Source organism: Papaver somniferum, chromosome 3 (assembly GCF_003573695.1).
Source record: "Papaver somniferum cultivar HN1 chromosome 3, ASM357369v1, whole genome shotgun sequence".
Classification (NCBI taxonomy): domain Eukaryota; kingdom Viridiplantae; phylum Streptophyta; class Magnoliopsida; order Ranunculales; family Papaveraceae; genus Papaver; species Papaver somniferum.
Window position 1 is genome coordinate 11,930,987 of NC_039360.1, and position 72,089 is coordinate 12,003,075.

Below are 72,089 nucleotides of genomic sequence, written 5' to 3' on the forward strand. Positions count from 1 at the left end.
TTGCTGTTCATATTATGTTCTGTTCTGTGTATGCTCTCTGTTAATGTGTATGTTCTCTGTTAATGTGTATGTTCTGTTATGTCTTGTAATGTTCTCATGTTGTTCATGTCATTCTTAGATGTGTGAAATGTTCTAGGATAGAATTGAATCAAGGTAAACCACATTTTACTCTCACAGTGCATATCATGTATGCTTTGTAGTTAGGATAAAACTATGTGATATTACCACAACTCATACCTTATTGACATTGTCAAATTCTCTGACTAATTGTGCTTTAGTCAGACATTTAGTGCTTAGGATTGACACTTTAGTTGTGATTCAACTATCCATTGGTGAAACACCTTAGGCAAAAGGCAGGCTTGAACCTTTACCTTTACCTGCTGTAAGGAAGAATTGGCATGATCAATTGAGTTCATCCTCTTGTCTTCACTGTTTTGTTTTGCTCTTTTTCATGTTTAGACTCATTCCATTGTTTACTGTTTTCTTTCTTTCATTTGCTATTTTCTTCACATCACTGCCCTTGGCTTAGGCCTTGGTGTGCAACTGTCTCCTTGGCACTTTTCTTCAGTATCTTAATCCATTTTCCTGTTTTGGTTCACTGGTTTAAGCCCATTGCACACTGTTAGGGTTGAAACCAAAGGCTAAAAGCCCAAGCTCATTACTAAGCCAAGCCCAGATCACAGCTACTGCTAGGGAAAGGCAAAAGCCCACTTCAAAAGCCAAGCTCGGTTCACTGCTACATTTGAAGTTCAGTCCCTCAAAGGCCCAAAGGCCCAGTTCACATCAAAATACTACCAAGCCCATTGTTATCAAAACCCATTAGTACTCAAAGCCCATTGACCATTCAAAGCCCAACAGCAATTTAGAAACCCAAAATAGCTAGAAACTCCAAACACACCCAGTCTCTGTGGATCGACCCGTACTTGCACGGACTACAACCAACGACCGTGCACTTGCGGTATTACTGTAGGCCCGCGTTTCATTTCACTTCAATTTTATACACATTTCCGGGCCCACCAATGCACCAAGAAAATACGAGTCACTTTGCCTTCCAATACCTGCTTCCTTGTACGGATCCAACAATTCCTTCAAGCAATAAACCACACACTTCTCGTAATCTTTCTTCCATAGCCCAATAAAACTCTCCAAGTAGGATTCGAACTCGGCCAAGTACATTGAGTGTACCATTAAATCCCAATGATGTTGAAAAACCTTCCAGAGTAACCCATTCGCTTCATACTCCGATTTCCTTTTCTTTTTGTCCTTCTCTCTTTGTTCCGGAGTTATTTTTTAAAGACGCTCATCTTCGGCCTTTTCACAAGCGGTACCTTTTTGTGGCTTTGGCTTTTGGATATTACCCCTACAATTACTTCTAATATTGCATTCATTAGTGCTTGGTCCTTATCCGTTACTTGATCCTCGGAGTTTGATCGCCACGGTATATGAGTATATCTCCTTCAAGGTCTCTAGCATCCAAGTAAAACTCACATCATTCTCCCGATCCATAAACCCCCATGCTACCGTGAAAGTTTGCTTGTCGGAAGTATGGCAAGCAATGTTTAACAACGACATATTGTACTTGTTGGTCTTGTATGTCCAATCTATTAAAAAAACATGATAGAAGCATTGCGCCAACGTGATCATCTCCGGATGCGCCAAAAAAAAAAATCGCTTTGCCTTCCAATACTTTCTTCCTCATTTTGTATCTGTGTTGATCGGCTAACCATTGAGATTGTTCCATAACCGCTCTACCATCCCATGACCTCCTCCTAAAGGCTATTCTTGCCGTGTAAATTTGTCTCAAAGTGGACAAGTTATCCTTATCATCCTCCTTAATCTTCCTAAGGATGTCACTTGGTTTACACGCTTTCATCGACCTCACCGTTTCCAATTGATGTGGTTTCAACCCACAAACGGCCGCGTGTCCAACAAGAGATTCCGGATCATCATGATTGTGACAACCATTCATCACTTTAGAGAACTTGTATAACTACCATCGGGTCTCTTGGGTCTATTAACTATAATCTTAAACGGGCAACCATACTTCTTTGATTTAGTAATGTATTCCCTTGTCGTCTTCTTCACGTACAGTCTTTCGTTTTCCCAGTGACTTTCTTGCTTTCCACCTCTCTCACAAACAATTTCCAAACAATCTTCACTTGAATGACCGCATTTGATCTCTATGCCCTTGTCTATCAACCATGTCTTTGCATCGTTTCTTTCTTTCCATTCCAAATCGGTGAAATAGTGGGCAGAGGTATCAGGACCCAGCAGAGATACGTCTTTTGGATGATCTTCTTCAAACGCCACAACAATCTACAACAAATATCAACAAGTTAATGATTTAGAATCGATTTATATGTTACAGGCGAGACAGCCGATTGAAAGTAATCGGTTTATATGTGCAACAATAAAGTCCGATTATGGACTTAACGAAAAAATTTCAAAGTTCACAATCGTATTATTTACGTGTATATGTAATCCGATTTTTGTTCTCATTTCTACTGTAACTTTTTTTCTCCACAATCGGATTACATATACACGTAAATAATCCGATTGTGAACTTCGTGTATTCTACGTGATTATTCAAGTGAAGAAATCGGATTATGCACATCACCAACAAAAACCGATTTCCGTCACGTACCCATCACGCCCAATTTTTTACTACAATCGGTTTATTTGGTGACTAACAACAACCGCTTGTTGTACTCAATTTGGGAATTTTTCACAAAATCGGTTTATGTGGTGCTATCGAATAAACCGATTCTGGGTTAAAGTTTTGAAAAATTATCTCTTTTTGGGCGATTGGGATATGCAAATACATGTTTTTAGATCATTACAACTCATACCTGTTCATTAGAAGCATTATCACCTTCTTCTTCCCGACGATATTGTTCTTGTTCTTGAATAATATCCTCAAGCATTCTTTGGTTGACATTCTCTTCTTCATTCAACAAAATATCCAATTAGGTAGGATCGAAATCATGATAATCTGATGCACCCGCTTCTTCATCACTACTAGAGTCTTCATCATCATTATAAAGTTTCGTTTTTGCTAAGAAAGTCACAAACCCTAGTTTTTTCTTTTTCCCCTCTACTTCTTCTTTCCCTCTAAACCTTAAAAGAGGAAATGAATTTCTACTCTAATCCTAACACTATAATCAAACTCAAACACTAATTAATTTAACTAATACTAACTTAATTAATCATCACTAATTTAATAAGGGCATATTAGGCATTAACATAAATAGTGGATAAGGAGTTTCTATGAATTATTTCTTAATGACTCTATTTTGTCATGTAGCTATAGGCCCCAATTAAGTGGCATAGACCCCAATTTAGCAAGGTTATATTAAAGGAAAATCAATTACATACGGTACAAAAACTTAATCGTTCAGTGAACTTTAGATAGACAACATCGACTCCTAGGGGAACATAAATATGTTGTACGAATCTTTTCAGATATATTAATTATATGTCCTTAATTTCAACACCCTACAAATATATCCTTATGCAACAATAAATATATCCCTATTTTTTAATAACCTTATCTATTTAAAATTAGGTTACCTACCCTCACCATATAATATTTTTCTTTATTTCAAAATGAAACAAATTTCTTCCACTACCACTTCACCACCACCACTAGCACCACCACCACCAACATTCAACTACCATTCAACCACCAGCGTTCAACGACCACCACCTACCAACCACCACCACCACTAATATTTCATCACCATTACACCACCACCAGTCCTCCATCATCATTAGTCCGTTGCCGCCATCACCACGAGTCCGCTGCCGCCGCCACCGTCACCGCCATCACTGGTTCAGATATTTTTGTATCAACAACATTAGTTGATCCAAATAAAAATAGAACCAGCAGTAAAAGTTGACCCAAATAAAAATAGAACCAACATTAGAAGTTGATCCAATTTAGGGGATCAACAATAGTAGTTGATAAGAAAAAAGGATCAACAGTAGAAGTTTATCCAATTTAGGGGATCAACAATGGTAGTTGATCCCCTAAATTGGATCAACAATGAAAGTTGATCCATGTAAATGGAGTGAACTTGGCGTGAGTCGAACACGCATCATCTGACATGGAGTCAGTCATGCTACCATTGCACCACAAGTTCAACAATGGAAGAAATTTACATGATTTAAACTAAAAGCATGATTTAAACTACAAGCATGATTATACTTATCCAAGGATATATTGTCAATAATAAGAGTTGAAAGGATCAACAACAGTAGTTGATCCCATAAAATATTGGTTCAACAACAGGAGTTGATCCCACAAATGGATCAACAACTGTACTTAATTCCATAAAAAATTGGGACAACAATAGCAGTTGATCCCATAAATTGGATCAACAACAGTAGTTGATCCCGTAAAAAATGAAGCAAGTAGGTTTACTGAAAGGACAATTGCTATACCTGGAACACCATCAACAAATGCAACCAAAATCACACCCAATCTCCACCAAAATCACTCTCAAACTCCACTACCAACATCACCACAAACGTCCAGAATCACCAATATTTATTAAAAAACACAACCACCGCCACCGAATTTGGAAAAACCATGATAGATACTACTATTAATACTGAAATCCAATAATAAATACCTATGTTACGGATATTTAATTTGTAGTTCATCATAACATCACATCCAAGTTATGCAAGATTCAAATCAAATGGAGATTTTTAGGATTTTTTATACTAACCTGATCCAGTCGCTTTATGTCCGTGGAATTCCTATGTTTTGATTTCTGTATTAACCCAAAGTTCCCAAATTCGAAACTTAAAAATCAGATCGTTAATCTCGAAATGTTTAACTGATACTGAAATCATAATAAAAGGGAAAAAAGATAAACTGTTGATGATGATTGATAATGAAATATGATTTCAAACGAAAATCTTCATCCCCCTCTCAATCGCGAAAGACATAAATCTGATAGTTGATATCTTCTTCCACCACCGCCACCACATACACATCGTTATCAACTTGAGATTTATGGAACACAGTCGAAAAATCATTTACTTTCATTGACTAATATAGATTTCTTTACGACGGCGAAGAAATTTGGAGCGACGGTGATGGTGATGGTGGCTGTTATCGGGAGAGATGAAGAAGAAAGAAAGTTTAGATTTGGAATAATGAAAATAAAAAAACGATTTTCTTCAAAGCCTTATTTAAAGAGAATGGGTAAATATGGAAAGAAGCAAAACCTTAATGGACCCATGATAGGTTTATAGATAGAGAGGGATATATTTATTGTGTGATAAGGATATTTGTGAAGCCCATCAAAACAAGGGATATTTATTCAGTTCCCACTTTCTTTTTTCTTAGTCATTCTAAAAAATCGTATTGAATGACTTCATGGACAGTCCTAGTTAGTAAGTTCACTTATAATTCGTGAATTTGTTCGTGTCGGCCGAATCCGTACGTATCAGCCGTATAACTGGAACCCCGACTTAGATTCGGAAATTTCCAGCTTAAACCGAATTATACAAGCGAATCGTACGATCGGTATAATACTTTGCCACATCATCACTAAATTATCGTTCTTTATCATGTTTTTGACTTTTAAAATTTTACATACACCAATCTGATTCCAATACCACTGACGCATATATTATTTGCTGATTGTATTACATATCATATATATAATTCATGTCAACTATTAAATTATAGTATCTAAGGAGAGATTATATTAAAATTATAGTATCTAAGGAGAGATAATATTATAAATGAATTTTTAAGAGATTAATATATGTCGAATTTTGTACGAAGAATTCATATCTTTAAAACGAATTATACATGTACATATGCAGTTCCGTATTACTGCCGAATCACAGAGCATTGACCGGATTTTTGACCGAATTTGACTTGTGCGAATCCGTATAACACTCATACGTATCACATCCCGATCGTTTTCCATACCCCGAATTACTAACTAGTCTGCTTTGCAACATTTTTAAGAACCGACTTAAAAGAAAAAAGTAAAAAAAAAAAGAAGAAGATTGAACAGTATGGTAAGTGTGGATAGTCTGGTGACTACCTTAGGTCCAAAAGAGTAAATTTGATACATGGCGAGCGTTTTATCGGACCAAAAGTACGTGATGAGAAGGGGCTTCGATTTTAAAATCGAAAAACTCTAGACATGGAATAACTATTATCGTCCAGATATGGGACAATAGATCTGGACCTTTAATCATTTTCTTCTTCACCTCGCTAATAATCCCGATGCTAAAATCATTTCCCTCTTAACCATTAAGATTGTACCACCTCATGTCTCAGATTTGGACAAGGCCTACTGTCCCAGGTGTAGGCGCTCCCTTTTAAAATCTTCCTCATTTTTCGTCCGACCAAGATCTGACTCAGCGCTCTTCTTGAGGCGAGTCAGAAGTCAAAACGGAAATGACGTTCTGTTTGATATTCTCAGACCCAAATACTGAAATTACCAGACATTACATATTTCTTTTCCATTCCCCAAAATCTTGTTTCTTTGTGTGTTGGATAATTTCTGAGGTCTATCCATCTATACAGAGTCAGAGAGAGAGAGAGAGAGATGTCTTGTTTGTTATCTTGCTGTGCATCGTTGAGTTGTGGATTGTGTACATCAGTAGCATCAGGGATATCAGGAAGATCAGCAAGATTAGGTTACTGTGGTTTATTTGGTCTTTCTCTCATCACTTCATGGATTCTTAGAGAAGTTGGTGCTCCTCTCCTTGAGTATCTCCCATGTAAGTCTCTCTATCTATAAACTCTTTTTTTCTTATTATTATTCGAATTAGGGTTCGTTGATTTTAATTTTGAGTTGTTTGTTATTTGATTCGATGAATTGATCTCTAAATTTGAACTGTATGATTTTAGTGACAGTTTTTTTTTTAGTTCGTTATTAGTGAAGTATGGATCTGATATTTGATATATGATTAGGTTAGTGTTTTTGGAAGAAATCAATTAGTCTTGCTTATTACCCAATACTATGCTGTGGCACTGTTTTTCAGGTCCATTGCTATGCCCTAATTTAATTATTTTCGCCATGTTGTTTATGTTTTGCTGTTTTTGTTTTCTTAAATGTGTTTTGAGTTATAGCTTCAAATAGGTTGATTTTGTAGGATGTTTCTGTCAGAAACTTAGATATATGATGTGTATAATCCTTTGGGGAAGCTAATCTTGGAAGCTAGTAAATTGCCATATGATTTATGTACGCAATGTGAAGTAGAAACTTCACTCCTTGTGTCATCGAATTTACTCATTGGCAGTTCAGTTTGTTTTTAGTAGGTTTTGTGTGTTCAAAATTTGGATGTTCCTGATTTGTGGACAGACATCTGTATTAGTTATTCCTTCTTTGAGGTTCACTTTAGTTGGTTTAGCTAAAGGTACTAAGATCTGCCCCAGCAAAGTTAGTTACATCTTCTAGCATAAGTGAACGGCTTATGAAGCTGGTGATAGCAATTTCCTTTGCAGAGATAGAGATGTCAACTCTCAGCTAACTGATTCTCATTATCACCAACACAGAGAAAGGCACAAAAAGCTCAATAATCTTAATTTCGGGGGTTTTATCTGCTTAGAGTTCAGATCTAATTTCTGGGGTTTTGTCTTCTCCGAAGATCGATGGCAAGTCTTTCACCAATGCTCAGAATACACACCCATCATCTGTCAGATGGAGCTGTAAAACTGACAGATCTGAAAGTTCCAGTGTGTTTTTATCATCAGAGAAAAGGATCGTATTGCTTAAAGAGAATGAACAGTTTAGGAAGCGGAAATTTGTTTTCTGAAGCACGTGGAATAAATGTAGCGAGGAGTTTTAACCGTTATCCGGGTTTGAATGTTGCTGCTGCAGCAGCACAAGGCTCTGATTATCAAACTGGAACGGAACTGTATACAAGAACTATTGAAGAACTTGAGAATGTGTCAAGTTATTTGTTTAGGACAGAAGTGGGTGGAGAAGTCAAGGTGATTGTTGGCGAAAGAAACATGAAGCATGTAGTGTATGTTGAAGTTTCATCATTACCGAGCAACAAAGATGAGTTGGTATTGAATTGGGGAATGTATAGATCTGATTCATCATTTTTCTTACCCTTGGATCCTTTACTTTTAGCTTCCGGAACTAAACCAAATACCACTCAGACTCCTTTGGTACAAAAATCTGTTGGCAGGTTTTCATCCGAGTTGGAATTCGAACTGAACCAAGACCCATTCTATCTGTCATTTTTACTGTTATCCATGAGCAATGCTGCTTCAAGTAACTCAGAGATAAGAAGTCATAGAAAAACAGACTTTTGTGTCCCAGTGGGTATCAGTTCAGGGTACCCTGCTCCTTTAGGTATCTCATTTTCCGATGATAACTCAGTTAATTTTGCCCTCATTTCAAGAAATGAAGAAAGCACAGTATTGTGCTTGTATGATGAAATGCCAGATAAGCCCTCCTTAGAGATTGAGTTAGACCCATATGTTAATCGAACGGGTGATGTTTGGCATATTTCAATGAAAAATGTTGATCCTTACAAGAGCTATGGTTATCGATACAAGGTAGATATGATTAAGGGTCAAAGAAACGTATCTCAAGCAAGCCATGTTTTTCTGGACCCATACGCAAAAGTCCTTAAAAGTTTCTTCAGCAGCCCACCCGAATCTGTTTCACTTATCAAGTCTCTTGGCTGCTTATGCAGAGAACCTACTTTCGATTGGAGTGGTGATACTCGCATATGCTTACCTATGGAAAGTTTAGTAGTTTACCGGTTAAATGTGGCTCGATTTACCGAGGATAAGTCTAGTCAACTACCTCCTGATGTTGCAGGCACGTTTACTGGTTTGGTACAGAAGTTAGACCATTTTAAAGGCCTTGGTGTAAATGCGATTTTGTTAGAGCCAGTATTCCATTTCGATGAGCAAAAAGGACCTTATCTTCCGTATCACTTCTTTTCACCTACTAACCTGTACGGACCTACTTGTGATGCTGTATCTGCTACTAATTCTATGAAAGAGATGGTTAAAAGATTGCACGCCAACAACATGGAAGTTCTTTTGGAAGTCATTTTTACCATTAATGCAGAGGGTGGAGTTTCTCTCTCTCAAACAATTGGGTACGATGATGTTATAGTGACAGGAGGAACTGCGTTGAACTGCAATGATCCCATTGCGCAGCGTTTCATTTTGGATAGTCTACGACATTGGGTAACCGAGTTTCATATTGATGGGTTCTGTTTTCTGAATGCTTCAGCAATGTGCAGAGGTTCAAATGGCGAGTACTTAAGTCGGCCACCTTTGATTGAGGCCATTGCATTTGATCCTGTACTGTCGAAGACTAAGATTGTTGCTGATTATTGGGACCCACATGAGCTTGTCTTTAAGGAAATCCGTTTTCCCAACTGGAAAAGATGGGCTGAAATGAATAACAAGTTTAGTCACGATGTTAGGAACTTTATCAGAGGGGAGGGTCTTCTCAGTAATCTTGCAACTCGGTTGTGTGGGAGTGGGGACATTTTCTTGGATGGTAGGGGACCCCCCTTCTCTTTTAACTATATTACAAGGAACTTCGGGTTACCTCTTGTGGACTTGGTTAGCTTCAGTTCCGGTGAACTCTCTTCTGAATTAAGTTGGAATTGTGGTGTGGAGGGTCCCACAAACAAGGCTGTTGTTCTTGATAGACGACTTAAACAAATCCGCAATTTCCTTTTCATCCTGTACATCTCACTAGGTGTTCCAGTTCTGAATATGGGAGATGAATGTGGGCGTTCTTCCAATGGATCCCCATCATACAGTGAGAGAAACTCATTTGATTGGGAGGATCTGAAAACTGGATATGGTCTTCAAATGACACAATATATCGCGTTTTTAAGTTCTCTTAGGTTGAGGAGAAGTGACATTTTTCAGAAGAGAAGCTTCATGTTGGAAAAAAATCTTGACTGGATAGGAAGTAAGCAGACTCAACCAAGATGGGAGGATCCATCAAGCAAATTCTTGGCATTGACGGTAAAAGCTAATGAAGATATTACTAATTCAAGTGTTGAATCTTCTCACAAAGCCGGCGATTTATTTATTGCCTTCAATGCCAGTGACCATTCAGAGAGTGTTAATTTACCTCCAAATTCAGAAGGAACGGCATGGGTTCGTTTAATCGACACAGCTCTCCCATTTCCTGGATTTTTCTTAGCTGACGGTGCTTGTGTTATTGAGAAGATGGACGGAGTGGTAGTTTATGAAATGAAGTCTCTCAGTTGTGCCCTCTTCGAAGCTAGGAATTCAAATCTGGAGGAAGTTATAATCAAAAGCACTGTTTGAAGCATTAGGAAATAGCATTTTCTTCTGAAGGCATATGTGATTGCCTGTTAACATATCCTTTTTCATTGTACCAGCCTCATGTAGTTTCATGGATTCCTGTCTATAATGATAAATAGTACAAAAATAAAATAAGGAAACAAGCCAAGAGGCCCAATAATTTATTCAAGCTCCCGCATCACTGAAGTTCACATGTTTATGCCTTTTTGGTTATTTTCACCATCATCTTTGTTTTGTCATGACATCTGTTTTTCTATCTTTTCGTTATATGCTGTCTTTTCTACTTTTCATTTTTTTTCTTTTTAATTTGTTACTCTGTTCCTTGTTTGTTCACTCTTTTGCCTTTAGGTAGAGTATTGTTGTGCACTTGCACTTAATTACTGGTGATGATCTTGATTTGAATCCCATTTTTTTTCTTATTTGGTGCATACAGGGATAAATACTGCCGGGAACCCACACTCGAAGGAGTGGTTGCAAATCAATGCAGTTTTTCGTGTCAGTTTGGGGAATTTCTTGTTTTTTGCATCACTGGCTCTCATAATGATTGGTGTGAAGGATCAGAATGACAAACGGCATGTGATTCACCATGGTGGATGGACTGTGAAATTTGTGGTGTGGGCTTTGCTCATAGTCCTCATGTTCTTTGTTCCTGATGTAATCATCTCATTCTATGGTAAGTTACATGGTACTAAATTATTTGGGATTTGTGACAGCTGTATTTATTTGAGATTTGATTAGTTTACTTCCTCTTTTTAGGTCAATGAAACTTGAGTTGATATTCTATCCACTGTTTTCATGTGCACATTACGTTTTAGTTTCTCACTTGTGTTATGAAGAGATTAAGTATTTCCCTCTCATTTTCGGCACTCGCACACCTAATTTGCAGAAACATTATCAAAATTCGGATCTGGGTTGTTTCTACTGGTTCAAGTTATTATACTACTGGATGCCACACACACATGGAATGATGCATGGGTGGAGAAAGATGAACGCAAATGGTGTGTGAAGCATTCTTTCATTCCTTTTCTTCTCTTCTTTATTTCTATGGTTTTTCCATTAAGTATATTTCGCAAGTGTCTGACATTGAGATTTCTTTTCTTAAATATGAACGAGCATTGCAGGTACCTTGCATTACTTGCAGTATCAGTTGGATGCTATATTGCAGCATTTACAATAGCAGGACTTATGTTCATTTGGTTCAATCCCTCAGGCCATGACTGCGGCCTTAACGTCTTCTTTATTGTCATGACTATGATTCTTGCGTTTGGGTTTGCTATTATTGCACTGCACCCTCAGGTAAAGAATATCCGACAAAAGCTAGTGGCATAATATAAGTTTGTCGTGCGATTCCCTTTGTTTTCTTTCAGCGATATGACCAGTGGATTTTGGGGTTAAAACAGGTGAATGGCAGTCTTCTGCCAGCTTCTGTGATTTCTGTGTATTGTGCATATGTGCTCTATACGGCTCTTTCAAGTGAGCCCCGAGATTATGTATGCAATGGTCTCCACAATAGTTCAAAAGGTGTATCCATGGGTAACCTAATTCTTGGTATGCTCACAACGGTTCTCTCTGTCCTGTACTCTGCCTGTCGAGCTGGATCATCCACAACCTTCCTGTCCCCACCTTCCTCACCAAGATCAGGTACTTTGAACTACTAAACCGTTATTTTTTTTCTCACTCACCACCTATTAAGACTTCAGTGGTTTCAAACTTTTGCCCAACTTATCTACAATTGAATGTTTGAGTTGCGGAAGATTTTTACCCTCACATTTCCATCAAACCTCCCACATTCATATACCAGAAGGAGCAATACATGGGCTAATACCTCGTTTTTGTTGGAGACTCCAACCGTCAATAGGACGGTAGAGTCCATTTTACTGGTGATTAACACTGGTCATGAAAATGGAAGTCTTTGGCATCCTCTCAAAATAGCACTAATTCACCAAGTTCTTTCTAAGGTTGTAATTACATTTAATCGTCTGTTGTAGGTGGAGGAAAGCCTCTTTTGGATGATAAGTTAGAGGAAGGGAAAAAAGGGAAAGAAACCGCAGCAGTACCAGTTAGTTATTCCTATATGTTTTTCCATTTGATTTTCGCACTAGCTACTATGTATTCGGGCATGCTTCTTACAGGATGGACCGGCTCATCGTCATCTGATTCAGCTCTTATTGATGTTGGTTGGACATCAACTTGGGTTCGAATATGCACTCAATGGGCGACTGCTGCTCTTTATGTATGGTCCCTTGTGGCTCCTCTAGTCCTTACGGACCGAGAATTCTATTAGCCCCCTGTATGCAGTACTTTCTCCCTCTATATATATATATGAACATCCAGTTTCTTATGTATGTAAATATTAGAACTTGAAGTACTGAGTTTTTAGAATGGTGATATATTTGATGTATTTTGATATGGTTGTAAGTTTGTATGAACAGTGTAGACCTCTCTATAAATAAACATGGATTATGGTTGGAATAATACACCAAATGGGCTGATGCATGACTAATACAGAATCTTCTGTTAAAAAAAATCTATGCACACTGGTTCTGGGGTTGTTTTACATTATAATTCCATGTGCAGTTATTAGCTTGGATCTCTTGATCAACTCAGGAAAAAGAAAAATCTTAGATAGTCGGATCTATTCTAAACGTACCGAGAGTCTTCACCCATTAACAATAAAAAAAAAATACAGTACATATTTTCTGGAACTCCAAAGAGATGGTACTTTGGAGTGAGTATTTAAACTTTAACATAATCTGGTTTTACTACTACCTGTGGTGGTGCAGTGATGGTGGCGGTTTGTAGAAGAATTATTATCAATCAACGTGCATAGTGTAGGCATTAGTGACCCAGCTACGACTTGTATTAATAAAAGAGTCTAAGCTGATAATATCAAATGCAAAATGGCAGACATTTTCTTTTCCTCAGTTTCAGGGATGTTGAGAAATAGAGGGAGAGAGAAGAGGAGAAAGATGTCTCATCTAATCTTTTTTCTTGTTGTGCATCTTTAAGTTGCATTGAGTTGTGTAATACAGCAGCACCAGGGGTTAAAGCCAGATTAGATTATTGTGGTTTATTTGGTCTTTCCCTCATGGATTGTCAAACAAGCTGGTCCTCTGTTGGAGTGTATGTAATGTACCCATCTGTCTCTCCCTCTAACTGTGCAGTGTTTGTAATGTTGAAATTATGTGTTATGGCTTTCATTGAAGAATCCTGTCAAGTGATTGTTGTGTTTGACTTTTGTTGTTGTTGGAGATTCTAGAGTTTTAATCTTGGTAGGAATGCATTTTTAGATTTTCGATAGAGAAATGTTGCACTTAAGCATTGTAATGATCTTGATAGGAATCCATCTTTCTTTTCCTTGGCATGTACAGTGATATATACTTCCGGAAACACACAGGCGCAAGAATGGCTGCAAATCAATGCAGTTTCCCGTGTCAGCTTGGGGAATTTTCTGTTTTTTGCGTCACTTGTCCTCATCATGATTGGTGTTAAGGACCAGAACGACAAAAGGCATGTGATTCACCATCGCGGATGGTCTGTGAAGGTTGTGGTGTGGGCTTTGCTCTTGGTCCTCATGTTTTTCGTTCCTGATGACATTGTCTCTTATTACGGTCAGTGTGATTCATTTGTTTTTCTTTCTAGGTTCGTCGTAAGCCATGAGTTAACCTTCTGACCTGCCTTCATGAGTGTGTGAAATCCTATAACTAGTTCATCATTGCACTATGCAGGCATGTAAATGTTTTCTTCTGAAACTCGTATGCTAAATTTGCAGAAACACTGTCAATATTCGGGTCGGGGTTGTTTCTACTGGTTCCAGTTATTATACTACTGGATGCCACAAATACATGGAATGATGTCTGGTTTCAGAGAGGTGAACGCAAATGGTACGTGAAACATTTCCGTTCCCCTGTGACAAGTATATTTCTCTTTAGTCTTTGGCACTTCGCTTTACATAATTGATGAGTTACTGCAGATTACTTCCTATATTTGGGTGCTACATAACTGCAATTACAATATCAGGTCTCAACAACAGTTCAAAAGGAGTAAACACACGCGACGTAATTCTTGGTATGCTTACAACAGTTCTGTCTGTCTTGTACTCTGCTATCCGGGATGGATCCTCAGGTACCTTGATGGCTTCATCTACAGACCCTTTCATAGTAATATGATAAGAATCAGCTACCTATCAGGAAGACTTAAACCGCCTCTAGGATGGTTACATTGTGTTCGCTGGTGATAAACAGTCACCAAATACGGAATTCTTACATGCCCTCTAAAAATTGCACCATTTTCCTTGTGTTGTTTCTAGGGTTGTAATCATGTCTTTTGATCTTTGAGCGGAGAAATGACAGTGAAGCTGATGCTGTGCCAGTTAGTTATTCCTACACATTTTTCCACCTGATTTTGGCGTTCGCTAGCATGCAGTCAAACATTCTTATAACAGGTTGGGTTGGACAGGACCAGCATCGTCTAAATCAGAGCTGATTAATGTTGGTTGGGCATAACTTGGGTCCCTTGTAGCTCCTCTGTACTATCCAGATCGTGTATTCTATTCATGGTTCACAGTATCAGCTGACACCCAATAATATTGATGTGGATCGTATATTTATAAAAACAATGCAGGCGTGTAATTCTTTTAAAACAGTGAGGCAAAACATAGAACAGATGCAGCAAAGTGTAAATGGGAACATTTCTTTTATCCTTGAGAAAAGTGAACAACATGGACCAATACATGATGATTGATAAGTAAATTTCGTTTTGTTCTTAAAAAATCTCTGAATTCCTATGCTACCGATTAGAATACCTGACAAGGCACTGTTTGAGGCCAGCAGTTCATTCCAGATTTGTATTACTGCTGGCAAGTGGTGGCATCTCGAATCCACATAGCTCCCTGACCTCAGTCAGTAATCAAATTACGGTTCCTCGGGGTCGTCGATCTACTACCATTTCAAAGATGCTGCTCGATCTAGTAGGGATGCTATTTGTTTATAGTCGTCTGTTTCTCATTCTACCTCAATCTTCTTGCAATGGATTCCGCATCGAATTCTTCTGCAGTATCTACTTCATCCTGTTCAGAGTGCACTTTTTGTAACCTCTCTGACAGTCTATCCTCACTGAACGGTCATCAAAATTTCCCGATGGCAGTCTGGATGGACCTTGATGTGACAGAAAGAGTAAGAATGTACAGTCACAAGTCACAACATAAATTTAGACAAGTAGGAAGTGGGACAAATCAGAATGTGGAACTAATAAGCAGTGAAATTGACTTCTACACATTTATAAAATCAATGAATGCCAAGGCTAGAACGCAACGTAGACTGCTACCAGTAGGTAGAGAGATATTTTGGTTCAACCTTGTGTACAAATGGAGATTTTAAATCCTCCAACAAATAATAATAGCATAAGAAGGCACAGAGATTTAAGTTCATGTTGCCTACCATGCTTATGTCAAACTCTGATGGAACAAGTAAACTGAACGGATCCTCTCTTGGGAAGGTATCAACAATTTGCTTTCTGCATTGATTCAGCCAACCTTCACCATCAAATTGATCGTGAAGATTCAAAACATCATTTAGGAATCTCATGGCTGGAGTAGGCCCGCCCTCCAGAATAGGAAGCTTCAAGAGAATAGGAAGTACACTACAATTTCTAAGAAAACAATTTAGCAATCAGTCTCCCACCCTCAGATAGCATTTCAATATCCATCTGTAAAGATTTCCATCAAACCTTTTAACCACTAGATCACAACAGGAATTTTACTAAGAAGCAGCCACAAGCTAGGCGAGCAGCCACACTAAAATTTCAGGTACTAGACCCACATATTACACGACAGACTCTTCCCAGAGCCACACTGACCACAAACTTTAAGGTAACAAAGTTCACAGAGTGAGAAAGTCATTATTTTTATCAAATTGTGGATTCCTTTAAGGTAACAAAGTTCACAGAGTGAGAAAGTCATGATATGAAATGACTGCAGACATGGAGAAAACAACATTGCATCGATAAACATGAGTCTGAGTTTTAACACTTTTAAAGAATTTTGAAAGATTGCATGAATTAAGAATGAATTGCAATACAATCTTCATAGGAAGATATATTACTCTAGATTGGGATTCAAGGTTCAGGGCTCCAACGCAAGATTTTCATCCCAATATATTAAGGTTCAAGGATTTAAAAGTATGAGAAGCAAAATGCAAGACAGTAACTTTATAATCTCAAACTTGACACTTCAATCCACTAAAACACTGCATTAATATATGTCAATACCAAGAACTAAATAACATATTCACCTGTTTCTCTTCTCAAGCTGCCTCTTCAAGTCTCCATTGATTCTTTAGATGTCGTCTTCCCAAACATGAGTACCGGAGTTGAGAGAAACTAAGCTTTCAATATAATTCCCGGTGTCTAAGAATGGAACATTGTCAATTTCTTCTTCTCTAGCACTTCCATATTTCGGGTCATACGATACTAGCATACCGCAACTCAAGAACAGAATCTCGCCATTCTTGAAAGACCCCATGAGCCTCAAAAAATAACTGATTCACTATAATACTCTCATGGGAAATGACATAATACCTAGCCCAAGATTCTCCAACCCCATAATCCAGCATCTTCCAGACCTCAACATGAAGCTTAAAGCCATTAGCATATGAGCTGACAAGGATACAAAGGCACCCTTCCAACTCTCCCAGAATCATATGCGGATGCTTATAAGAGTCCATCGGCAGTTGCACTTCTTTGAAACTCTCGTCACCCATATCCAAAGAGAGTAAGATAATGTTACCTTGGGCTTTTGCTAACCAATGAAGGTATTCATCAACAAGCACCCCAGAGTTTTGCATATAAGGAAACTTGTAAGGTACAATTTGCCCGTTTCTCCATGAATTTGATGTTAACGTATAGACTTGGACCAGAGAACTATCCTTGGTTCCATAAGCTTCTATACCCGTTGCCAACTTATAATCATCAGTCTTGCAATCATACCCAAGAGCACATAAACAAACTTCACATCTATCAAATCCATTTGGTGATTTTGGTATTTCCTTATATTCTGTTGTAGCTGGGTTCCAAAGACAAAGAAAATCTCTACCACCTTCATAATCATACAACCAGATGCAAACCAGACCATTACAAGTACCCAGCAGTCGAACATCATAATCTAAATGTTTGAATGGGTAATCAATTTCAATAGTATCATCATTAATTTCACAAAATGGTGAAGCTAATGAATCATAACCTATGGAGTAAAGTAAAACGATTGCTGCTAGACCTAGAAGAACCTTCAAGCATGAGAATAGGGTTGTTTTTATGGATATTAATATGGGCATTAACAAATTTAGAGGAAGAGAGCATACCAATCCTTGCAGACAGACTTGCATACAAGTAATGATTCCACTGGTAACCTTAAAAGGATTGCATGGTACATCTCTTCTGGAATGCTTGACATTGCTGCTCTTTCTTCTCTCAATTCAGCTTCTAATTTATTTTTACAAAAGAAAAAAGTTAGGGTTTATGTTTGTTTTTTCAGTCAAGGAAAACCAAGAAAATGATATTGCTCCGAAGCTGGTTTTGCACAGACGCGGACACTATAAAATTATCAAAATATTAGGACGCGGAAACATATATATATATATATATATATATATATATATATATATATTTTATTTATATATATAATCATGCATTTTTACAACAAAGTCAAATATTTTTGACCCTAAAAATTAGAAAATTATGTTACATGTGTATAAATTTCAAAAGAAAAGAAGATATCATTTGTTTATCTACGCCGAATGTCAAACAATCAGTCACTATTAAACACATGACACAATCAAAATACATTTTTAGAGCAACACATGCCCAACTAAGGGTATACATGATGTCATTTCCAATTACAAAACCCTAATAAAGACCTAAATTATTGATCAAAATGTTTGTCTTTCTTCATTTGGTTAATAATAGTAAAAATAAAGGAAGAAGTTTAAATGAAAATGAAAAAAAAATACGTCGGACACGCGCCATCGGTGCGTCCAAACCAGACGCGCGCAGGAAGCGCAAATTGGTGCGTCAAACACGTATCGTGCCAGCGTCTCACACGCGTCCCGTGTCCGACACGAATCAGACACGGACACGGCTCAAGAAATGGAGCGTCCGTGCAACCCAGCTCCGAAGATTGAAGATTTCCAGCCTTGGACCAAGCACTACGGGTTAACCTTGGCTAACGGAAAAAACAACCGTTATGAGCCTTGGTTGTGTTTGGTTGGATTTCATCTTAAACAAGAGGGAGGCATTCTAGTTTTCACTCTAATATTTGCTAGTCTTGCAAAATTTTATATATCGACTGAAAATGAGAACATAGGGAAACGTATAACTCCACCATGAATTTTTTTCAAAATTAATTATCAAAAATCTACGAATTTTCAACCGTCAAAATTAAGATTAACAGATGGTAGAGTTTGGTATTTTAAAATGTGCTCATTTTTTATGGCTGTGTAAAACTTTATAAGAGAAGCATATCCCCAAAATATTAACTTCAAATACGTTACATTTTGGTTTTATCGAAAAAAATTGTGTTCAAAAGTGTGAGAGGGTGTGAGGGGATCCTCCCTCCGTCCCACTATTAAGTGACCTAGTTGAAGTTTACACAATTTTTAAGGCAAGCAAGGGAAAAGAGATTTTTAAGCATTTTTTACAATTATACCCTTATGGATGATAATTAATGAAATTTTGAAATAATTTATCTCTCAAACTACACCACGGATGTTCGCAAACTTTATACCATTGAAAAACATTTTAAAACACCTACATAATGAATATAAACATGCCTATCAAAGTAAATAGATCACTTAATAGTGAGACAAAGGGAATAATACCTAATGTAGAACTGATTAAGAAGAATGCAATAAGGATATTGCAAGAATGAGAATAAGATGAAACGATTAAAGAACAAATTAAGTGAAGTAAAAGATTGCAGATAAAACGAGAAGTTGAGAACGAGATACTAGTTTAGTTTCAATAATCAATAATATGTATTGTGAATAAAAAATAGGCTTATCGTTTAGGGTTAGACATTTTTTATTTTTTTTCTACCAGTAAAAGAAAGATAGATTCTTTTTTACCTGTGAGGTATTTTTTTTGTTCAAGCTATTTTTTTCTTTTACTCATGAAGTATTTTTTTTAACTCAAGATATATTTTATTATTTTCATGAAGAACTCTCTATTTATTTATTTTTAGTATAGGCCATACTTAAGGGAATAAATTAATACACAGGTAGAAAGACATGAAAAGATTCTACCCATAAAGTATTTTTTTTACTCAAGATATTTTTCATGAAATTTTTATTTTTTACTCAAAGATATATTTTATTTTTACCCGTGAAGAACTCCCTCAACATATCTTTTTTTTTTCTTATACCCGTAAAAAAATTATTTTACTTAAAGTATTATTCTGGTGGGTTGGCAAGATTTTTTTTACTTGAAGTATTTTTTTTCTAAAAATCTTTAAAAAAGTTTTCTTTTTATCTCCTCGTATAGGTAATAACATTGTGTTTAAACCAGGCTATTTCTCCAATGAAGATTATACACGAAAATGGTGAATCGCCATCTTCACACCCTGATGTTCAGTGGGTGAATGAGCTTCTAATGAAGATATAAATATTTACAATGATGAAATGTTGATTTACCACATGAAATTAGGTTCCCACAACAAACAATTACACGAACCTCGATCTACTAATGAAAAACAGGAGATCCCATGTGCCGTACTGGAAAATTACGCCTGACAGGCTTGGGCGCGAAGACCATAACACCCCCGGTGCGTCATAATGATGCTATTTACCAGGTCTTATAGCTAGGCAAATGCACGTCCATTTGCCCTTGCAAGCATACTCGTGTAGCATGATGCAACTAACTTAGCTTCCACACCGTTCCAACTTACCCTTGTTCCGCGAAGGGTTTATTAAGAAAACAAAAACTTTCATAAAATGACAAAAACGGACTTTTGAGGCCCTAAACGATGGAATTTGGCTAAATTCTGGTGACCATGTGGATCTATAGATCGACATGTCTTGATCTTTGGGTCGTTTCCCATCAAAATGGACTTCTCTTGAGCTAAATTACGACACTCGGGTTTTTAGCCTATGTCGAACACCTTGATAGGAAGTATGAGCATCCAGTGAATGGAATGCAACTTGCCTCATCAAGTTTGTCCACAATCATCCCTTGCGTCGGGATACCGAGCCAGATGATATGAGAGGCCAGGATGTCGCAATCATCTCACAATTAAATGATATGAGCGACAAAGTGCTGGACTGGCAATGCTACAACTCATTGTGGCTGCCTGCGTACCCTTCCCTACTCTAAAGGGATTAAGCACAGACCGTAGTTCATCCTCGAAGGGACCGGCAACTTAATCCAAACTCGTTTGCAAGGCCGTGGCCTAGCAATAATTATAATGCCCTCGTCCGTAGAGGCCGTTTCGTCAAAATGCACAATGATTATGCATTATCGGGTCCGCGGTGTGGCATTATGATGCCTAAGCATCAAATTCCCTCTTGGAAAGGCTACACAACTATAAATGAGCTTTATGCATCATTTATACTCTTCCGGTTAAGCTATGGAGCTTACTTGGTACATAGCCCGCATATGCACCTTCAACCAACTACCCCTCCCAATATATGTTAACTTGCATTTCCTACAAGTATGGAAAGGGGACCAAATTGACATGCCTACTTCACTGTGCATTCGCAATGATTGCGTTCCTTCACAATGATTGTGTTCATTCGCAATGATTGCGTTTCTTCACAATGATTGCTTTCCTCCATAATGATTGTGTTAGTTTGTAATGATTGCCGTTACTTCGAAATGATTGTGTTTATTCGCAATGATTGCGTGTGATGATTGCGTAACACTCGTTCGGACATCCCTCTCTGGCCTGATGCCCAATAATTGTCCGATATTGGCTCTAGGCCAATAGCCTCCATAATACGCAGTGATTACGCTGCGATCTCGAGGCCACCTAACCAACTGGCATAGTGCATTATGATGATGTAACACTGGACTTTTGCTAATATTCCTACGCAATGTTCCTTCCTTGGCACCAAATATGGCCCAGGGCCAAATGCATCTCACTATGCAAAGGAAGCTTTGGATGAAGCTTCATCACAAGCAAATAGCGCATCTTCTAGCATGCACCATGCTAAAAACACGGGGTGTTATATCCTAATATATACCTAAATTAAAATAAAAGCAAAAAAAAATTGTTTCCAAATATTTAACAAAGAGTGCAAATTTGTGCACCCTCTAATATCATGGGTGCGCATTCCAGCCATGATTATTGGTTAAGGACATCAACGGAAACCACCAATTTTGTTTATCTGATTTCTAGTTTTAATATTTTATGATTTTAAAATAGAAAAACTTTAAATCTTCCCAGATTTTCTAGAACTCCATGAACGCCTTTTGTTTCTCTGTCTTCTACCGACAACTCTCTCAGTTTTATTAACCCTTTACAGCTATGGATATTTCTTTTTCATCCTGAATCTTTGTATTATCTAACTTCTTCATCCTTAATCTTTGTATTATCTCTTGTAATTGTGTTATCTCTGGTGAATCATCATCAATCCAAATTACATATTATTTCCCAGATGTTATTAAAAGTTGCTTTAGCACTTTGATATGAATCACTATTCCATACCTTTCAAATCTTACGTGAATCACTTATTTAAGATGTTCTGATATCATTGATCTTAAACTCATTGCATATGGTAATAGAATTACTACCAACGACATCATCATCTTCTCGAAGGAATTTTTCATATTATTGACGATTTGGTTGTATAAATTCATTTAACAAGAATAAAAAATCTAATATGAATAGATATAATTAAATGTGATGGATAAAACTTCCTAAATAATGATTCTGAGATCTCATCTGAATTGATATAAATAAATGTGATGGATAGATTCTGAGATTTCACCTATACTGATCAAAGAGTTAGATTTTGTTAGATTTTTTTTTTTTTTTGGTTTCTGAATGATTTCGGCATATGTTAAACACAGTTGAAGTGCAACATAAAGCTGGTTTAGTTTATCTTTTGATCAAAAGACCATGTGATTCATCTTACTTTTAGTTTCTTCCAAATGTTAGTTTTCCAACAATCCAAGATTGTGAAAACAAATACTGATTTTACATCCACTGGATTGATCATGTTGATTCAAAAATCTAGATTCATTGAGATTAATTAGGACAAATAACAAGATTCCATATGATAAAAGTACCTAAAATCACCAAATGTATAAAATCGGGAAGCAAACTTCACAAAATTTTTTTATCAATTTATCAGTTTGGTTTAAGGTTGATGAAAAGAAGAGAGAAAAGGAAAGAAAATGAAAGAAAAAAGTTTTTAATGGACTACCCAGATTTTAATTATATTCGTCTTATTTTAAACTAACTTAAGAATAAAAATTAAATAATAAAATAATAAAACTAGAGACCGGGTCAATAAAGTTAGGCCAATTATAGATGCCGGGACATGCATCCGAGGGGTGCACAAATTTGGAATAACCCATAAAATATGTTAATTTGGCCAAACATAAAATAGATTTGGTTACACTGCCACCTAAGCAATGATATGAACCGCTTGACATAGAATATCTAAAGGTTATTATGGTTTGGGAAAAACATTTTTCAAAGAATTTGTTGCAGGATCTTAATCGTATTCGGGATCCTGCAACAAAGTACTTTGACAAAACTATTTGACAAAATTTCTAAGCCGTTAAATGTAATTGATCGAGTGGTTGACAAATTTAAATGAGGTTGTCATTTAATTATCAGTATTCCCTATTTGATATTATCTGAGATATGAGAAAAAAACTCGGTATTGGGAAATAATCTTATTTGTTAAATAACTTTCTCTCTCAAAATGAGTTGGGAAATAATTGTGTTTAATCTTATTCTTCTCACCCATTTTTTCTTCTCCCACTTTCACGTTAATGAGTTTTTGTCTTTTGTCCAGGTCAAGAACATTATTACCACCAACACTTCTTCATCAAAATTAACCCATACACTCAATTTTGGAAAAGCTTCGTTATACAAGTATTTTCACGAAGTTGGAAGATATGGATTCGAGTTCCATTTGTGATTTCTCCTACTACAGTAATGATCGCTAAAAATGTTTCTCGGGATGGTATTAACAATTTCTTCTCCTAAATTCCTAAGTATAAAAAATCTTAAAAACAATATTCTTTTTGTCTCCTCATATAGGTAATAACATTGAGTTTAAACCGGGTTATTTCTTTAATGAAGATTATACACGAAAATGGTGAATCACCATCTTCACACCCTGACGTTCAGTGGAGAATGAGCTTTTAACGAAAATATAAATATTTACAATGATGAATTTATATAAGTGTTGATTTACCACATGAAATTAGATTCCCACGGCAAACAATTACACGAACCTCGATCTACTAATGAAAAATAGGAGATGCCAATATCTACCTAAATTAAAATAAAAGCAAAAATATTTAACAAAGAGTCCAATTTTGTGCACCCCTCTAAAACCGGGGTGCACATTCCGCCCATCATTCCGCCCATGATTATTGAATATTTTTTTGATGGAAAGGAAACTTGTATTAATTAAATAATATAGTACAACATATTTATCCTGGCTAAATTGGGGCCTATGCCACTTAATTGGGGCCTAAAACTACATGACAAAATAGGGTCATTATGAAGTAATTTATAGAAACCCCTTATCCACTATTTATGTTAATGCCTACTATGCCCTTATTAAATTAGTGATGATTAATTAAGTTAGTATTAGTTAAATTAATTAGTGTTTGAGTTTGATTATAGTGTTAGGACTAGAGTAGAAATTCATTTCCTCTTTTAAGGTTTGGAGGGAAAGAAGAAGTAGAGGGAAAAAAGAAAAAACTAGGGTTTGTGATTTTCTTAGCAAAAATGAAACTTTATAGTGATGATGAAGACTCTAGTAGTGATGAAGAAGTGGGTGCATCAAATTATCATGATTTCAATCCTTGAATTGAATAATTTGTTAAAAGAAGAAGAGAATGTCAACCAAAGAATGCTTGAGGATATTATTCAAGCACAAGAACAATTTCGTCGGGAAGAAGATGATAATGTTCTTAATAAACATGTATGAGTTGTAACGATCTAGAAACATGTATGTGCATGTCCCAATCGCCCAAAAAGGAAATCTTTTTCAAAACTTTAACCCGGAATCGGTTTATTCGATAACACTACATAAACCGATTCTGGGTAAAATCCCCAAATTGGGTACAAAAATCTGTCTTTGTTCATCACCATATGAACCGATTGTAGTAAATTTTTGGTGCGATGGGTACGTGATCAGAATCGGTTTTTGTTGGTGATGTTCATAACCCGATTTCTTCACTTGAATAATCACGTAAGTCGACAATCAGTTTATTTTCGTGTATATGTAATCCGATTTTAAAGTTCTAGGAGAAATGTGAACAACAATCGGATTATATGACACAAGACGTGAACCGATTGTGGACTTTGAAATTTTTTAGACAAATCTTAAATCGGTCTTTATAGTTGTACATATAAACCGATTGTGAGGAATCGGTTTAATCGACTGTAACATATAAACCGATTTTGAATCATCAACTTGTTGATATTTGTTGTAGGTTGTTGTGGCGTTTGAAGAAGATCAATTGTATCTCTGCTGGGTCCTGATACCTCTTCCCACTATTCCACCGATTTGGAATGGCAAGATAGAAACGATGCAAAGCGATGGTTTATATACAAGGGAATAGAGATCAAATACGCCTTAGTTTTAGGCCTTCATTCAAGTGAAGATCGTTTGGAAATTGTTTGTGAGAGAGGTGGAAAGAAAGAAAGTCACTGGGCAAACGAAAGACTGTACGTTAAGAAGACGACAAGGGAATACATTACTAAATCAAAGAAGTATGGTTGCCTGTTTAAGATTATAGTTAATAGACCCAAGAGACCCGATGGTAGTAAGGTATACAAGTTCTCTAAAGTGATGAATGGTTGTCACAATCATGATGATCCGGAATCTCTTGTTGGACACGCGGCCGTTTGTGGGTTGAAACCACATCAATTGGAAACGGTGAGGTCGATGAAAGCGTGTAAACCAAGTGACATCCTTAGGAATATTAAGGAGGATGATAAGGATAACTTGTCCACTTTGAGGCAAATTTACACGACAAGAGCATCCTTTAGGAGGAGGTCATGGGATGGTAGAGCGTTTATGGAACAATCTCAATGGTTAGACGATCAACACAGATACACAATGAGGAAGAAAGTATTGGAAGGCAAAGTGACTCGTATTTTCTTGGCTCATCCGGAGATGATCAAGTTGGCGCAATGCTTCTATCAATTTTTTTAATAGATTGTACATACAAGACCAACAAGTACAATATGTCGTTGTTAAACAATAATTGCCATACTTCCGACAAGCAAACTTTCACGGTAGTATGGGGGTTTATGGATCGGGAGAATGATGTGAGTTTTACTTGGATGCTAGAGACCTTGAAGGAGATATACTCATATACCGTGGCGATCAAACTCCGAGGATCAAGTAACGGATAAGGACCAAGAACTAATGAATGCAATATTAGAAGTAATTGTAGGGGTAATATCCAAAAGCCAAAGCCACAAAAATGTACCGCTTGTGAAAAGGCCGAAGATGAGCGTCTTTAAAAACTAACTCCGGAACAAAGAGAGAAGGACAAGAAGAAAAGGCAATTGGAGTATGAAGCGAATGGGTTACTATGGAAGGTTTTTCAACATCATTGGGATTTAATGGTACACTCAATGTCCTTGGCCGAGTTCGAATCCTACTTGGAGAGTTTTATTGGGCTATGGAAGAAATATTAAGAGAAGTGTGTGGTTTATTGCTTGAAGGAATTGTTGGATCCGTACAAGGAAAAATTTGTGTATGCTTACACGTACCGACACATGCATTACAAGAATGAGGCGACAAGTATCGCGAAAGGATCTCATGGACGTTTGAAAAGCTTGCTCCGAGGAAGCCAAAACACCATGGTTACATTACAAGAAGCCATCCATGAATACACCAAGGCCGATATCATCAAGATAACCGCTCAAATGGAAGAGAGTAGAATGAAAATCATCACAAGCTACAAGGAACACCAACGGTTGATTAGAAATTTAAATTATAGGGTGTATCACTGGGAATCAGTTCTATGATGAAGGATTACAAATATTATGTGGATAAGGAGATGGGGAGAAGAAGAATTGAATGTTCATGTATGACGATGACGGCCTTCGGATTTCCATGTCGTCACATGATCGCGAACTACCAACAAGGAATTCCTTTTGAAATAATTAATCCGTTTTGGAAGCAACTTACTTTCAAACCACCCCCAACCGAAGAACCACTCGAATCCTTTGTGGACACGGGTATTGGAAGGGAAATCATCGAGAAATTCGCAAAAAAGGATGGCTTGGGAAGAAAATTTTTGATGTACGACTTAAAACTAGACGCGAACCCCGATATGGTACCGGTCGGAGAACCAACGGTGCTACCGCCGACGGGAAGACCACCTACCAACATGGATTGGAAAGAAGAAAGGAAAGAGTTTAAGGTTGCAATGAGTACCGGAAAAAACCCGTTATTGAGTCATAAAAGAATCGTTTGTCAACATGAGCGTGAAGACGCTAAATATGAAGAGGCGAAGGTTCCAAAGAAAAGGAGCCGACCGAAGAAGGGGGAAAGCGGGACAAGTAGCCCACAAGCCAATACAAATGTTTCAAATGTTCCTTCACAAATTGAGAATGAAGAGGCACCGGCTAAGATGAAAAGGGGTCGACCAAAGAAGGGAGAAAGTGGGACAAGTAACGCTCCTTCGAAACATGTGGATCCAATCGATCCTTATCAAGAGAATCAAGCGCCAAACAATCTATTCGTTCCTTCTCAAGAGAGTCAAGCGAGTACAACACGAGTATCAAGGTTACGTGCATGGAAGGGAGAAGAAATACAAAAGGGTTCTATGGTGACTCTAATGGACGCTCTTGGTGATGGAAGCACTCCTGGGGATGAACGAGGTAGACCTATCGAACTTGTTACACCATATTCGAGGAGTATTACTCGAAACTTCCTGAAATCATTAAGCCCTATGTGTTATCCACCGACGACGTGGATGCAGATGGGAATTGTGGTTATCACGTTGCATCAGAACAAATATGCCATATAAGTTTAGCGGACGATGAGAACCTAACCCAATGTCAATATTTTAGAAATATGATGGCCTTGCGCCTACAAGAAGACAAGGAATTTTACATATCGATGATGAAGGAAGGAAAAACAACAGAAGACAAAGAATTGATTTTTGAAAAAAATGGTTGTTAGATTACAAGGGCCAAAGGGGAATTGACCAATTACCCGATAATATTGGATGCAAATGCCTCTATGTGGTCATCTCTTGGCGGAAACGTGGAGTTGCATTGTTCATATATTTTGTAAGGGATCATGTTATACACACGCACCAAAATACACCATCTGGGATGAATCGCTTAAGGATCAGAGAATTTTTTTATTCAACCATAACAACATACATTATATCGGTCTTAGAGTACGTGATAATTGTCCATTACCACCGCTAGATGGGTTTCATGAGGTATCGGAGGTCACCAAGGAGTGGATAAAAAAATACGATCCTAACATGAGGCGATGGGAGGAATTGATCGGGCCGAATCAATTCGATGGTATTCATTTGTTGGAATGAGTATTTTCCTTATGTTAAAAACTTGATCTATCAGATGCTTATATTTTGTCGTTTTCTTATATTGTATTTTGCAAACTTGAACCAACCTTAATGAATGAAAGTGGTTTTCTTTTTTTGGATAAATTGGGCTCATTTATAGAAATTTTTAACAAAATCGGACTTCTTATTCATTTATAGAGTCCGATTTTGGAGTTAGTTTGTTGCAGCTTTTTCAGGATCAGTTTATATGGAGGATAATGTAATCCGATTATTGGAAGAAAAGCGTACAAAGATTTTTAACTAAACAATCGGATTACATATGGTATAAAATGATCCGAACAGGAATCCTGAATCTATTTATATGTGTATTAATGTAATCCGATTATAGTTGATGTTCATCACATCAACCTAGAATCGGTTTATGTAGGTTCACGTTAAAATCCGATTAAGATTACAATCGGATTACTGTGCTGAACATATAAACCGATTCTGTATGGATTTTCAGAAAGCTTGATGAGTGAATTTTTAAGATTTAGAGGTAAATCATTGTAGAGTGTCTCTTAGAAGGAATGGTTTAAAGGGATTTAACTCAATCACTTGATTGTCTGTTTTTGGGTTTTCTTTTTTTTACAAACAACAAAAGAAGATTTTAATTGTTGTTTGTGATTGATTAAGATTTAGTTTTGGTTTTGATGGAAATTGAAAAATAAATTGAGTTTTGATTAATGATTTTTGTATTTGTTAATTAAGTTATGATTTTGTATGTGTATTTGTGTTAGAATAATTTAGGTTTCTTTAAGGGTTAGTTTAGTATTTTTATAATATTTTAGACACCCCTTATCCTTCTCTATTGGGTGGGTGAAGAAATTCATAGACCCGAATCAAGTGGCATATGCCCCAATTTAGCCAGGATATTTATGAGCTCATTTTTGTCAAAAACATTGGAAATAACACTAGATTTTAAAATTCTTTGCTGAATATGGGATGACATGTGCCGAAGATGCTTTATTCGATCTTCTTTAGCGATGTAATCTGCTGCATAGTTATATTTCCTGTTTATATACTTTACCTGAGCCTGTGGAAGATTTTCCAGAATTGAGATTGTTTCCCGAATGATATTATCTGCGCTCCAATGAGAATCTTTGCATGTCTTGTTGACCGTCTCCGCCAGTATTTTGCAGTCTGTTTCTATCGAGACATTAAATAATATATTCTTACTTAGCCACGAGGATGCTTTTAATAATGCTTTTGATTTTGCATGAAAATCTGAGGAATCCCACTCTGATCCCGCTGCAATATGCATGAAAGATTCGTTGACCATTGAGTATAGTAAAAAGGCATTTCCTATTGTTGAATCTTCTTTTTTAAAAGCCCCATCAATAAAAATTATCCAATCCCAAAGTTATGTCGGACCGTTTTTCTTTGGGGATATTTCTTCCTTTGTTCTTCATTGTTTGTTGGATCTTTACTTGAGAATGCCGGTGCAAGAATTTCTTGATTTGCTCTATGAGGTGATTCTGATTTGGATTGATTATTTAAAAGACCATCAAACATCTGTACTTCCAAATAAACCAAGATATGTTGCGATTTTATCATACCATTGCAAGAAATCTTGATCCGTGATCCACTCTTTTATCCAATTAACTATGGAGTCCGAACAAATTCTCGTGTTCACTGCTTCTAGAGAAAGACCAAACCAAATAGATCTCGCGAAGTGGAAAAAGCGAAATAAGTGTTGTTCTGATTCTTGCTCCATGGAATCGCACATTGGGCACTCTGTGTTTATGTCTGTATTTTGTGCTCCGAGTCTTGAATTCGTTGGGAGGACATTTTGAGCTAATTTCCAGACGAATAGTTTGATTCTCGGAATTACCCGGATATTCCATTTTTTTTTTCCATGGAAAGAAATTTAAGCTATTGTCTTCTTAGTTTTGATTTATGATGAAGTTATATACATTTTTTGCCGAGAAGATTCCTGAGGGATGATGTTGCCATCTGATTTTGTCTTGTTCTTGTCTTTTTGGAGAAATGACGACTATAATCTTTGCTTTTATATTTGGGTCAAAGTAGGTATTGAGCTTATATTGATCCCAAGTATCTTCAGGAGTTATCAATTCATTTACCTTATACGGGACATGATCTTGAATATTAATGGGTTTTTGAATAATATTTGTATTAGGCACCCATTTGTCTTCCCAAATTTTCGTAGAAGCTCCATCTTTTACTTGCCAGACAAAATTACCTTTAATGAGATCCAACCCTTTTTTAATGCTAGTCAAAATCCAGGATAATTTAGAAGACCATGAAAATTCCAAAGGATGCGGTTTTGAGAAATATTTTGCTTTGAGAAGTTGAGCCCAAAGTTGATCTTGATCTAAAATGAGACGACTGGCTAGTTTAGTAAGGAGAGTTATATTAAACTGGTGTGGCTTCTTGATACATAGATCTCCTTGGGAATAGGCTTGCATATGCTGACCCAAGCCTTTATATAGGCTGCTCTGCTTTTGGGCTTATTTTTATTCCACCAAAAGTCTTTTTGGATTCTGTCTATTTGATCTAGCGTTTCTTTAGAAAGAGAAAGCACTTGCATCTGGTATGTTGGAAAGTCTTGAAGGATGGACTTTATTAGAATTGTTCTGCCAGTTTGAGAGAGTAACTTAGATTTCAAACCTTGAAGGGTGGCATAGTATTTGTTAAAGAAATGAACGCCTTGTTTCTCTCTCTTCTACCAACAACTCTCTCAGTTTAATTAACCTTCTATTAGAATGGATATTTATTCTTCATCCTGAATCTTTGTATTATCTTTCGTTATTGTGTTATCTCTGGTGAATCATCATCAACCCAAATTAAATATTATTTCCTAGATATTAGTAAAAGTTTCTTTAGCACTTTTATATGAATCACTATTCCATACTTTTCAAATCTTACGTGAATCACTTATTTAAGATGTTTTCATTGATATTATTGATCTTAAACTCATTCCATATGATAATAGAATTACTATCAACAACATTATCTTCTCGAAGGAACTGTTCATATTATTGACGATTTATTTGTATAAATTGAGAAGAATAAAAAATCTGATCTGAATAGATGTAATTAAATGTGATGGATAGAATTTCCTAAACAATGATTCTGAGAACTTATCTGAATTGATACAATTAAATGTGATGGATAGATTCTGAGATTTCATATATAATGATCAAAGAGTTAGATTTTGGTTGATTATTATTTATTTATTTTTTTGGTTGATTTCAACATATGTTAAACGAAGTAAAAATTCAATATAAAGCTGGCCTAATTTATCTTTTGATCAAAAGACCATGTAATTAGTCTTACTTTTAGTTTCTTCCAAATGTTAGTATTCCAACAATCCAAGACTGTAAAAACAAATATTGGTTTTACATCCATTGGATTGATCATGTTGATTCAAAAATCTAGATTCATTGAGATTAGTTAGGGAAAATAACAAGATTCTAAATGATAAAAGTACCTAAAATTACCGAATGTATAAAATCAGGAAGCAAACTTTACAAAAAAAAATTGATCAATTTATCTGTTTGGTTTGAGATTGATGAAGAGAAGAGAGAAAAAGAAAAAGAAAAAGAAAAAGGAAGTAGAGGTTTTTAATGGATTATCCAAGATTTTAATTCCTCTTATTTTAAACTAATTTAAAAATAAAAATTAAAGAATAAAATAATAAAACCAGAAACCGGGTCAATAAAGTTAGGCAAATCTGAAAAAGCGGGGGTCTAACAACCACACCCAATATTTCGCTTAACAATATGTACGGACTAACTCCAATATACTTTTAAGAGAATCATCTAGACAGTCAGACTCAATATTAACAAAAAGTATGTCAAGGAGTTATATCTCAATTTCTCGATTTAATACTTACTCAAGCAAATAGAAATCTGCGAGTCTAATTGAATACAAGAGAAAATAACTTGATCAGTACCAAAGACCAATGGTCAAGTATCAATCATTTCAATCAACAACCAAAGGTTGGATTTACCAATTGGTCGATTCAACGCACAACCTGTAATATTTTAATTATATAACAAAATATAATGCGGAAAAGAAATAACACATACACTAGAAGTTTTGTTAACGAGGAAACTGCAAATGCAGAAAAACCCCGGGACCTAGTCCAGATTGAACACACGTTGTATTAAGCTGCTACAGACACAAGCTTACTACAAACTAACTTCAGTCTGGACTGTAGTTGAACCCCAATCAATCTCACACTGATCCAAGGTACAGTTGCGCTCCTTACGTCTCTGATCCCAGCAGGATCTACGCACTTGATTCTCTTAGCTGATCTCACCCAAAACTAAGAGTTGCTGCGACCCAAAGTCGAAGACTTTAATAAACAAATCTGTATCACACATAAAAGTCTATAGGAATAGATAAATCTGTCTCCCACATAAATACCTACGAGTTTTGTTCCGTCTTTTGATAAATCAAGGAGAACATGAACCAATCGATAACCCGGACTTATATTCCCGAAGAAAATCCTAGAATTATCAATCACCTCACAATAATCTTAATCGTATGATGGCGAAACTACATATTGTAGAATCATAAACGATGAGACGAAGATGTTTGTAATTACTTTCCTATCTTGCCTATCGGAAAAATTAATCTCAAGCCAATCTTTCGATTGTACTCAATCACGATAGAAACAACAAGATCAGATCACACAACTACAGAGAAAATAGTTGGGTCTGGCTTCACAATCCCAATGAAGTCATCAAGTCGTTAACCTACAGGGTCTCGGTAGAAACCTAAGGTTGAAGAAGAATCGACTCTAGCTTATACAACTAGTATCACACAAGAGGTGTGGGGATTAGGTTTCCCAATTTTTAGAGTTCTCCTTTATATAGTCTTCAAATCAGGGTTTGCAATCAATACTACCTTGGTAACAAAGCATTCAATATTCATCGTTAGATGAAAACCTGATTAGATTGAAGCTAATATATTTCAACCGTTAGATCGAATCTTAGCTTGTTATACACACATGAAATTTAACTTCATTTAGGTTTGAGTAACCGTACCTAAACGTGTACAAGTCGTTGGTTCAACGGTAGTTAAGCATAGGTTAGCCATATGAGCACTTTCATATCAACCTTATTCTTCTTTACCACAACTAGTTCAAATGACTCAAATGAACTAGTTAGAGAGTTGTTCAATTGCTTAGATCTCATAGAATTATACAAGACACAATCGAAACAAAAACAATTTTGATTTACTCGAATTGATTAATGAACATTATAGCCACGGTTTGCAAAGATTGCATTCCTTAAAATATAAATGTCTTAGTTCATGAATTTAACTGTTTTTTAGAAAATAACCTACTTAAGTACGCATACTGGTACGCGGACTTAAGTACCCGGATTAAGTTTGTTTTCAGTTCACAAACTCCAGCAGAAATTCACGGGATGTGAACTTCCGACAGTACGCATACTGGTACGCGGACTTTAGTTCCGGTTATTCTGAGCAGCAAAGTACGCATGCTTTGGTTCAAGGATATTGGACTTACACACATATGAGTTGTCTCACAATGTTTATATCCAACCATGGTTATGTATTATAAACTCTCATTTCAATCATTGAAACATTCTTAGAGAACGTTATATAGTTGTTGTTTACAAACTATTTTTTGTCAAAGCGATTTTCAAGTGATTGAAACTAATATGACTTTCTTCACTAGTAAAGATGAACTTGGCCAAAGCAAAAGATTACCAACACATATTTCGAGAAATAGATAAGCGAGATAAACTCAGCTCGAAATAGTACATATGTATAATCATAGTCTATATAGCAGTACGACTTTTGTCTCAAGATAGGAGATAAATTAGACTTTTGAGTGATAGATAAGTTCAAGTCTCCATTTAACTTTTTGTCGATGAAGTTCCACCAGTTCCTTGAGTAGTTCTTCGTCTTTGCATGATGAACACCGTGGAGTTTAGAGATCAACTACACTTTCTATCCTATTCCGAGACTTAGCTATTAGTAGACTAGCAATCACGACTTATAATTTTGGCAACTAAACTTGACAAACAAGCTTGAGATAGAAACACTTGCGAGTTCGACCGAGCAGTGCTCTAACAATCTCCCCCTTTGTCAATTTTAGTGACAAAACTATCAATACATATGGAATACAAAATAAATAAACTTTGCAGCTTCTCTTCCATATGCATGATCTCCTTGGTTCTTCAACATTACTTAAAATCATCGTCACTTCCAAATACTCCAATGATTCCAAAGGTTATAAGTTCAGCATCATCGTTGTTGAAAATCCATAGCCATAACAATGAGAAAACAAAATCTCTCAATAATTGTTATACAGTGTCATAGTATTATTACACAACATCAAAGTTCAATTATATCACAACTTCGACAACAATACTATGGTGATATATATCACTCCCCCTTAGTCAATACTCCATCTCACATGGAAACCACTCCCCCTTACATAATGATCCGAAAACCATATGTATTTGTAGTGTGAACTAGACATTAATTCTTCCCCTTTTTGTCAATAAAGTTGGCAAAGGTACGAAAGCTAGTGGGATCCTCATGAAATTTCCATAGAGACACTTCATGACCAAAATAAAGTACATATCAACTTTTTAGATGCAATCATATAACCGAAGCTAGATGCATCCATCAAGGAGTTTATAATGATACAAGATAACCCCTATAATATTCCACATCCGCACTCCCCACAAAGATTTGGCAATTAAGCACAAGTTCAATTAAGAACTCTCCCCCATAAAATGTCATTCTCGAGAGAACAACAAGGGCGACCTTACTTTCATAAGAAAAGAAGGATTCCTTTGGACAACACAAATCACATAAGAATATGAATTTGTATCCAAAATACTCAACTGAATTAACCATAAGAGAACCCATGATTAATTTTAATCGGGAATGCTCAACATAAGAAAACTTACGGAGCCACACGGTACATACATAAGAAATATGGATCCGGGAAGATCAATACTGTGGAATAGACAAGGATTCATTCTATTTTCCATTACGGTTTGCACAATGACATACAATAGACATAATCCTTGTAAACAAAAGTTTTATCCTTTCTTCCATCAAATAATGACATAAAGGCTTTAACTTTTGTAAGTCAAAAGTTCATTCAATCTTTTATCAATACTTGCATATCGACATATAAAGGACTTAACTTTTGACCACGTATGGGAAAATCATAGTTCACGGACGCAAACACACATATCCCATAACAAATTGTAATATATAAAACTATAAATATTAATACTGCAAAAATCATATTCCAAAGAAACTTTAGAATTTAAGCAAATAAATCTAAAAACATTGACGATGAAAATCGTTGGACATAGCTATGTGTAATCACAATAATGGCTATTCCAAACTCTAGTTATTCTTCCTAAAACACAAGAATAAAATTCTCATAAGAAGATTTCTTAGAAAAAATAAAATCAAAGTTCATTGAGAACTTCATACCTTTCAATGAATCCATCGTAGAAGGTATCACTGATTTCCTTTACTCTCTTGACCGTAGACACACCGTGTTTGTGAGTTAGAATGCTAACTTTACAATAAACCACCTGAGAAAGTTGTCTAGCCTTGACACAGTCCATGCTGAGCTTCTTTTGATTCCGAATCAGAATATTTTGATTAGCAAGGATTCTGGCCTGACCATCTAAGAGTTGGTTTATTTGCAATTGAAGATTTTAAAACTCGACCTTTGAATGTTATGAAAACGAATTAAATCCTTGTCAGATTTACCCATCCAGGATTTGTGTTCCTTCCTTGCACACATCTTCTTTAGAACCAGCTCTTGAGTCGAATCACATCCTTGAGTGTCTTAATATTTTTTGCAGAGTTCTCCATATAATTTTTTGTTAGGGATGGATTAATACAATAAGATCTATATGTATTAAGAGAAGATACTTCTCATTAAGGAAACCCTATGAACTCACAGGAGTAGGACACAGACATTCACGGACCGCTCACAAGATAAGGATGGATTTAAACAAAATCCAGTAAGAAGAAATAAAACAATGCTTGTCAATATTGCTCAGTAATCCTTAAAAATTAGAGCCAAAGTCATGAAACAGGCTTGCATAACTCAGACTGATTGACAAGGAAACAACACACAAAAATGTACAACAAATCTTGAGACTCCCATAGTCATCATCCTTATACCTCTCAAGATAGATTCAAGGATGAGGTTACCTAGAGTTAGGTAAAGAGGTGAGAAGTGATCTCACTACCAAACATGGGAGAAGGATTGTACAAGTTGTTTGACCGTTCAACTTGTTTATTCCCTTCTTTCCATTGATTGTAACGTATTCCAGAGGAATTTTTCATAAACCCTTTCAAAAGTCCATATGAAGGATTTTTCTGAGGACTGAGTCTAGGACCTCTAGAAATCGGTTCCAGAATAGAGAATTTGGAGGATTTCCATTTTCTTGATCTAGACTTACTAGACTGTTGTTATAACCACAGTGAAAGTCTTCATTAGTGGCATAAGAGTTTATACCATAATGAGGAACACGTAACCTGTGATGATTTCTTGAAAAAAGGTCATTTTTATAAGATTTATTATTTTCTGCGGGAAAGAGATTCACTGTAAACTTCGTCAGAGGATTTACTCAATTGACGGTAGAAAGAAGCAAATTATGGAGATTAGAAATTTGTTTCCTCCTGGCAAAACAATGAAGAGCATAGTGATTCTTTTTCCCACAGAAGGAACAACATCGTGGAATTGAGACATGAATCCCTTGACTCGAAACTTCTTCCTGCACATGCGGATTTTGCAAGTGCTTCACCGTAGGTAATTCCTTGAAGGAATTTTTCTTTACACTAGGTAAAACCTTGTGAGTATCATGGGAAGGAGTAGAAGATGACTTAATCATCAAGATAGAGTTTTCCCTTTTCAAGGTGTTACACTGTTCTCGGGCAAGTTGAAGAGATGCAACGAGATTTTCTTTTTCAACACGAAGTCTGTTTAGATCATATGAATGCGTCTCGATCAAACGTTTTTCTCTAATTGAGTCTTCCTTAACAATATCCTCAAGAACACTAATTTTTTCACGCTGTAGAGTAGTTTCGTGAATTAGTTTTTTGATATTGTTAGAGAAGGACTCAATGATATTATAGAGTTCTCGTTCTCGACCAAGAGACTTTTCAAATTCATCAAGAAGCTGAGCATGATTTTGCAAATCAATAGCCTTAGTAGAAATTTTTGAGATTCTGGCGAGCTCCATTTCAGCTTTTGATATAGTGTCAATTGTCTCATTTCCTCGGGATTCGGAAGAATCGGCTAAAGAGTAATCCTTCGAGGAAATCCCAAGACATTTGGCATAGTTAAAAGCTTTGGAGGACATTTTTGGTGTCGTATGTGCGAGAGATGATATTTTGTCCATAGACTCAGGTTGCTACAAACACAGACTTATGAGGTCTTAAGCGTGTTTGCCTGCTCTGATACCAATTGAAAAAGCGGGGGTCTAACAACCACACCCAATATTTTGCTTAGCAATTTGTATAGACTAACTCCAATATACTTTTAAGAGAATCAACTAGAAAGTGAGACTCAATCTTAATGAAAAGTATATCAAGGAGTTATATCTCAATTTCTCAATTTAATACTTACTCAAGCAAATAAAAATCTGCGAGTCTAATTGAGTACAAGAGAAATTAACTTGAACGGTACCAAAGACCAATGATCAAGTATCAATCAATTTCAATCAACAACCAAAGGTTGGATTTACCAATTGATCGATTCAACGCACAACCTGTGATATTTCAATTATATAACAAAATATAATGCGGAAAGAAATAACACATACACCAGAAGTTTTGTTAACGAGGAAACTGCAAACGCGGAAAAACCTTAGGACCTAGTCCAGATTGAACACACACTGTATTAAGCCGCTACAGACACAAGCCTGCTACAAACTAACTTCGGTCTGGACTGTAGTTGAACCCCAATCAATCTCAAACTAATCCAAGGTATAGTTGCGCTCCTTACGTCTCTAATCCCAGCAGGATACTACGCACTTGATTCCCTTAGCTGATCTCACCCAAAACTAAGAGTTACTACGACCCAAAGTCGAAGACTTTAATAAATAAATCTGTATCACACAGAAAAGTCTACCATAGAGCTGGAAAACAAGCCAAAACCCGCGGATTTACCCGGCCCGGACCGTAAAAAACCCGCACCCGGCTCGGCTGGTGGCTAAACAAGCCGGGTTAGGGTTGTAGAAATGCTGGCTTGTGTTAAAACGGGCTAACCCGTCCCGTCCCGTAAAACCGCGGGTACAACCCGTAACCCGTCTACAGTAATAAGTTATGCTTAAATTCCACCGTCAGATTATCTAGAATTAATCAGATTCGTTCGTCTAAGATATAAAATCCAAAAACCCTAGAGAATGTTTCATTTCTTCTTCCTCTTCTCTTTCTTCTCCACTGTCTCTTCCTTTTCACTGCGCCTCCTCACCACCTCCATCTTTATTTCACAGGGTGTTGCTAGTGCTCCCTAGAGGTTGAAGATAATTAGATCGAGTTTTTGAAGTTGAGAGTTATTTAAATTTGATTTTGAAATCAGTTGAAGGTGGATCTGTGAGATAGAGATGGAATCAGATGGTAATAAAGTGAATCTGAGAAGAAAGTAAGGTTCACTATTAGGGGTTTGAATTATGGGATTACAGGGTTTTGATTACTAATTGGATTTATGTTGAATCGTTAGAGAAGGGAAATGAAGGAGTTAGGGTTTGTTGCTGTTATAGCCTGCATAATCACTTTCTATAGAATCAACCATTAAATATCTTGAATCTCTTCTTCAACCTCTCACTAATGTTCTCCCTAGAGTTCAAAAACTCATCTTCAAAGGTACACCTTCTTTCCTCTCTCTTCTCCTCTGCAAGTTTTAATAACTTTATCTAATAATAAATTCGTTCATTGGTTTTGAACATGGAGAGTTTTGGAGGACACCAATGAAATTGAAATCACAAATGGGTCTAAGCTTATGCATGGCTTCTCAGCGTGTATCAAGGGGTAAGTAAATTCAGAAAAGATTGGATTTCTATCATTATAATTGATTTTCAAAGAGACCCACACCCAATTTATAATTTTTTTATTTTTTTGGTTACTGGATTGACCAATTACGAAACAAGTAGTATTTAGTGGTTCTGGATTGAGGAAACCTAGTGGTAATGCTCAAGGATTAATGGATAGTAAGGTTGAGGAAGCAAGCTTTAGGTAAGATTTTGTAATGCTGAGAAAATTTAGGTTGTGTATAATTTGATTTTCATTTTAGTTGTTTGGTTTGGTTACATAAAATTGATGCTGTTGAATGGGGATATGAATGTACTAGTAGTATACAATGTCTCCGCAAGTTAACTGTGTTGGATTTGCTAATTGAGAAGTGTATACTTCCTCCACTATCATAGCATATTTGTCCCGTTGTACACTTTGATTTAATTAACCTAGAGTTGTTTTGAATCCGTGCTTTGTCACTGTAAAAGCAGATTTACGCTAGCCTTGTTTCTTTATCTCTTGTTTGCAGACTTGCAGTACATTTGCAAGATGGATAAAAAAGTTCTTTCTCTATCATCTCTGATTCCTTGTTCAATCAATTGCAGAGACCAAAACCCCAATTTCAGTTTCCAAAACATATGACAATGTCATTGGTGAGTAATGGTGGATTGTTGCCTGCTAATCGAGGGGGGAGGAGCACAAGCAGAAGCAACACCAGCTAAAAAGTGGGGATTCAATCATCCAAGAAGAAGATGGAGTTTCAGAAATTAAACAAAAAAGATGGGTTTTGATTTGTGTTGAATGGATCCGTCTTTGATTTTTATGTTGAAATTGAATGCATCTTTGTTTGGTTTTTGTGTTGATTAGAGATTTGAAGATGGTTAAAGCTTAAATAGGACCACAAATTAACTTAATTAAGTTTTAATTTCAACATTAATTAAACAAGCCGGGTTAACCTTAAACCCGCAAGCTTTACCCGTTACGGGCGCGGGTTGAAGAAATGACCACCCGTGAAGAATATCGACCCGCGGATTTAGGCCCGTGTTAAACCGAACCCGTGTAACCCGCAACAAGCCAGCCCAGGTCCGCCCGTTTTCCAGCTCTGGTCTACAGGAATAGATAAATCTGTCTCCTACAGAAATACCTACGAGTTTTGTTCCGTCTTTTGATAAATCAAGGTGAACAGGAATCAATCGATAACCCGTACTTATATTCCCGAAGAACAGCCTAGAATTATCAATCACCTCACAATAATCTAAATCGTATGATGGTGAAACTAGATATTGTGGAATCATAAACGGTGAGACGAAAATGTCTGTGACTACTTTTCTATCTTGCATATCAGAGAAATTAATCTCAAGCCAATCTTTCGATTGTACTAAATCACGATAGAAATAACAAGACCATATCACGCAACTACAGAGAAAATAGTTGGGTCTGGCTTCACAAACCCAATGAAGTCTTCAAGTCGTTAACCTACAGGGTCTCGGTAGAAACCTAAGGTTAAAGAAAAATCGAATCTAGCTTATACAACTATAGTATCACACAGGAGCTTTGGGGATTAGGTTTCCCAGTTGCTAGAGTTCTCCTTTAAATAGTCTTCAAATCAGGGTTTGCAATCAATACTACCTTGGTAACAAAGCATTCAATATTCAACCTTATTAGATTCAAGCTAATATCTTTCAACCGTTAGATCGAATGTTAGCTTGTTATACACACATGAAATGTAACTTCATTTAGGTTTGAGTAACCGTACCTAAACGTGTACAAGTCGTTGGTTCAACGGTAGTTAAGCATAGGTTAGCCATATGAGCACTTTCATATCAACCTTATTCTTCTTTACCACAACTAGTTCAAATGACTGAAATGAACTAGTTAGAGAGTTGTTCAATTGCTTAGATCTCATAGAATTATACAAGACACAATCGAAACAAAAACAATTTTGATTTACTCGAATTGATTAATGAACATTATAGCCACGGTTTGCAAAGATTGCATTCCTTAAAATATAAATGTCTTAGTTCATGAATTTAACTGTTTTTTAGAAAATAACCTACTTAAGTACGCATACTGGTACGCGGACTTAAGTACCCGGATTAAGTTTGTTTTCAGTTCACAAACTCCAGCAGAAATTCACGGGATGTGAACTTCCGACAGTACGCATACTGGTACGCGGACTTTAGTTCCGGTTATTCTGAGCAGCAAAGTACGCATGCTTTGGTTCAAGGATATTGGACTTACACACATATGAGTTGTCTCACAATGTTTATATCCAACCATGGTTATGTATTATAAACTCTCATTTCAATCATTGAAACATTCTTAGAGAACGTTATATAGTTGTTGTTTACAAACTATTTTTTGTCAAAGCGATTTTCAAGTGATTGAAACTAATATGACTTTCTTCACTAGTAAAGATGAACTTGGCCAAAGCAAAAGATTACCAACACATATTTCGAGAAATAGATAAGCGAGATAAACTCAGCTCGAAATAGTACATATGTATAATCATAGTCTATATAGCAGTACGACTTTTGTCTCAAGATAGGAGATAAATTAGACTTTTGAGTGATAGATAATTTCAAGTCTCCACATACCTTTTTGTCGATGAAGTTCCATCAGTTCCTTGATTAGTTTTTCGTCTTTGCATGATGAACACCATGGAGTCTAGAGCTCAACTACACTTTCTATCCTGGTACGAGACTTATAGTTTGGAAACTAAACTTGACAAATAAGCTCGAGATAGCAACGCTTGAGAGTTCGACCCAGCAATGCTTTAACAAAATCAGAGAGGATGGAACGTGCACCCCGATATTAGAGGGTTGCACAAATTTGGACTCATCCCTAGAATATGTTACTTTACCCATACACAAAATAGATTCAGTTACACTGCCACCTAAGCAGTGATCTGAACCGCTTGATATAGAAGATCTAAAGGTTATTACGATTTTTCAAAACCATTTGTCAAAGCATTTTGTTGTTGGTCCATCTTTTAACCACAATAAAAGAAATTCACCTAAAACCATTATAAGATAATATACATGGCTAAATTGGGGCCTATGCCACTTAATTGGGGCCTATCAAAATTCCCTCCCCACTCCACCAAATTGCTATGGGCTACCAAACTTCTAAAAAATATTAATTTACCCCCACATTAATTCCTAAAACAATCTCATATAAATACTAATCCTTACCATTTTCAGCAAAATCCAAAAACATAAAAACCTAAATCAGAAAAACTTTCTATTTTCATCATAATCTTTCCAAATTCTCAAAACCCTAATCAAAAACAAAAAAAGAAATTCATCCTCTTCTCCAACGATCTTAAATCCAACCAAGAAAAAGGTAAATCTCCATCAACCCATTTTATGATTCACATTTTTCATTGATTTACATGTTTAAATCTTTGATTTTCGTCCATCAAAATCTCTGATTACACCCAGAATCGGTATATGTTGACATATCGAGTAAACCGATTCTGGGTTTTGTTCTTCGACCATGAAGAGCATGTAGAGTAATCAGTTTATATGATAATTAACATCAACCGATTCTAGGTTTAGAAACAAAATATGAATATACATCACCAGAATCGGTTTATCAGTGCTTTATAATAATCCGATTCTGAATACAATTTTTTTTTAACTATGCGATCCCATAATCGGGTTCTATGTGCTTGTTAATTTACCGATTAAGATTTTCTCTTCAGATTCCATTCCACAATCGATGTTCATATATGTATCACATAAACCGATTAATAATGTTTGACACTCCTGTATATTTTGTTGTTGAGAATCGGATTACATATGTTTAGTTATGCATCTATTGTTAACTTGGTTTTTTTTTATGTAGATATGAACTTCAGACACCTAGTGTTTTACACTCGAGATCACCTTGGAGGATATTTTTAGGGAGCCACAACCAGTTCCAGAAAGAAGCCTCTATAAATTTACTTATGGGCGTGAGACCCGTCTTGAACAAGCCCTCGCATTGATAGACAAGCTTGCACTGGAAGAGTTTTATGAGGTCATGAGGTTCACTAGGATGAGGAGAAACATGATTTTAGCTGAGAGGGTCGCCATGGATTTATGGAAGGTAAGTGGGAAGAAATGGCTCAATTTCAAGCCATGGATGAAGCAGAAGCTGCTGCTATTGATGGTGGTGCTTCTGCTGATGGTGGTGCTGCTGGTGCTCATGCTGATGGTGGTGCTGCTGCTGCAAATGCTCCCGATGGTGGTGCTTTTACTGATGCTCCTGCTCTTGAAGTTTTTAAGTTTAAGTTTACAAGACTTGTAGTTGTTTACAGTTTTTAACACTCTTTTGGGATGGTTAAGGTTTTTATTTTGGATGATCATGGTGTTGAACTTAATATGCATTTAAAGTTTTAATTATAATTGGGTGTTGCTCAATAATTCTGCCAACAATCGGGCTACTCGATATGTCAACATAAACCGATTGTTTAGATTCCATAAAGGAATCGGTTTATGTGTGGGTTATGTATAATCCGATTCTTCATGCCTTAAAAATGCTATTTTTCCTGTACGTTTTTGAAGATACAATCGGATCACATATGCATCTATATAAACCGATTAAGGTGAAAATTCAATTTTTTACATGTCTTTAATAGGTTTATATTGGTCACAAGAAAGACCGATTCGTGCTGGCATAAAAACACAATCGGATTTTACAAACCTTCGAGAAGACCGATTATTTCAAATTATATCACTTTTGTCAAAAAATAATAGCCGTTAGGGACTTTCTCTATATATAGAGACCTCATCCTTGGACCCCATTTGCCCCAAAATTGCTCATTTTATTCCCTTTCACTCCATATACTCCACAACCACTCATTTCATACCTCCAAAATGGCATCATTTGATTCAAATGAAGATCTATCTATCACCAAACCATGGTACGCGGAAACTCGAGTTAGAAATCAGTCCTCCGTAAGGGTGGACACTGTAACCTTTTGGGCAAGGGTGTACAACGAATATAGTCAAGAGTTTTGGAATCCTAATGGAAGAAGTGTTCAACAAGTCCATGATAGGCACCTAGTCATAGAAAATGCGACACTTGCTTTTTTAGCTATCCAAAAACGGATTTTGAATGCTAGCCAATTCAGCTTGTCCATTGAACAATTTGTAAGTGTTTTGGTGGTTTATTTTACGTAATCCATGTTGTTTTATCTCCCAATGAAACACCACTAACTAAGTAAGTTTGTGTTGTGTTTTTGTAGCATGAAGTCGTGAAAGCGCGTTACTTGGAGGAAACGGGGGAAGCATTCGCATTCGATGCAAGCTATCACTTCATGGTTTCCAAAATTCCGGAGTATGCCCTGGAGATGATGATGGTGGGTGAATCGGACTCAGATTCCTCCTATGAAGATTGATGGTTTTAGAAGTTTTTGTGTAGGTTTTGTGGGTAGATCTCTATGTAAACCCTCACGAGACTACAACTCGTCCACTAGGATCGCCTAGGGGTTTAAAGGCTTGATGCATGTGCTAAATGCATCCTATAATAATGAAATGAATGAAAAAAAATTCTTATGAAAGACAACAATCGGTTTATGTATGTCACATAATACCTCGATTTTGATAATCGGATTATACACATGCCAAACTCAACCGATTATGGAAGTCCACTGTTAATTTGGAAACACCAACCCAGAATTGGTTTACAAATGCATGAACGTAAACCGATTCTGGGTACTGTTTACGAAAAAAATCAAAAAAATTAAGTTGTTTGATGTTTTGAAGAATTCTTTAACATTAGTTGATCTCACATCTAAAACATAATTAACACCTAATACGATTAATTATCGCTAATCAAACAAGGATAAATTAGATACTTAAGTAATTGTTGGATAAGAGGTGCTGTGAAAGTTATTTCTAGTAATCTTTTTTATCATCTAGTAGTAGGCCTCAATTAAGTGGCATAAACCCCAATTTAACCAGAATAATACACGAGAATAACCATGGCAAACACCCATAACCATGTGATAAATTCTTATTAATAAAAGGAGGAAACAACATTAGTAACTAGGACCGATTTGATTTTTCTTTATAAAACATATGATCGATATCAACACCATCATTTATCAACCCGTGTTCAAAGGAAATAAACAAAGTACATATCTAAAGTCTAAACATTTAAATAAGATGACTAAAGTACTCCATGTTGGTTATTGCTGCATGCTGCTTACTCCAATTCCAGCTAAGCTTGCAATACCAGGATATCAGTTTAGCCACATAATTATTCACTATATATTGCTGGGAATAATAATGAAGCAAAATCACCATGTGGACTTGCCGACGTTGATGGTTCTGATGATAACGCGTACTTGCACGGTTTCTGGCCTGGTACTTGCATGGTGAACTCTATTGGACAACTAGGGGTACATGGTGGGGGTGGTGGGGGCTGTGATGGAGGTGGAGGTGAAGGAGTTTTACAACAACACTGCTCACGCCATGTATACGTAGCTGGAGGAGGATAAGTATAACCACCTGCTACACACTCTCTTCTTGCCATTATAAGCTGTGGATGTGAATCTTTGCACCGTTGTTCACACTTGGGTTCACGAATGCATTCTGTTCCATTAGCATGCTCAAGTACAAGATATGTTTGTCCAGCCGTGCATATATTATATTCATGCGGATAGCCTCCGTGAAATTCCGACTCGGCTTGAGGTGCAGGAGGAGGACGGGGTAGCGACGGGGGAGAGGATGGTGATGGTGGCGAGCTTCCACAGCAACACCTGCATTTAATATCGTTATTCGTCTCTAGACGGCACCCATAATCTACCTGTGGAAGTCCCAAGATCGAACACTGCGCATCACACCAGTCCGTACAGTACGTGCAAGTTGTCCCCGCCGGAAGTGGTGCCCTTCCGGTTGAGTCCAAGTAGATATCTCCAGGCACGCAGATGCTCATCCATGCTGACGCCGTCCCTGCAGATATAGTGCACAGATAACGTTATATATGTAAATGTGCAACCATATGGAAAGAAAAAAATATGAACAAACGAAATGAATATGATTATTGCAAATCTTACCAAGAGAAACAAAGAGACATATGATTATCGCAAAGAAACCAGGAGATCTTCCTCTAGTTAACGACATCTTCCTCTAGTGATTTACTAGTTTTACTTAATGGATGGATCTCAGAGACTCCATACATTGCTTATTATATAGGCAAAAAAATTACTCCGCATTCTAATATTTTAATTTACAACATACAACGTATTTCACTATTTTAAAAGATTACACAAGAAATCATGTTGCATTTCAATAATTAATTAACAATGTACGGCATATTTAATAGATCAGAGGAAAAAATCGTGCGACGTATTTCCGATATCTTCTACCAGTGCACGACTTGATAAACTCTAGGTAAATATTACTGTATGTGAATTAGTAAAACAGCCTGTCAATTTATTGGTACTTGATATCTATATATTTGTGTGCCAGATTTTAGCGACATTTCTCACATGTTTCTCGAGGATATATTTTTGCGTGTGATTGCGACCAGGAGCGCGCACAGGGACGGACTCAGTGATCTTCTTTAAGGTAGGCTGGAATGTCATGAATTGTCAAGGCGGTCGAACTTAAGTCATAACTTAAGCCACTCACTCACTTGACGGATTTACTAAAACAAGATCAGGCAACTCTGTCTAAATCGTGCGACTCTTTTTTTTTTCCTCACATGCTTATGTGTAAATGTCCCTTGGAAGAATGAAAACAATAAATGCTTGGTTAGTTTCCCGGAGATAGCTGATGCCACAGCGGAACTTGAGGCACTACCCGAGGGATTTGAAATCTACTATACATGGCAGACAATTTTGTGTATAAGAGCGCGTCCTCGAAAAAATTTATCACTGGACTCTCCCTTTCCCTTGAGAGTGATAAAGTTGGTAAGGAAATAAGGGTTTTTACCATAATGATAAAGTTGGTAAGGAATAGTTACTAAAGTAAAGATAAACTAACACCTTCACTACTTTTTAACTAATTGTAATAGCAATTAATTAACAGATGAAGGTGGCACAATCCTAAGCTATGATGTACCAAATAAGGAAGCAAGGCGAAGCACAGAATAACCCTATCGGATTCAACACGGTAAAAGAGAGCATCTACTGCATGTGGATAAAGAGATAGCATGTGTAAAGTAAAGACCATATTCAACGATCAGGTCAGATTCAAGGACAAGGCATTAAATGCACTGACAAAACACGTGCAAGAGAAGAATGGTCACGTCATGATCGGCTCGGGTATAAAGGATTGCAAACTCGGGTAGGGCAGAGCATGAATGTCAGACTAACTAATATCGGGACCATTGCCAGTGAACGAAGGCTATCTTGAGCCGGGATGAGGTAAATCGGGAGACCTATTCATCAACAAAGGATAGAACCAAGAATGAAGCATCGGAGGATAGATAGAATCTGACTAACACTATAATCTCGTTGTATGAGCATCTTAGCCTATAAATATAGACCATTGTAATGAGAGAAAGGGTAAGTGATTTGTAAGTGAGTAAGGAGAGAGACTAAAGATTGTTGAGAGCAATCTTCATTGTAACTTGAGAGAAGTAATTAGATCATCCTTTCATCCCTCGTGGACATAGGTAATCATGCCGAACCACATATATCTTGTGTTCTTATGAATCTCTTACTTGTATGAGCAACATCCTGACCCAAGTTGACTTCTTTGTTGACTGTTGTCATTCCTGCGGCTGGTGTTTGATTCGCATCGGGTGCTCGTCGATGGATACTCTCCTGTCGCGAGTCAGTAACTCCTTATTGCATGCTGGTTCCCGCTACTGTTCGGTTCCTCAGAATCCTGACAGTCCCAGAAGTGCTGGCCACCGGGTCGTGTCTACTTTCTAATCAAGCCAAGTCAGAGGAGACCAGAGAACATGATGGATGGGCTAACTGCATCAGACACTGAAGACGATGAAGAAGCACTGCTAGCACAAGAAGACTGCCAACGAGCCAGGCTGCATGCCGAACACCAAGCCGTTATAGATCGCGAAGAGGAACGACTCCAACAGATTCAGTTAGGGAAGACGAATGAGGCCCGAGGACCACCAGTACGACCACCAGTGGCACCATCGGATGCACCAGGGAACCATCAGCATGATCCTTCTAGTCTTGAGAGCACAGATCCTACCTTGTTGGCAATTTTGGCAAACCAAAGGAGACAGGAGGAATTCATGAGAGAATTACAAAGGAGAAATATAGTACCTGAGCAAGAAAACCATCGACTTAGAAATCAAGGGCATCAAGCGATCGAATCCGATCTGGGATTTTTTATGAACCTCCCCGACACCGAGGACCCGTGCCCGAGCTCACAAACCCGAGAATGGGGTACGGTCCTCTCGAAGATTCGTCAATCGAAGAAGAATACCCCAATAAAATGGAGGACCCGATAACGCAACTGAAACTAAGCTCAGGAAACTTGAGGAAATGGATAAGAAGCTGGATGGAGATGGTGAGGATGACAAATTGGCGGAAGTCATCAACGAAGCTGAAAAGACCCCCTTCACCCGAGAACTGGAGCAAGCGTCATTTCCTCCAAAATGCACCCTACCAACCTTCTCATCCCGGTTCGATGGCACTGGAGATGTTGTGGAGCATGTTAAGATGTATATGATATCGATACTACAATGAAAGAGTAATGACGTTGTTATGTGAAAATTCTTCCCAGCTAGCCTGGAAGGCGAAGCTACGAATTGGTTCTACACTTTACCCGAAGGGTCAATTGAAAATTATGGAGTCCTAGTAGAAACTTTTCTCGAAACCTATATGCACAACAACATTGCTAGGTCAAGGGTAAACAAACTTTTCACTCTGGCGAGAAGGTTCAGGGAACCTCAGAGATCTCTAACTGACAGATAGAGAAAACTACGGTACCAGTGTGAAAAGGCGAGGGTACCCAAATATACCTAAATCTAAAACTTTTCTTACCTATAAGTCCTTTCTCCGAAAGTGATTGTCTATGGACTGAGTCGAGACAATATAATTAATCGATTCACACTTCTTGTGATCGTCTATGGATACGAGATCGAGACGATTTGAGTTTCAGTTTAATTTGAGTTTCATTTTAGTACAATTTGAATTTGAATCAGATTTATTTCAGCCCAGTAAGAATAATTGGAGTCAGCTAGCCAGATCTGACTAATTTTTTTTATATTAAAAAAAATCAAATCTACGATGATACCCAGGTGTCGTGCGTAGTGGCACTCAGAAAGCATCGTAATTCATGGCACTTAGAAAGTGTAGTTCCAGAAAAAGACACTGAATCTACAACACTTTCAGCAACACTCTTAAAGTGCCGTTTAACTCGTTAAAACAACACTACCTGACTATCTTAAATCGGCTGTTTTCCACTAAACCTATAGTTCACCTAGTTCCGTCTGTATTCCCAAGCCTCCAACTTATAAATAAGTCACGTACTTGGAACAATTCCTTTGGTTTGTATTCCAAACCGTAAAGGAACAACAAATCTGTTTGGTATCAACTCTATTCAACCAAGTGATATGAGTCGGACAAATGCTCTTCTGTTTATCTTAACATAAACTCCTTCGTCAGGTTCTTAGATCTATCTTATGTTCAATTACCAAAGGTAATCGTTAATATTTTTCAATCAATACTTTTAATCACAAAGAATTGTATTGATGCCGATCTACACAACTAATCAATCCAATCTACCACAAGGATAAAACGATTATAGTTGGATCCTCTTATACCGAAACAAGTATTGTGCACACCAAAGATTATGAACCCAAGTCAGAAATCTTAAATCTCTTCTTTGTTTTCAAATCTTCTTAGATCTTCAGTAAACACCTGCACACAACAACTTGAATCTCTTGTGATCAATCACGCACAGAACGGAGTCTGTTAACAATGGATTATCACAAGATCATCTTTAACACTAACAACAGTCTAAAGATCCATGTCGAAACTTCGATCTAGTTCTTATATCAGAAGAGAAGATTCTCAAGCATAAACAAACTAGGTGCAATCAAAGTTCAACCACTGTTAGTCAATCAAATCAATCGAAAACACAAAATAAACCAGAATTATCTAGTTTCCCACCAACGGTACTCGTATAGCTTCTCAATCCCAAAGAAGACTTTAAACTGAGCGGCCGTAAGAGGTTTCACCTAATTAGGTTACTCTCCTCTCCGAATAGGCGGCTACACCAGTAACAACACAACCGAGGAAATTTGCTGTCACGAAGGATTAACTTGCTAGAAATGCAAACTTCAAGTATTTATAGGCAAGGAAGTTTGGACACCAAGGAATTTCCAAAACCGAAAATATTCTCAAATATATTCCATACATTCCAAATTCGGTTTTCATAATTCCTGGAAATTCTCTATCCATAATAATGACCGAAAATCTCCTTGGAAAATCTTTAACTATCAAATGCACATTATCAATTCTTATTTTCCATATATAAAATTAACAGCCTTAATTAACAGATTCTTAACTTATTTAATTTCGATCCTCGGATTTTCTTCCTGTAGCCATTAAGGAATAACTTTGAACAATAAAAGATAAACAATACTGCCTGTGTTCAAAGTGTGTCGACATCCTTACTTTTTAAGTCCTCTTTCATATTGATTTTTGTTAGAGGGAGAGCAAAATACGATCTAAGGAGTGCAAAAATCGTGGTTGACTCATTGACTAGCTACGATTCAAAAATTTTACGCAAATTGGACTGAACTAACCTTGTTAAACACGATTTCATCGCAAAGCCACTATCCAACATTAATGATTAACCTAATCGAAGATGTTTGTTTCATGAACTTCTATCCATGTCGCTGTACACCACCACTGCCCTCCTTCTGGTAACTACCAACTTGTACATACCTATAGCATTTCCAAATATTAAGCTATTTTTCTTTTCTAACTCCGTCGAAAGTCAAAGACGGAAAAGAAAACCAAGGTTGTGATCTGTTCTTCAATCTGTTTCGTTGTAGTTTCCGTTAATTAAAACTACTTACTAAAATGACAGATTTTACTATCTATTTCCCAATCATTTCTACCATTTAAAACTCAATCATTTCTACCATTTAGAAAACTGGTGCCAAAGTTGAATCGTTATCGCTATTTATAAATTCAGTAATCAAAGTTTTTTATCTGATTGAATCCCTTTTTCCTTTGGAATTGAATAGATGATACATTTGACAGAATTTTCAATACCCTTCTTGCATAATTAAATAGCTAGTTCTCTAGTAGTGGCGGAAATTGAGCAAGTGGTGGCGGTGGTGGTGGCGTCATGGCAGTGATGGTGGTTGTGTCTGCGAAAGCGGCAATGAAACAAAATTTTAGGTTAATCTGTTTAGTGAGCGTGCGAAGAATCCATGTGTTATTAAGGTTATTTTTGTCTGAGTTGCATAAATATATTAAATCGGCCTAAATGAATGAGTTAACAACGATTTTTGCGCTCCTCAGATCTCATTTTGCTCTCCTTTTAACAAAAATCTTCATATTTACACCCTTGAAACCGATTTGCCACACTTCCAAATAAGCTTAGAAATGGTTCATCTGACTTTCAAGAACTATACGATTTATTAAGAAACGCTCAATCACAAATCATGGGGTTTAACGGTTCTACCAAAACAAGTTTCGGTTCTACCTCCATGTGAGTAATGTGCATAGTCACACTAGCTTTCCAAAATTCGGTTGACTAGGTACTAGGATTAGTTCCCCACCTATATATGGTATCTAACTTATATGTGTTTCACATGTCCATAGGATCGTTCCCCTTTGCCTAAAAACGTGTTGTACATGTTCATAGGATCATTTACCCTTTCTACTATAAACCTTGCTGCACCTCATACAAGGATCGATTCCCCTTTGTGATGTACTGCACCTCTTCATAGGATCAGTTCCCCTTTACCCAGATTCGGTCCAGTCAATCACAAACTCGATCATACCTCACAGGTGATTACTTAAGATCGGGTTCACTAATAAAAGTCATACCAATACATAAGTCAGGCCTTTGTGAATAGTTCTACCAAGAACACAAACAAGTCGTGAGCGGTTATACTAAATCACACATATTGGATGTTCACAAGATATACAATGAATAACAATCCGAATAACGCCTGCGATTTCCTTTTCGATTCATAAACAAGTTGATGAACTTACTTCCTTAAAACACATGTAAAACTTGTTTCCTAGGATGAAATCCTCACCTCATACCCATACATAATCACAATAGCATTTAAACGATTATGTCGATGTCTTATCTTCAAAGTTTAATGGTTAAGCAATAAACTTCATATTGTATTCCTTAATACTATGTCTATCTAGAGTTCAAACATGCTTCGCAGTTTTGTTTTCAATATGCACGACTTGAAAGATACGTTATGGAATGAAACAGTTCAAGTCAAATATCACTAACCTCAATTGGAAGGATGATGTTTTCGTTTTAGCTTCTTACTTCTCCACTTCTTCAAGTCTTCGCAATTGATAGATTTCGGAAGAACCCTATATGTAATAACCGCAATCGCACGGTGTTCACTAGTAGACAGCGGCAAGTACGGGTCGTTCCCACAAGGAGCGGTGGAAATATCAATAACCAGTATTCCTAATTGACTAACCAACAATGATGTTTTTTTGGGTTTTTGGAATTAAAGATTTAAAAAGAACGAAAATAAAAAGAATTACTTAAATGCAACAAGGAAGAGTCGGTAACCAGGGTCAATGGATTCCACTACCACTTATAATTTTGCACCAAAAAGAATTCGAATTCTAATTATGTATATATGTACATGTTCTATTGCAACACCTATTATTGATATAATTTTCGATCCTAAACTCGCATCTCCTAAGTATAGACCATCAAATTATCTAAGCATGCCCTATCAAATTATTATAACGAGGGAATTATCAAAAATATAGATTCACAATTTTCATTTGCATCGTCTAAGCATAACCCATCAAAAGAATTAAGGGATTTTTGATAAAATACCCTTACTTTTCACTTTACGCTAAAAAAATGCCCCCGTTTTTTAAACATTTGTTAAAGTACCCTTGCCTTGACCGTTTTATTCAGAAAAAAGTAAAAAACGGTGAATGACAGTTAACATCCATTAATGCATAGGTGACAGTGAAAAATAGTTTAAAAAACCCTTCCAACTAAATAGAGTTGAATCTACTTGAATCGCTGAGTTGACGTTGATTCGACTCGATACAATAAGAAACACGTGGCATCCATCTAACCATCAATGTAAAAGAAAAATCAACGGTCCACAATAAGATCTTATCTCCCAACGGTCTTATTCCCAATTCCATCTTCTTCAACCTGTATATATACAAATGATCCCAATGATCTTCCATATGTTTCTGTAACTCAAAAAAAATTCACACAAAGCTAAGAAAACTCAGAAACAATGATGGGTGGAGGTGCAAAAGACTCTCCAGGTAGTACTAATAGTAGCAGCAACAACAATAAGGTGAGAATGAAAAAAACATTACCGAGTGTGCTATGTATGTACAAGGCAATCATGAGACAAAAGTGTGTCCTTGGCTATATTCCAGGTGCAAGCATGTTCCCTGTCATGGTGTAAGAGCATTGCTTCAATCTACAACAAATGAAAACTATGGGAAAATGTTCTTAAAGTGCACAATACCTACCTGCAATTATTTTGAATGGTTTGAAGATGCTTCTAACCATTGTAAATACAAGTTGGTGTTGTTACCTTCAGATAAAAGCTGCCAAGCTTGTGGAGAAGATGATCACTGAATTGAAATTTGTCCACTGCACCATCAACTTTGCTTCTCTTCAATCTGCAATTCCAGAATGTACCTGAAGATATGCAACAATCAACACGACAAGGGAATAGCTTACCTTACCTGCCAAAAATGTGATGCTTTTAGATGGTCTACAGATGCTATCTTCCTTGCTGCAAAGGAGAGATTTAGAGATTCAACACAAAAAATGATTGATTTAGTTACAAAATTAGGAAAAGGTCTTAACATGCAAACATGCTTCATTTCATATGTAATACATGATTTAAAAAGTACTATTTCATACATAAAGATGTTCCAAAATAACATTGATGTCCAAAATAAGATGTTCAAATAAACGTGAAACTTTAATACTAAAAAGTCATAACTCTAACTACTGCACACCATATAATGACATTCACTTCTTTGTCTGACTCATGTTCTGCTTCTTTGAAGTTGTAGAAGCTTTAACAGGAGCTTTCTTAGCTTTAGAAGAAGATGCAGCTGTTGTTTTGCTAATGCCAGATGGTTGAGATGATTGGTTCTTCTTAGGAGTAGGTCTGTCAAAAAATGTGAAGGTAGCACCATTTACTTGGGTTCTTCTCCTCTTAGCTTTTGTATTCTTGCCAACATCACCACCTTGACATGTACTTTTGTTAGGACCAGTTGATTTACATCTTGAACATGAATATGCCTTTGTAGGTGCTTTAGGCTCATCCCATGCTCTCCTCCTCTTAACTCTAGGCCTTCCTGATTTCCTGATCTTGATAGCAGATTCCAATTCAACCTTTTCATGTTCTTCCAACTACAAAAATAACAATGAGTTACAAAATGGAAATACATTTAAGGTCTAAATAACATGCATTTGAGTTACAAAATGGAAATAAAGCATATGTGGTCTAAATACCTGAGGCCAATCTTCTTGAGGAGGAAATGGACAGACAACTGGAGCATATGTGGCTCTGTATGCAGCAACTGTGTAATAATGAGAGCAATACCTGCAAAAAAAAACAACAACAACAAGGCAGTTAAAGTTGACAGCATACAAACTTAGTAAAGTTGAGATGCAACAAAACAAATTCTGATAAAGTATACACTTACTTTGTCCAATCAGGCCTGAATGGCTTTAAACAACAAACAACATGTTGACAAACAAACTCTCTGAGTTTCCATTGTAGACAACTGCACTGCTTTTCTTCCAAGTTGACAATAAAGACTGCATTCTACCCTCATTTGTAACTTCATACAATTTACAACTCACACATGGTCTACTTTAAATGCACCAACCAACTTACACAATTTACCAATCAGTTTCATAGCAGTAGGAACCAACCCATTTGGATTCCATTTTGCACTTTCTTTTCTCCTTTTGTGAAACAAACTCATAACCAACTGATTACAAAGAATTCCTAGTCTACATATTGGTTTGTTCCTAAGGTTTTTTGCCATGGAATTAAATAACTCACTAAAGTTGTTATTTCGGTGTTCACACTTACTAGTGTCATCAAAAAAGGCTCTAGACCATGACTCAAAACCAGCCTTTTCAAGGTGCACCACAACAGCAGGATTCTCCTTCTTCATATCTTCCATATGTTTCTGCATACAACAAACAGAAACCATAAACAAATTAGCAGGTTATAACACATATACAAACCATAAAAAAAACCATAAACATATCAACAGTAAGAAATGTTTTTGAGATGTTACATAGAAATGTTTCTTCTTGTAGCATTTGGTTGCATTCCACAGTAAGCTATACAACTTTTGTCCCTTAAAGTGCTGCTTAAAATTGTTATACAAGTGCCTGAAACAACAAAAACTTATAAATAGCTAGCACACTCTAAGAAAATTAATGACCAGCGCAAATAAGTTCAAGAGAAGCTAACCTCCAACAATATCTGTGATGTGAGTCTGGGAAAACAGCAGGAACAACTTCAAGTAGCCCTTTTTGCCTATCTGAAATGAATGTCAATGGCTTTTCATGGCTTAAGAGTAATGGCTTCAAGTCAGTGAGGAACATAATCCAATTCTCAATTGTTTCAGCATGAAAAACACCAATTCCTAATGTGACTAAACCATTTTGACCATCTAACCCAGTTGCATCCATCAACACACCACCACACTTATCATTTAAATGACAAGCATCTAACCCAACAACTGATCTACACCCATCCTTCCATCCTTTGATAGCTTCAGCAAAGCTTATTGTCATTGACACAAAATCCATGTCAGTATTACAATATGAGAAAGTTTCAACTGAATTCTTGTTGGAGTGACGCACCATCTTACAAAACTGAGGAACTAGTTTGTAACTCTCTTCATAACTCCCATACTTAGCTTCCATCACTAAGTTCCTAGCCTTCCATGTTGTATGATAAGTAATATCAATGAGATGAGAAGCCTTGAAACCTCTTGAATTTGTCTTGGTCTTGGAATTACTTTTCCAGAGCCATTCTTCAACTGTTCTTGTATAACTTCAGCTACTAATGGAGGATCTGCAGATCTATTCATTATCTTGTCTTCTACAATCATTCCCTTGCAAGTATGGGTTAAGTTCACAGACCTAACCTTAAATGTAGACTGCTTTGGTAGTATTGAAGCAAAAACAAACCATTCACACCCAACCTTTCCTCTATTGTAAAACCTATTTTCACACCAAACCCTAAGTCTTTTCTTGTCACTCTTTTCAGCCTTAAATTCACATTCATTTTTTACATAGAAAAGCTTAAGATGTCCTTCGAATGCATCTTTATCAGGAAAGGTAGTACCTACTATCATTTGTGAAGGATCAAGTGGTTGAACAAAATATGAGTCATCAAAAAGCTCACAAGGTTCATCCTAAAACTCAGGGTTATCAACTCGGAAATCCTTGTAATATTGTGGGTTTTCTTCACCCTCTTTACCTAAATAAGTACAAAATAAAAAGCTCTAGTTAGTTCTACACCTTCATCAGTCATATAAACATGCCATAGCAAAACAAAAATAATATTGGGAGCCCAACAATAATACACTACAACCATAAAAGCAACATCATTAACCTATCTTGGTCATTTACTTCTGCACCATCATCACTTGCATCATCATTATCTGCATAACAATAACTTGAATCAGTTAGTACAATAATAACTAATACATCAGTACATATTAAATGTACAAAAGTACAAAACAGTAACTCAAGTGTTTAGGTTATAAGCACCTTCAACTGTATTTTCACTTTCAACATCACTTGAATCTTCATTGTCTTCATCACTATTATAAGCGGCTGCAGCTTCAGGATCTTCTACAAGATGATGCTCATCTAGTTCTTTGTTCTCAAGTTGAATTACAATCTCATCTAGTTTATTCTTTAAATTTTTTTAACCAATATTCATCATCAAAAAATTCATCATCAACTAAAACTGGTTCCTCATCTACTTGAATTAGTGTACTACTTGATCCTTCTCCCAAATTGTCACCAACAACACTTGCTTGAGTAGGTTGTGAACTTCCCTGCCCAAACAACTTCCCAGCAGTGGCACCACCATCACTTTGGTTCTTCTCACCTCCAAGTCTTGGGATTCTTCTCACTTGAGGTGACTTTGATACTGATTTCTTAGGTGTTACATCCCATCCGGGATTTTTAATCTTGACAACCAACTGAATGAAACCATTGCCATTTACCACAGCATTGTCCCAAAACCAAAAAAAAGATTGATCATTCTTTAGAGTCCATGGATGTCCATGTTCTGATATCCACATTAAAATAACTTCATCTATATCTTCCAAACACAACTTCCTGTGAACCATTTGCTGAAACATCCTCAGATTCATCTTATCTCTCTGTAACTTTTTGAAAGCAAACTCAATCTTACTGTCAGTACAATAACAACTTATGTCTCTAAACTTTCTTTTTCCCTTATCAATGTTGCCACTGAAATATACAAAAATACAAAACAATATTATAAGGCATTCATACAAATATAAACCAAATACAGACTCAATACACATACAAATACATACCCAATACACATACAAATACAGACAGAAATTCTAACAAAATTAAACAATTATTTTTTTTTTAAGTAAAAGTTTCATCAGATTCAACTGCAGATTCTTTACATCATCATTTATTTTCAAGTTTAAGTGAAAGACAAAAACAAAAGGAAGATTCCCTTTGTGTTTCACAGACAAAACAAAAGAAACAGATAAAAAATGATGAAAAAGTGAGGGTTTCAAAAAATAAAGTTATGGGTTTCACTTTATATTGATCGGAAAACCTTCCAAATCATTTGATTAAATCGTGCAAGTACAGATCTAACAAAATCAAAACTTAGGGTTTTAAAATCTCTTACCTGGACATCACATTTTCCTTTACAGTCGTCGCCATCGATGAAACCATTCAATTTAATCTTCAATAGACTGATCAATCAAACCAGAAACATTTATCGATTTAACTAACCTATCGATTCAATTGAATCGCCAAATTTTTTTCTCTGAGATAGAAGAGAAGAGAAGAAGAAAGAGAGTGTCGTGAAGATATTTCTCACTTTTAAGGATAAGTGATGGGTTTATGGTAATTTGACGTCGTTTTTGACTAGGTAAACGACCATTGAATCCATTATACGGGCCCAAGGGGTGAAAGTAAACGGTAAGGTCATTTTCGAAAGTTTGAAAAAAACGGGGGCATTAGTTTTATGGGTTTAAAAAACGGGGGCACTTTGTCAAAATTCCCAAGAATTAACCTAAGCATGGATTAACAAATACTAACAAATACAACTGCAAACTATAAGCATTTATGAATTTAGGCTAATATACAAAGCCTTTTTTGTGCAACAACTTATATTTTAATAAAATCAATAAACATAATTATGGACTTCAATATTCATTTTTATAGCCTAATACCAAAATAATTCCAATTATTTCAAAATGGTCTATGCTTAAAATAGCTTTCTCCATGAACCCTAGTTACATGAAGTCTAGCAAAACATAATTGTGGATTTCTCAAAACCCATCAAAAGTAATAACAAGAGAAAGATCTTCTTCTCCCCTTGTTTTGTCCGCTCCAAAAACCTTCACGGCGGCTCCACCTCCTTTCTCTTCTCTGGTTTCGGCTCAGTAGCCGCAACTCCAAAACCGACCTCCCTCTTTCTCAAGATTCTGCTTTCTTATGTCTCCGCTGCTGCGAGTATAAGAGCAAGTCGTATGGTGGAAGAGTTCCATCTTCCATCTTCCATCTTCCACGCCACCTCAGCATTTGGAACCGTGGATGGAAGTGCAAGTGTAGTGGTGGAATAGTGAAAACGCTATTCTTAATAGCGCTAAAAAAACGCTATTCTTAATAGCGTTAAAAAAACGCTGTTAAGAATAGCGTTTTTTCTCAGCCGTTAGATTTCAACAACTCATCCTAAATCTACGGACAAAAAAAAAACGCTATTCTTATTGGCGTTTAACGCTATTCTTATTGACGTTCAGAGGAATTCCACGAACCCTTCCACGAAACGGTGGAGGCTTGGATTTTCTGTGGAAAACCCCAACTTGGAAGCCATTAGACTTGACATTCCATGATTTTTCCACACTTGAAATAGGTTGGATTCCACCATAAGACTTGCTCTAACAATAAGACCTAGCACATCTTCCAAGACCCAGCCAAGGCCCAGCCCACAAGTAGCTCCAAATTCAGACCAGCAACACCAGAGCTTTCCTCCTTCCGAATCAGACTTGCTCAGTTTTCCACCTTCTGAACCTTTCAGTTCTCAGCCACAGGATCCATTTATTCTGTCCATCCTGAAGTTGGTTAGAGCAGCAACTCCGATCTCCTGACCATGTTCATTAGATGTTGTAGCTTCTAAAACATCTCATATTCTTTTCACGAACCAGCCATAACTCAGGTCCCAAATCACCACTTCGTATCTCTGTCCGTGCATCACTTCAAATCTCTCCAAAATAATTCTCTCATTGCCTTGCCGTGACCGGTTGCACAAGCTTCAGCTACCCATCTGATTGAACAAACAACTCCGTAGAGAACCAATTGAGCCAGCACAGTGCATATGTCTCTCTGTTCCCTGTTTGGATTAGCAAGACACTTACTTCCTCAACCACAACACATATCTCCATCGATTTGCAACACGCAGACCCTTCTCCATCTTCTCTGCGCCAGTTCTTCTCTGTCACCTTCGTTCACTGGCAGACATCCAACTCCAGCGAACCTCCATGAAACAGTGAGTCTGGATACCTCACTTTGCCGCTGCCAAGTACTTCCCAATAACCAACAGTTCATAGCACTCCCAACTGCAATTCAGAGTCTTCACTGGTTGCACAGGCTCGTGCAATACTCCCTGACCTTCTACGTTTCTTCACCTGAGCCATCACACAACGTTTTCACTTCTTGTAGCTTGAATTCAGTCATTCCCGGTGCATAACTCTCCAAATACCAGCAACAACAACTCTATCTTCACTGACTTTGAACCTCCGTTCCTCCCAGCTGGTTTACTCTTGAAACCAACCCAGCTCAACCAATTTCTAATTCGAACCCCAATATCAGTCCATACCGAGAATCGAACTCCTAAATCTCATTGTTGTTGCATCTCCGCGAGCAGCTACAGCCACCTGCTTCCTAATCCAGCTCTTTCCGACACTCGAGCTCCACTGCCAACACCTTTCATACCTGAGCTTCCTCCAGTTCCGGTTATATTCCCTGACTATCTAAGCACCAGCAAGGCAAACCATTCACGGTACCAGAAACAACACCACTGCCTTCCATTCTCTTCATTCTCGCAAACAGCTACAGCACCTTTAAAACCAGCAGACATCATTTCTGTTCGTCGGCGTCCTTCTTCATTTGTCTCCATTAACAACAGTGCCCATCTCTTTGCTTTCTTGCCTCCGGCTACAGCAGCATTCCTTTTCTGTCCATCTTCATTCGAACCAACAACTCATAACCATTCTCCATCTTCACTACTGCAATGTGTATGAAGCACAGTCCCCTTTCCATTCCTTAACAACCATTGTCACCAATTGCAGCCGACGCATACAGTCCATCTCTGCATTCAGCTATACACTTCAACTGCCACATCTCCTCTTTCATTTCCCATCAACAAGATTTGTAGACTTTGCCCAAATAGAGGATGGCAACTTAATTAAGAAATAAGAATTTCTTATGCTCTCACGGAAACCGAAACGTGGAGTGGTGCCACATGGTCCATTATCTCTTAGCTTTGGAAAGGACATTCACTTGCACATTTAATTTAACTTCCTCTTTTGGTGTCATGAGTGACTTGACTGGTTGCTCATACATAGAAATATCAGGCCAACCACATTCGATCACTGTGGCCGCAAACACCATTTTAGCTACACATTTTAGCCACTTATCTTCGAATGATTATATTCTCGTGTATTTCCTACAAAAGCTCTGAAATAGTGTTATTAGCCAAAATATTGAGCCCTATCTAATATAAATATGGATATAAAATGTAGCACTTATGTGCTTACAAATCTCAAAATAGACTTGCAAAAAATAAAGGACAACACGAAAAGAATCTTACAAATATCAAAATAGACTTGCAAACCTATAGAGTTAAGCACGAGGGTTCCACACATCATTTTTGATAACCAATATCAAAACTGAAACTACAAATTAAAGTAATTTGTTTTGATATGTTTCCAAGGAAACAACTGCCCGAAGCAATTTTTCCAATTTAGTTTAGCAAACCAAAAATCAACTAAGCAACTTAGTCCCTTTACTAAACCGATTATACAAATACAACTGCTTCATTCGATAAGACCAAAATAAAGATAACTCTATTTTTCTCATCAGGTTCTAATTATCCATATAACTTAGACCTTTCAATTTTAAACAAGCAAAATAATAGGTTAGTTAACTAGCATTTCTTGTTAAGGCATTCGATTAGACTTGAATAACCGAAACCTCCACTTTGATAAGTCTAACTAAGATAAACTTAGTTTCTCTTATCCGGAATCGAATTGGACTAAACAACTCATCCCGTAAACCTTTTCTTTCATTAAGCCATAAATAATTCATACAAACCAAATAAATCAACTTGCAAAATTATTCACCTCAACCGGAAGCAATTGAATCAACATAAGCATTAAAACACCGCAATTGCACCGAGATTTTGTAAGCCTATAAACAATTGATACCACACAATAAAGCAAGATAACAATAGTTTTTCTTAACCGGAACCGATTGAATCACACACACATCCACACACACATCATGGAATAAAAAATTAATTATACCGAAATTTTGTTAAGCAAAAGCAAAATATATATGCAATAAAAATCAGGCTTTTTTTAAACAGGAAAACAATTAACTAACAACATTGTTACCTCAAATTTCGAATCCATTTCTCCAATATGTTTGCATATTTCTTCTTCCAAGGAGAATTGATATCGAAATATCCTTATGTTGTCATCCTTATGCAAAATAAAAGAATAACAACAACCCTCAACCTTTACCAGAGAAAGGTTGAAAACCGGTTTTAACAATTGCAAGCAAAAGTTAAAAACCGTCGAAACACATATGCTTTTATGCTAAACCAAAACCGATTCAACATATTGTGAATTTTTCACATATTGTTTCTACCAGAACCTCTCATGATCCCTTGATAAAGTCTACCAAACATGGGCTAGAACTTAATCCTGCTAAATCAAAAAGTCACCCAAACCATAAGGGTTCACAACATTATGAGATCGAATATCAAGGTAATAAAACCGAAATCAAACACCCCATAAACATCCATAGAAATAATAAAGCATTCAAGCACATGCTATGTAAATCAAAAACCATCACAAGAAAAATTATAAATCAAATAATTTTATTCATAATAAACTTTATTGAAATAATAAAAAACTACTATCTATTTTTCTTCAGATCTTTCAGAGATCATCTTCAATTTCCTTAAATTTTTTAGGATCTTCATCAATAGCGTCTCGACTGATATCTCGGATTCTGCACACAGTACCTTGATTATGTTCACGGGCTAATGCATTAACCTTTCGATTAATATTTCAAGCAAACTCCCTGTTACCGATTCCAAGTTTAATCAGCTTTCTTTGATTACGGATAACAGTTCTTAGTAGTGCTACCTGTCTATGATGAGTTTCAATGGTACTGAGGAGGACCTGACGAAGATTGATAATATCAATCTTAGCATCCAAACTGTTTTGGACAAGGAGATTAGTGACATCTTCCTTTTCATTTTCTATATCTTCACCACCAGATTTCTTGAAGGTATCATCGAGATGAACGGTTTCCTCAGAAGTCATTCCACTCAAGGCTTTTTCAGAAGTTTTACTTGAGATCTGGTTTGAGAATACATCCTTTAGCATAAGTTCTCAGAGACGTTGAGTACATATACTAGAAATACCTTTAACACATACCAAACATAGATATCAGCCTTAAATAGATAATTCTAACAATATTTGAAAAGATTTTCGCATCTTATGTGTTATTGGAACACAACATTCTCCAAAAAGAGATTATCTTCAAGATCGCCATCAAGAGATACTTCAAACAATTACACTTATCCCTTTTACACAAGTTTTTTATAAGACAACCTTTCTACACATAAATATGTTTAAAATATCCTTAAGGTAGATTGTATAATCTCTCTATGTTGAGTAAGAGATATTATTTGGATACCAATAGCCCAGGTATATGTGCTTCCTTACAGCCGAAGATTGAGCATTGTAAGGATGCACAATCCAATGCGGTTAAGCACTGGGATGTGGATATTCCTCATCAAATACCTCATGAGGAGATCTTCCCCCTTTTTGAACATCATCATGTTCTTCTTCTTGGGTTTTGAACCCATCCTCTTTGTTAGGAAAATTGCGAGATGTGTAGTTGCAGGAAATCCTACACTATACCCCTCATATGATTTCATTGTTGATCAGCTCATTTTTAGGTTTACACTCTTAATTTTATTGATTAATTTTTGAATGTTCTTACAAGAAAGATAAAGAAGTCAAGAATGATCTCTGCTCTGAACTTTCTCTCTCCTATTTACTTGTTTCTTACTCAAAAAGATCTCTCTCTCCTTTACAACTTGAATGACTATCTAATCTGTCCTTTATTTTCGGATATGGTTTGCGACATTATCGCAACCTTACAAATGTTAACTTCGCAAGCTCTCTAATTTTCGCAAGACTATCACATCTTTCTCATGTTCCTTGCTGACGTCGTTTCTGAAATTGTTCTGCGACGCTATTGTGCTGTACCATTGATAATTTCGCTGAGACATAATTGTTGCGAGATTCTGATCCTACATCTTGCCTCTTCTCATATCTTCTCTTCAAAATAGAGAATGATGTGAGAAATGCCGCAACTGCTTATCTTCTCATATTCTGCATTTATCACACGTATTCTTTCTTCCATTTATTTCTCGACACGTCTTTTGTAACCGTTACTTTTTAACCGCTTAAATCTTTCCGTATTAACCGTGTTTATTTTCTCGAGGAAAAATTCCCTCTATATATATTTCTTTTCACTCTCTTCTTCTTTCCTTTTATTCTCTCTGCAACTTCATCGTTCTTCTGCAAATTCCATTATTGCAACCGTTCTTCTTTCCTCTTCAATCTTTTTAAGTTCTTCTTCATCTTCAAACTAGATCTTCATAGTTCGTGTGATCTTCTTTGAGACAATCTCCCTGCTATCATTTTTCATGGATTCATCCAGGTTATTCTTCTCTTTTCTTCCTTATGAGTTTTGCTGAAATTGATATATTTGAAATTAATCTTGTTTATTGCCTTATGTGATGTTGTTTATGTGATTCCCATACTCTTGTTATTTCAGCAAAAGCGGCTCCAACACTAAATTTACAGTTCAGAACCCTAACAATCCCAAATCACAGCATAAAGTTGTCGCACATAAAAGAAAGTCTGCGAATGAGAAGGTAGTAAGAAACACTATCTTTTTCTAATAACAATATTGTTGCCTCTGTTTCTTATCTAGATTGTAATTCGCAGGGTGATAAAGATCTTCATAAACCTCACAAGAAATCTCGCCACCTCAAGACTGTTCCAACTTCTGTTCCCTTCCACCTACTCATTTCTTCCAAATCTCCTGCGACATCTTCGCAAGATAAACCTTTATCTCCAATTCGTGAAGATGCTGCCTCTGATTTCATTTCTTCCAAATCTCCTGCGACATCTTCGCAAGATAAACCTTTATCTCCAACTCGCGAAAATGCTGCCTCTGATTTCATTTCTCCAGTTGATCTTTCTATGATTGAAATTCCCCGTGGATCCTTCTGCGAATGAAACCTCTTCTCTTCCCATTGAGAATGTTTCTCAACCTTCTATCTCTACTAGTTCTACCCAAGTCTCTTCCTCTGTCGAAAGAAACCGTGGAAGGGATAGATATTGCTTTCAAGGTTTTATCTGAGATTCTGGATGATGGAAGAAGTCTTCTACTGATCCCATCAAGTCTAATGTTTGCGAAATTCTGAGCAAGCATTTGGGTTCTGACAAAGCTGCTTCGCAGACAGCTTTAGAAAAAGAATGTAATGCTCTTCGTCTTGAAAATCAGAAACTTCAGAATGTTTTGCTGGATCGTGACAATCTTCGCAAGAAGAATGATGAATTAAGAGGTATGATTTCCTCATCTATGTCTTTAATTTGCCTTTTCGATGGTTTTATCCTTCCCATGTTTAATTATCCTTTAAATCCCTCTTTCGCATGTTAAGCATTAAATCAGAAAAGTAATGGAGAGATATCAATTTGAATCTGCTGTTGAAGAAGCCCGTGTTGATAAAGAAGTCTTAATGGATCAATATAACCAATTAGATAACCTCTATTCATATTCCTTGATCAAATAAATAATCTTACCAATGAAAATACCCAATTAGTTCAAAGACAAGATCTATTAAGTAATGAAGTATCTCGTCTTTCTTATTCTTTAACCAAAGCTAATTTAGGGATGGAAACTTTATCAGATGAGAATAAAACCTTATCTCAAGAGAAGCGAGTTTATTTAAACAAGATGGCGATATCTTCGCAACAACTTAATATTCTCCAAAAAGTATGTGCTGACCAAGAGAAATCTCTTCGCTCTTTAAGAATGAACTTAAAGAAGTAACAGAATCATCTATCGCTGAAAGAGATACACTCATTCAAGGTAGAATAGCTTTAAGTGTGAAGGCAAATCAGCTTAAAGAACAATATTCCAAATTAGAAGAATCTTATTCTTCTCTTGCGAAGAAAAATGCCTTCCTTGTTTCTAAAGAGAAAAATCTTCAGTCTCGACTTAAAGGTTTAGTTGGAGATAAATTTGATGACGCAATGGACCATTGGGAGAATAGTTGTCTATCCTTGATTCAACACCTTATTTCGCAAAAGGAAGGTAGTCATAATAGTTTGACTGCCTTAATTATCTTTTCTTTGTCATATCTCTCTGAATTCCTTATTTTACAAAATTTTGTATTCTATTTTTCGCAGAGTCTGAGAAAATCTTCATTCTCTATTTCTGACTTGGAGGCTAAATATGCTAAAATTCGCAAAGAGAATGCCTTGCTCGTCTCTACCCTTACTGGTTCTCGCGATCGAGCAGAAAGAAGACTTGATTATCTTGCTTATTTTAAATATTCAAGATAGGAATCATCAAAGAGCACTTCTTCGCCAAGTTCATCTCCGGGCTGAAGTCCTTGTAAATGACATCTTACTGTCCAACTCTCTTCCTCCTACATCAATTGATCCTCTAGAAGTAGATGATGATGAAGTTCCTCGTCCTGCTGATAGTGATTATGATTACGAAAGCGGTGCGAGGATAATTTCCTGGAAGATGAAGAAGAGGTTCCTTCTAAAGAAGTATCTTGCTGGTGTTAATCAGAATGAAAATTTCTCCTGAAGAAGTAATTGCTGGCGATAATCAAAATGCTAGTCATGGCGAAGATCAAAGCCGAAATGAAGAGAGCTTGCGAGAATGTTGGCGAAGAATTTCTGTCATCTCCTGCTACTGATATTAATATTGAAGCTTGAGCTTCTTTTCTAGCTTTGTTTTCTTGAACTGTCTTATTTTTATCACTTTTGAGAGCTACATTTTTCAATAACTTTGAAGTCAACTTTTCCTTTTAATATTTTGTTGATAAGAAAGATAATGCTTCTTGTATATCGATTCCCATACTTGCCTCTCATTATCTTTCTTGCACAAAATAATCTGTGTGAATGCTTATCATTAATTTGTTTTATCATATGGTCTTATTTTGCCTTCCTAATTAAAGGTCTTATTATGCCATCTCTTGTCATTGCGACAAAATCGCAGGACGTCCTTGCATTTTCATACAAAAACCCATTGATCTTGTCTTAACTTTTCTTTTGTATTATGGCCTCTTCAGGAATGTTGCGACAATATGACAGGCCTAAATATTCTTGCGAAAATAAAGCCCCATGACATTGCCGTCTTGCGACGAAATCGCAGGACGTCTTCGCACTTTCATGCGAAAACCCATTGATCTTCTTATCTTTTCTTTTGTATTATTGCCTCTTCAGGATTGTTGCACAAATATGACAAGCCTTAATATCCTTGCGAATAAAAAGCCTCATGACATTTGCGTCTTAAGACACTTATCAGCTCCCTAATGGGGGGCCGCTCCTCCTCCCCCTGGTTGCCCCTTCAAGGAGGCGTACTTCTACCATACAAGGTTAGCTCCTCCCATCCAGTCTTAACAACAACCAGTTGTTTTCGCAGCCTCTTATCCCTTTTCCTATAGGGCTTATGGTTACGAGACTGCACCCTAAGTGGGGTTTTCTTCAGGCCGAGTGCAGTATAAGCCAAGACTTGTCAAGAATGGCAAGGACGCTTCAAACGCCCCCGGCACCCTTGACTCAACCGTGTACCTCGGCGCTTGATAGATTCTGCACTCCTTGAGAGAGTCCTTATTACCTTAGTCGCCCAACCTAAGTCATATGCTTAAGTTGAGAATCCAAGGTGCCTCTCCCGGATGGGCTTTATTGACCCCAAATCTCCATGACTCAGGTTCCGGTGGCGGTGTAGCCTTTCCCTGAGCCATGTAACAGGTACCCCCTAATATGACGTACTTTAGGTCTTACATTTGCCTCTTGCGAAATTTTATTCGCGAACTAGGGTGTACGCCATAAAGGTTCGCCCCTTTCTTTTATGTCATTGTTCTGTGTTATCTCTGCGACAATTTCGCACATCATGATCTTCTTTTGATATGAGTAATTCTGCAATTATTTTTCAGAATTCATAACTTCTCAAAGCTTCTTACTGATAATATTTTTCAAATACAACCTGTTCCATGGTCTGTCTAATCTATGACCAACATCTCCCTTCTGGATCCATTAATCTATAAGCTCTGTTCCAACTATCTCCTTAATGATGTAAGGTCCATCCCATTTTTTCGCTAATTTTCCACCATTTTCTCGCTGATATATTGGTGTTTCTCGCAGAACTAAATCTCCTGGTTGAAATTCACGTATTTTGACACGTTTATTATATTCTCGAGCTAATCTTCGCTGATAATTCTCCATATGTTGTAAAATTTTTCTCTTTTTTCTTCTAATTCATCAAGTTTGTTTAAAATTAAACCCGCACTAAGATTTTTCTCCCAAGCTTCTCTTTTTGTTGTCGGAATAACAACTTCTGTTGGTAACACCGCTTCAACTCCGTATGTTAAACAAAAAGGTGACATTCCAGTAGCTTCTCTTCTAGTTGTATTATAAGCCCATACTGCATTATGTACTTGTTCGCACCATGATCTGTGATGTCCTTCCAATTTCTTCTTTAATATATCTGCAATTGTTTTATTTGTTGCTTCTACTTGCCCATTAGCTTGTGGATACAAAGGAGTGGACTTTCCACATTTTATCTTGAATGCATTAAGTAACATTTCTATATTCTTCCCCTCAAACTGTTTCCCATTATCAGATACCAACTGTGCAGGAATTCCAAATCTGCAAATGATATTTTCGAATATGAATGTAAAGATATCTTTGTCGCAAATATGTTGTACTGCCTTCACTTCTGTCCATTTTGTGAAATAATGTGTTGCGACTATTAAGTATCTTCTTTGTCCAGTTCCTAGTAAAAATGGCCCCACAATATCTAAGCCCCATTTTCCAAAGGGCCATACACTGGTAGAAGATGACAATGGTGCTCCTGGTGCATGTATTTTCTTTCCATGTTGCTGTCAATCTTTGCAGCATCTTGATATTTGTTTTGCATCTTCATGCATGTATGGCCAATAATAACGTTGCATTTTTGCTCTATGTGCCAAAGATCTTCCTCCACTATGATTGCCAGCATCTCCACTATGTAACATTTTCAGCACCTTTTCTCCTTCCTCTCGTGCAAATATCTGAGTGATGGTCCACTAAAGGATTTTCGGTATAACAACCCATCTCTTAATTCATAATTCGTTGCTCGGATTTTTAACTTGTGTGTTTCCAATCTATTTCTTGGTGTTTCTCCTTTCGCCAAATATGCGTGAAGTTCCATTCTCCAGTCTACTACATTGTTCATTTGTTCTTCTTTGTCATTATCTATCATCATCACATCCACATCTTCCTCTTCTTTATTTATTGATGGTGACGGAAGTGTTTGTATTTTTATGCATCTCGCAGTTGGATCTGTCATCATGCTTGAGATGAAAGCAAAAGCGTCTACGAGTCTATTATCCTTTCTTGAAATGTACCTCCATTTTATCTTTGGGATTTTTGCTTATAATTCTTCGACCAGCTTCTTGTATTTCTTCAAGGATGGTTCATTTGTAGTATACTCTCCTTTTATTTGGCGAATAACTAGCTGCGAATCACTAGTGATCCTGGCATTTTATAGTTTCATTTCTATTGCGAATTTTAAAGCATGTATCACAGCTTCATATTCTGTTTCATTATTAGTGGATACAAATTCCAATCTGAATGAAAAAGCCATCTTTATTCCTTCTGGCGAAATTAAAACAATTCCAACTCCATTTCCTTCTCCATTTGATGATCCATTTACCAATATTTCCCATCTATTTGGTTCTGTTAATAAATCTTTTGGATCTCCATGTTCTTCTTCTACATCCATCATTTCTTCTACTGCTTCATCTTCTTCTAAAGGAAATTCTGCCAACAAATCCGCAACAACTTGTGATTTTGGTGAAGATAAAATTTCATATTTAATATCAAAGTGGCCTACTTGTGCATTCCATCTCTCTACCCTTCCTGATCTTTTAGAATTCTTCATCACTGATTTTTGTTAATACCTTTATCTTGTGTGCTTGAAAGTATATGCGGAGCTTAAATGATGCATAAACCAATGCTAAGATTAATTTTTCAATCTTTGAGTAATTCTTCTCAGCAGTATTAAAAGTTTTGCTAATGTAATAAATGGGTTTCTCCACTCCTGCGTCTACTCGCAATAACACAACACTTAATGCATGCGACGTTGTCGCAAGGTAAATCAATAATTCTTCTCCTGGTTCTGCCTTTTGTAAAATAGTTGTATTCATAAGATGTTATTTTATTCCTTGAAAAACCTTTTCACATTCATCACTCCATTTAAATTTAGCACCCTTCTTGAGTATATCGAAAAAATATTTGCATTTGTCTGATGATCGCGAAATGAATCTCCCCAGCGAAGCTAGAAGACCATTCAACTTCTATACATCTTTTATTGTTGCTGGTGTTGGCATGTCACGAACTGCTTGCACTTTTTATGGATCAACCTGTATTCCTTCCTTTGATACAATGTAGCCTAAAAATTTTCCCGATGCAACTCCAATAGTACATTTCTCAGGATTCAATTTAATGTTATACTGCCGCATTTGTTCAAAAATCTCCCTCAAGTCTTGTACATGGTCTTTAGATTCTTTACTCTTTACTAACATGTCGTCCACGTATACTTCTAATGTTTTATGTATCCATTTTGTGAATGCCTTCTCTACCATTCTTTGATATGTCGCTCCCACATTTCGCAAACCAAATGGCATTTTCGTGTAACAATATAAACCTCTAGGGGCAAAGAAAGCAGTATGTTCTTGATCTTCTTCAGCGAGAGGAATTTGGTTATACCCTTTGTACCCATCTAAAGATGATACCCTATCATTTCCCGCTGCCGATTCCACCATTTGAGGAATATCGGGTAACGGAAAACTATCTTTGAAGCAAGCTTTGTTCAAATCAGTGAAATCTATGCAAATCCTGATTCCCTTGTTTTTCTTTGGGATAATGACCATATTCTCTATCCATTCTGGGTATTTAGCTTCTCATATAATTCCTGCCTCAAGCTTTTTCTGTAATTCTTCTTCTATTTGGGAATGGTAAGTTGTTGCGATTTTTCTTATTCTCTGCTTAAATGGTCTCACATTTTTGTTAATCTCCAATTTGTGGGAAGCAATTGATGGATCTATTCATGGTATCTCATCCATGTTTCCTGCAAAAATATCTTTATATTCTCGCAACAAGTTGACAGTTCTTTCTTCTTCTTCTATATCCATTTTGGTTCCAATTCTCAACATTACAGGTTCCTCTACAGTCCCAATATTTATTTCTTTTGTCGGTTCTGCAGCAGCGTAACCGGGTTTAGGTTCTCCCAATGGTGTTGGTTCTTTTATTGCTTTTATGGGTTCTTCCCCTTCTTCCGAAATTTCGCTGGGTATTCCTTTTTCTTCTTTTTCCCTTATCATATAAACTCTAAATTATTCTTCCTTCTTTGCTTCCTTTTCCAATTTTCTGCGAAATTGTTTCTTTTTTGCTTGTTCTTCATAATGTTTTACTTTAATTTGATAACATAATTTCACATTGTCAACATCTCCTCTAATTTCACCTATTCCATTTGGAGTGGGGAATTTATTACATTGATGCAACGTTGATACCACAGCTTTTATCGCATGTATCCATGATCTTCCTAATAACATATTATATGGCGATTCCATATCCACCACACACAATGTTACATATGTTTCAATTTCTCTAAGTGGAATTCACACCACTATTTCTCCTTTAGGTTTTGTTGTGGATTTTCCAAAGCCGTGAACAAAATATGCTGAATTGGACATCTCTTCATCTTTAAATCCCATTCCCCGGAATGCATGATAAAATATTATATCAACTGAACTTCATGTATCGATTAAAGTTCTGTTCAACATCCATTCTCCTGCGGATTTTATTGTTGTATCCTTCTCTTTTCGTGTAATAGGCACTGTGATGACCAACGAAGATGTATGGTTTAAATTTTCTTTTGGTATTTCTTCCGCCATGAATGCAATCTTTTGCTTTTCCCACTCTTTCAAGGGTGATATTTTTTCTACCGCTATAACTTTCTTTCCTTCAAAATTTCGT

General features: G+C 36.7%; 5 protein-coding genes and 1 pseudogene across 8 annotated transcripts; 3 read left to right on the forward strand and 3 right to left on the reverse strand.

Annotated features, from left to right (window-relative positions):
• The first annotated feature begins 6,485 nt into the window (after positions 1-6,485).
• Positions 6,486-12,776, forward strand: LOC113355316 (serine incorporator 1-like). The gene is made up of 6 exons (XM_026598148.1): positions 6,486-6,756; positions 10,731-10,970; positions 11,184-11,295; positions 11,419-11,593; positions 11,698-11,938; positions 12,286-12,776. Exons 1-6 carry the CDS (start codon positions 6,582-6,584, stop codon positions 12,579-12,581), a joined length of 1,239 nt encoding a protein of 412 aa, XP_026453933.1. The 5' UTR covers positions 6,486-6,581; the 3' UTR covers positions 12,582-12,776.
• LOC113355315 (isoamylase 2, chloroplastic-like) lies at positions 6,617-10,466 on the forward strand. Of its 2 annotated transcripts, none has more exons than XM_026598147.1 (2): positions 6,617-6,756; positions 7,535-10,466. In XM_026598147.1, exon 2 carries the CDS (start codon positions 7,631-7,633, stop codon positions 10,298-10,300), a length of 2,670 nt encoding a protein of 889 aa, XP_026453932.1. In that variant the 5' UTR covers positions 6,617-6,756; positions 7,535-7,630; the 3' UTR covers positions 10,301-10,466. The 2 variants fall into 2 exon arrangements, with proteins under 2 accessions (XP_026453932.1, XP_026453931.1); XM_026598146.1 differs by having other exon boundaries at positions 6,618-6,756; positions 7,484-10,466.
• A 306-nt stretch (positions 12,777-13,082) lies between the features above and the next one.
• Positions 13,083-14,747, forward strand: LOC113359016 (annotated as a pseudogene).
• On the reverse strand, positions 14,686-17,847 carry LOC113360928 (F-box protein CPR1-like). 3 transcript variants are annotated; one of them, XM_026604351.1, is made up of 3 exons: positions 16,588-17,847; positions 15,736-15,946; positions 14,686-15,443 (listed from the first exon to the last, which is right to left on the reverse strand). In XM_026604351.1, the coding sequence occupies exon 1, from the start codon at positions 17,674-17,676 to the stop codon at positions 16,756-16,758; it is 921 nt and encodes a 306-aa protein (XP_026460136.1). In that variant the 5' UTR covers positions 17,677-17,847; the 3' UTR covers positions 14,686-15,443; positions 15,736-15,946; positions 16,588-16,755. The 3 variants fall into 3 exon arrangements, with proteins under 3 accessions (XP_026460136.1, XP_026460135.1, XP_026460137.1); XM_026604350.1 differs by having other exon boundaries at positions 14,686-15,453; XM_026604352.1 differs by lacking the exon at positions 15,736-15,946 and having other exon boundaries at positions 14,686-15,453.
• A 27,309-nt stretch (positions 17,848-45,156) lies between these two features.
• On the reverse strand, positions 45,157-46,206 carry LOC113360929 (chitin-binding lectin 1-like). Its single transcript, XM_026604353.1, has 2 exons — positions 46,122-46,206; positions 45,157-46,017 (listed from the first exon to the last, which is right to left on the reverse strand). The coding sequence occupies exons 1-2, from the start codon at positions 46,186-46,188 to the stop codon at positions 45,323-45,325; spliced, it is 762 nt and encodes a 253-aa protein (XP_026460138.1). The 5' UTR covers positions 46,189-46,206; the 3' UTR covers positions 45,157-45,322.
• Positions 46,207-54,225: 8,019 nt separating this feature from the next.
• LOC113359017 lies at positions 54,226-56,151 on the reverse strand. The gene is made up of 6 exons (XM_026602716.1): positions 55,694-56,151; positions 55,515-55,611; positions 55,112-55,403; positions 54,909-55,023; positions 54,715-54,805; positions 54,226-54,612 (listed from the first exon to the last, which is right to left on the reverse strand). The coding sequence occupies exons 1-6, from the start codon at positions 56,149-56,151 to the stop codon at positions 54,226-54,228; spliced, it is 1,440 nt and encodes a 479-aa protein (XP_026458501.1).
• Between the last annotated feature and the right edge of the window lie 15,938 nt (positions 56,152-72,089).

Excerpts from the sequence above, each read along its gene's own strand:
- LOC113355316 (XM_026598148.1), top strand. The coding sequence starts at position 6,582 with ATGTCTTGTTTGTTATCTTGCTGTGCATCGTTGAGTTGTGGATTGTGT. Across the intron at positions 6,757-10,730 it reads TCTCCTTGAGTATCTCCCAT|GGATAAATACTGCCGGGAAC; the intron begins GTAAGTCTCTCT and ends TGGTGCATACAG. Across the intron at positions 11,594-11,697 it reads TTATTGCACTGCACCCTCAG|GTGAATGGCAGTCTTCTGCC; the intron begins GTAAAGAATATC and ends GGGTTAAAACAG.
- LOC113355315 (XM_026598147.1), top strand. The coding sequence starts at position 7,631 with ATGGCAAGTCTTTCACCAATGCTCAGAATACACACCCATCATCTGTCA.
- LOC113360928 (XM_026604352.1), bottom strand. The coding sequence starts at position 17,676 with ATGCAAGTCTGTCTGCAAGGATTGGTATGCTCTCTTCCTCTAAATTTG.
- LOC113360929 (XM_026604353.1), bottom strand. The coding sequence starts at position 46,188 with ATGTCGTTAACTAGAGGAAGATCTCCTGGTTTCTTTGCGATAATCATA. Across the intron at positions 46,018-46,121 it reads ATGTCTCTTTGTTTCTCTTG|GGACGGCGTCAGCATGGATG; the intron begins GTAAGATTTGCA and ends CTATATCTGCAG.
- LOC113359017 (XM_026602716.1), bottom strand. The coding sequence starts at position 56,151 with ATGGAAGCTAAGTATGGGAGTTATGAAGAGAGTTACAAACTAGTTCCT. Across the intron at positions 55,612-55,693 it reads CATCACAGATATTGTTGGAG|GCACTTGTATAACAATTTTA; the intron begins GTTAGCTTCTCT and ends TTGTTGTTTCAG. Across the intron at positions 55,404-55,514 it reads ACAAGAAGAAACATTTCTAT|AAACATATGGAAGATATGAA; the intron begins GTAACATCTCAA and ends TGTTGTATGCAG.